The following is a 72,089-nucleotide window of genomic DNA, read 5'->3' as shown; positions in this document are numbered from 1 at the left end:
GTCGATCGTTCGGTAGAATAGATCATCTTCGAGCAATACGTACTTGGTAGCGTGAAAGCGCACTCGTCGTTCGACCTTTTTAGCCGGATCCTTCAGGTAATCGGCAATTTCTTTACGCCAATCGTCAGCTGCAAGCTCTAAGGCCATGGCGCCCGGAATCGGCCGATACCCAGATGCGTGTTGAGCGAGTCTGTTTGCTTCCTCGTTGCGGTCTCTTGGGACGTGCTCGATTGTTGCCGATCTGAATTCTTTTAAAAGCTGTAAGCAATCTTCGTGATGAATTCGTAATATGTCATCTTTGCACTCAGCCCTTCCGGTTAGTTGATCCACAATTAGCATCGAATCTCCGAAGACCTCAACAGAATCGGCCTTGACTTCCCTCAATAATCGTAAGCCTTTTAATACGGCTCTGTACTCCGCTTGATTGTTTGTGGCGGCGGTTTCTATCGGCAGAGAAAAATCATATCTTGCCCCCCGAGGCGATATGAGAACGATGCCGATTCCTGATCCGACTCCGCATGATGACCCATCAAAAAATAACTGCCAAGGCGCTAGTTCCACGAAGGCGATCTCCGGCCCACAGTGCTGGGCGACGAAATCGGCCATGACTTGACCCTTGACGGCTTTTGCCGATTCATACCGTAGGTCAAACTCTGATAAAGCTAAGATCCATTTACCGATTCGTCCTTTCAATATCGGCAGCGACAGCATGTACTTCACTACATCATCTTTGCATACAACTATACATTCTGCCGACAGTAGATAGTGCCTGAGTTTGGTGCACGAGAAGTAAAGACACAAACACAAACGCTCCACTGGAGGATATCTTGTTTCGGCATCCAGGAGTCTTCTACTAACGTAATAAATTACCCGCTCTTTGCCTTCAAACTCTTGGACTAGAGCCGACCCAATAGCTTTTTCATCGGCTGATAAATATAGTTTAAACGGCTTACCCGTTTGAGGGGGAACCAGGACTGGGGGTGAGACCAAGTATCGCTTGATGTCTTCTAACGCCTTGCGCTGTTCTTCTCCCCATATAAATTCCTGGTCTGGCTTCAACTTCAGAAGTGGTGTGAACGCCTGAATCCGTCCAGATAGATTAGATATAAACCTTCTGATGAAGTTTACCTTGCCGATTAGAGACTGTAGCTCAGTTTTGTTCTGTGGAGCGACGACTTTGTTGATGGCCGCTATGGTCTTCTGATTGACCTCTATACCCCGTTCGTGCACCATGAATCCTAAGAACTGTCCGGCGGAGACGCCGAAAGCGCATTTGTTGGGATTCATCTTAAGACCATGCTTTTTGGTACACTCTAGCACCCTTCGCAAATCGGCTAGGTGTTCCTCGTGGCTTTTGGACTTGACCACAACGTCATCGATGTAGATCTCCACTAGGAGGCCAATGAGTTTATGAAAAATGTAGTTCATGGCTCTCTGATATGTAGCACCAGCATTCTTCAAGCCGAAAGTCATCACCACCCACTCGAATAGACCAAGATGGCCTGGACATCTGAAAGCCGTTTTGGGTATGTCCTCTTCGGCCATAAGTATTTGATTGTATCCGGCATTTCCATCCATGAAGCTAATAATTTTGTGTCCCGCGGCAGCGTCGATCAATACATCGGCCGTAGGCATGGGGTAACCATCCATCGGTGTGGCCTGATTAAGATTCCTGAAATCGACGCAAACGCGTAGCTTCCCATTTTTCTTGTACACCGGCACGATATTAGAAATCCACTCGGCATAACGACATTGCCGAATAAATTTTGCCTCAATTAGCTGAGTTATTTCAGCTTTTATGTCTGGTAAAATTTTAGGATTGCACCGCCGTGCGGGTTGTTGGTACGGCCGATACCCTGGCTTTATGGGTAGCCGATGTTCAACAATAGATCGATCTAATCCGGGCATCTCGTGATACTCCCAAGCAAAACAATCCTTGAATTCTCTTAATAAATTTGTCAATTTACACTTATACTCTGGATCTAAATTTGCACTAATAAAAGTCGGCCTTGGTTTGGTCCCGTCACCTAAGTCTATCATCTCTAATGAATCGGCCAACGTGAATCCGTGTCCCAGCTTCCCGTCCTCTCGGGCGAATTGATCCATCTATTGCGCTTGTTCGGAGCCGACTGCTCGGATCGGCTGTAGGCCAAAATCGGTGACCTTCAGGAAATCGGTTTCCCACACCCTACCTGATATGCATCTGACGGTTTCGCAGCTCCATTGCTGTGCGTCGGCTGCTGCGATGCTGTACGCGGAGTCGGCTTTGACCACCTCGATGTTATCGCCGACCCATTGTACAAGGCATTGATGCATAGTTGACGGGATGCAGCAGTTTGCGTGTATCCAGTCTCGGCCAAGAAGCATATTATAGGACCCTTTGCCATTAATGACGAAAAACGTGGTAGGAAGGGTCTTACTGCCGATGGTGAGGTCGACGCAGAGGGCACCGCGAGCGTTTGACACCTTGCCTTCGAAGTCCTTGAGCATCATGTCCGTCCTGGTTAGGTCGTCGTCGCTCTTTCCCAGCTTTCGGAGTACGGCATACGGCATGATATTGACGGCAGCTCCCCCGTCGACCATCAATCTAGTGAGGGGGCGACCGTCAACATGCCCTTTAAGGAACAATGCCTTCATATGTTGTCGTTCGTCGTCTTCGGGCTTTTCGAACGTGGCCATCATTGGTTCTAAAGCCAACCATGCTGTTTGTTCCTCTATTGCCGACACGTCCTGTTGATCGGCAGGGGTCATGAACTCCATCGGCAATATGAAAACCATACCGATTTCGGCTGCCGATTCATCACCCGCCGACTCATCGTTGCCCTTGTCGTTTCTTTTGGGGCGCCATACCCGAGGTCTCCCTTCCTTCTTGTCCATCGCGCTCTCTTCTTCTTGCAGTTCCCATTGGCGGAGGCGTTGGACTCTTCGTTTTTGTGATTTGGTTAAACCATCGGGACACCATCTGGGGTTTATTGGCCTCCCTTCTTTCCCGGCGCGTTCCCATTCTGGTTCGCGTCCTAACGGGTTCTCGTCTGTTACCCGAGCATTGGCCATGTCTTCGAGCCGGCTGTGAACGCTGGCTTTGCTATTTGATTGATCGTGTCGGTCGGTCCTGCCCCCCTGCCTATTATGGCTTCTACCTTCTGACCGATCATATCGGTAACTTGTGCCCCCCAGCCGATCACGCATGGAAGGGCGCTGATCATCTGGGTTGCGCTGATTCCTGCTGATCGGTTCTGGCCTTCCATCTCTGGAGCGAGACCTGGTGAACGGCCGATTGCTTCGATAGGGACCGTTGCACTCTGGGCAAGTATCGGCCGATGGTAGCCTGAGGTCATTCTCCCAACAATGGATGAAGAATGGGCATCTCCAGTGCTCCTCGTGCCGACGCATCGCTTCCTCTCGGGACCCCGATCGTTCATGTTGGCGTTGGTACTTTTGGAGCAGGAACTGGGAAGTAATGCGTGGTCCTTCTGACTCACCATCATCGGCCTCCATTCGTCGCTTTCCCTTTATGTCTTCAGACGTAATTTGATTCCTGTGATCGATAGCGCCACTCTTTTTTGCCGACTCGGACGTCAGCACTTTTGTTTGGAGAGAATTCCTCCCCGTGTCAGCCATGTTGGTAGGAAAAGGGTGCTGGTCGATTTTCATTGGTTTGGCCAGTTTTGCCGGCACTTCAAATTTGAGTCTGCCCTGCTCAATGGCCGACTGTATTTGTTGCCTGAAGATTTTACACTCGTTGGTATCATGTGACGTGGCATTGTGCCACTTACAATACTTCATCTTCTTCAATTGTTCGGCAGAGGGTATTGTGTGGTAAGGCGAGAGTTTAATCTGCCCTTCCTGGAGTAGAAGATCGAAGATTTTGTCAGCTTTAGTTGTATCGAAACCAAATGCTTCCGGCTCCTTCTTGCCGAACGGGCATGATATCGGCTTCTTTCCCTTAATCCACTCTGCAAGTCCGATTTCGGCGTCTTCTTCATCCTCTACTTCTTCCAGGAATGCCACTTTCTTCTGAAAATTCCTTCTCGGATCGAATGGACGCACCTCTTGCCCGGACAATCGGTGGACAATCTGGCTCAGGCTCTCGAACTCTTGTGAAGCATATTTTTCTTTAATGTGTGGCAGCAGGCCTTGGAAAGCTATATCGGCCAACTGTGCATCGGTTAGAGCCAGGGAGTAGCATTTGTTTCTGATTTCCCGAAACCTCTGTATGTACGAGGGTATCGGCTCATCACTTCTTTGCCGGAGGCTAGTCAAATCAGACAGCTTCATTTCGTGGACCCCAGCATAGAAGTACTTGTGGAACTGCCTCTCTAGATCGGCCCATGTGATAATTGAGTTTGGTGGCAAAGTGGTGAACCATTGGAAGGCCGATCCAGACAAGGATGACGAGAACAACCGTACCCGCAGGGCATCTTGCGTAGCTGCCTCCCCGCATTGGATGATGAATCTATTCACATGTTCTACGGTAGAAGTATCATCCATCCCCGAAAATTTGGTGAAATCAGGAACTTTGTACCGATGGGGAAACGGCAACAAGTCATACGTAGATGGGTATGGTGTCCTGTAGGTATACGTTTGCACCTTCGGCTTCAGGCCGAATTGTTCTTGCATTACCTCCGCGATTTGCGCCGACCAATCTGGTTGTTGCTGGGGAATAGTTGGCGGTGGGATCGGCACATGCTGATAAATCGGAGGTTGAATAAAAGGAGGTTGATGAAAAGGTGGTATCTGAGTATAAGCCGGTGGTGTAGTAAAGGACGGCTGCTTGTAGGCACCACTTGTTTCATCATATAGCATGAGCTCTGACGTCTTGTTGACCTCCGGAGTGATAGGCTGGTATGGTGGTATGATCGGCCGAGTGGCCGTTTGGGAGGGTGTCTGGAACGGAGGATTTCCTTGACTGACCGATTGATTCAAACCGGTCGTGTTTAAAGGCATCCTCCAGGGTAGAGGGATGTCTGGAGGGAGTGGTGCAGAGGACGGTTGGATAGAGCCATATCCCAAAGGAGTTGATGACGTAGAAGCACCGGTTCCTCCGACAGAGGATTGGATCGGCTGAGAAGCCTGATAAGCCTGATTTGGTGGAATCGGCTAAAAATACGTAGGTCCCCTGTACCCTTGGGGTATACCTCCGGCGAAGGAGTTGACAACAGCATTGTGCACCATGTTTGAAAGTACCGGGGATTGGTTGATGAAGGCGTGATGAAGAGATTGTTGAATCATATCGGACATTTTATCCGAATCTTCTGAAATTGTGATCTGGCGGGGAGTAGGGAAAGGAGACTTTTTAACGGTTTCCCCGCTCCTGGAACGACTGAAGGATTTCAAGCAAGTTTTACGGACTTGCTCCAAATACTGATTCAGATCTTCTTTTTGGTCGTCCTTTAGATCTGCCTCCGTCACTTCGATGACGTTATCTTCGGAGACTTCAGCAGCTTTCGACATGACAGCGGTTGTATTGGTCCCACCGGGCGTGCCAAAAGTGTGTTGGCGCTAGAAATCGGTCAACCGAATCCCAGCGACCGACACACGACCCGGGAGAATTTGCTTAGCTCCTGTTCGGGTGAATGCCCTGGTGCGGTTCGCGCGGCGTGCCAGCCAATCTGACCTGTTGATTGGCAAGGAAGAACACGTGTCAAATTCAGAAACTACGATCGGCTAAGTTTCCGATCGAGAGAAGCTTATCGGCAGATCGGCCGATTTACTATGGTAATGAAATCGGCTACAAGACAGCACGATCCCTGTAGCCTTGTAGATAGAAAAATACTGAAGTAAATCGGTACAAAGCTTGAAATAACAGCGTTAAGAAAAGATCTAATCGGCAACGGATAGATCCAACAATAGAAAGTAATGAAAGCCGATACTACCGATTCCTAGCGGGATAACGGGTGATAAAAACTAGGAAAACGGGTAAAAACCTATTAATCTAGTTGATATCGATAACTGATGAATAAATCTAAACGAAACAACAGCGATGCGCCGGAAGTTAAAGCTTAGGTATTACTCGATAAACGGAACTTACAGAATCGGCCGGAGATCAAGATGATGCAGCCCTGCCAACCCGCACGAACTCGTGAAGAAGAAAAAGTGATGGCGAAGTCGCCTGCTCGAAAGTAAGTACGAAGAAGAAAGTAACTTGTTGTATTGATTGATTGTTGTGTTTACAGATTTACAAAGGTAGCTATTTATAGCCCTGTACAAATAATCTTCTTAACCGACAAGAACTCTATCTCTAATTCAAACAGAAAACAAATATCTACAAGCACAATCCGTGCTAAACTAATTACCCCACGCTTCGTGGGCTGAACTCTACCTTATCTCTCCATCTTTCCAAGCCCATACAGGCCCACCTTAGTCCACCTTCCTGATCGGCCGATTTCTTATCGGCAAAGGATTGCCGATTGGGAATCCGGCGCATTCACCCTGAAGCGAAGTAAGAGCTATTGACCGATTCCGCATTATAGCACCTTTTGACCGATTACCATCCGTACTTCTTCGACTTCTTTCCTCCTTGGCGCCGATTCTACTGATGACGAAATCCGGCGTCAACACTCTTTCACCTGATGAGCAAGTGAGATATATTGGAAAGACCGGGGTAGCCACTCAAAATGTACTAGCGGTATGCGACTTTGACATGCGTTTCACTTATATTTCCACGGGACAACCTAGAGCTATGCATGATACAAGTGTGTTGTACAATGCACTAAGAGTGGATGAAGAATTTTTTTCACATCCTCCACAAGGTAACATGTATTCAATTTGATATATGAATGTGATTAACATGTAGCATTAATCCATAACTCATATTATTTTTATGTGAATATAGGCAAATACTACGTTGTGGACGCGGGATATCCTAATCGTCCTGGCTATCTCGCTCCTTACAAGGGTGAAAGGTATTACTTACCGGAATGGCATAGAGGTATTGAACCTAAGACGCCTATGGAAAGGTTCAATCGAGTTCACTCATCTATCCGCAATGTGATTGAGCGATCTTTTGGAGTATTAAAAATGAAGTGGCAAATTCTTTGGAAGATGCCACCATATCCCATGTACAAGCAAAAGATGATTGTTGTGGATACCATGGTCCTTCACAATTTTATTCGAGAGCATGGAGGTCAAGATGAAGACTTTGCTCGGTTTGATCGTGATCCTAATTTTGTTCCTACAATACCGGAAAGATATAACAAATATGCAGTTTCGCAAGCGGCGTCAGATGGGACAACTTCCGCACTCAACGTGCCAACTATGGATGTCTTTCGTGATGAGCTAGCCACCACACTCTCTCTTGCTTGGAACTAGTTTGTATTGGAAAGATTGACTTGGTACCGTATTTGTTGCGACCTTTCATTCGGTACAACGTTATTTGGTTCAATATTTTTTGCCATGGAAAAAAAACTGAAGAAAGTATTGTACGCTATTTTATCGTAGCACCGGAAAAAAAATCAAAAACACCCACGAATGGTACTGACGGCCTGGTTACTGTAGCAGCGGGGAAAAAAATGTAAACCATGCTAAAAACTCAACCGATCCAACCACCAAGGGCAAAATAGAACATTCCCACCAAAAACTCATTTTCCTGGAGCTGGAGCACAACAATATGCCAAACACGTTCAACAACTCCACAGTTTTCTGGAGTTGGTGGAGTGGAGCTGCAAAAGTGTGGAGCTGGTGGAGTGGAGCTGATTTCTGAAAGGTGGAGTGCTACCAAACACCCCCTAAATAGACAGTCATGCCTTACAAGTCACGAATCCAACTCGTTCCTAATCGCAAATAAATACACGTTTCTTTCCACGCAGTTTTGGAGCCACGTAATACCGGCCACACAACGTGGCGTGTTAAACAAGGAGTAGAACACCATTCTGACATATGCCAAACAAAGGCCTTGTTTAGTTCCCAATTTGGGAGTGGCAAAATTGGCATTTTGTCATAAATGCGCAACTGTAGCGTTTCGTTTGTATTTGTGAATTATTGTCCAAATATTGACTAATTAGGCTCAAAAGATTCGTCTCGCAAAGTACAACAAAACTGTGCAATTAGTTTTTGATTTTGTCTACATTTAGTACTCCATGCATGTACCGCAAGTTTGATGTGATGGGGAATCTTCTTTTTACATAGTGTCAAAGTTGGAAGTTTGGAGGGAACTAAACATGGCCTTAATGCTCGCTCTACGCAAGCAGAATTAGCTTAACTGAATATAATTTGTTATCGCTGTTAGACCAATCTTAGTGGGAGTTTTATGGAGAGTTTTATTAACATTAATTTTGATACCACATTAACAATTTTGCTGACTTGGCAAGATCTTTATGAGGAGAAAGAGGATGGAGTTTTATAAAATGAGAGAGCAGTTTTATCCCCATGAAATCCAGCATCACAGCTACATAATTTGCAGTCTCGGTAACAGTGCAACGAAACTGTGCATTGAGACTGGCCTTAGGTGGCACTGGATGTTCACTATCGAGATTATTAATACGTGCAGGTAGGAGAGGAGTTTGGAAAAATGAAGATACTATCGCCAATTCAAAATAGATGTTGTTTCTTCCTTCCCGAATTCAATGAAAATACATGTCGTCCTAGCTAGAACTTCCGGGCAATCTAGCTCTCCTGATCCCTCCTTTCTCACTCCTCTTATCACAAAAATAAGACTATTTAGACATCCATAAGGTCTTCAAAATGATAGTTTGACTAATAACATCTATAAAATATATTATCTTAAATAGAAATAATTATAATGAAAGTCCAATAAAAATACCAATCTTGTGTTCATCTACGGTTTCCATCGGGTTTAGCTGGTTTTACAAACCAGCCCGTAGCTGACGGTTTATACCGGGCTGATTTGGTTTGCACGGCTTCACGATTTTGACGCAGTCAAATCAGAAGGAAACGAGATACAATACACCCACCACAGTACAATACGGCATGCGGTGGCGCACAGCCACTCAGCCAGCCTTGATCCCGGAGGCAGCTGTGCTCAATTGAAACAACGTGAGCCTCTCCATGCTCCTCCAGCAAATTCAAACAATCGAATCCAAAACGTTTACACGATGTAACCAGCATTCTCTAACGTACTTTACAATGTCTATTCCATAACATAAAGGCGCTGCTGTGTGCAAAGACTTTCTAATTTGAAACATTTCGTCTGGCTCTCCACTAACCTCAGTATCACCAGTGTCTGCAAAGGCTCTCCCACTTTCCTTGCCCCTGGCAACTGTCAAGCCAGCAACAAACAACGCATGTCAGTGAGGCCTTCTACAAAACAAAGGTTCATGGGAGTACTGATATGATGCTTTCTTAACATCTCAAGAGCTATTTTTTAAACATCTCAAGAGCTATTTTTTCTAGACATTAAGTTTTCAGATGTAGGGAAAAAAAAATAGATGTGTCAGCTCGATGGGAGACTTCCACGATCATGAAGATTACGATTCACATCAACCTAAGTCAAACTCAATAATCTAAGTGTTCAATCAGAATCCAGGATCACAAATTCACAAACATCATGGTTTCATACTTGCAGGAATCTCCATGATGCAACAAAATACATGGCAGCTCAATTATTGAACAAGAATGCTGAATTATTGAAAAAGAAAGCTGAAGTTGAAGAGATAAGCATACCTCTTGCTTCAAATGACAGGAAGGAACTCTAACCTCCACAATTCAACTCTGCAAGCTCTACAGTTAGATGATTAATGTAAGGTAACAAGTTATAATAAAAAACCTTGATGACAAATGAATATGATTAATACCTTCTTCAAGTGCTTCACAATTTTTTATATCTCTTATGATTTCTTCTAGATCCACATTCCTACACTACCAGAATCGTGAATTGCCTTGGTGGCCTAAAACCGCCAAGGAATATAGGTTTACCGTCAAGGTAATTGTTCTTGGCGGCCGACCACCAAGCAAAGCCCGCCAGGCCTAGAGAGCCAAGGAAAAATGATATCCTTGGCAGCTGACTGCCAAGAATTATTTCCTTGACTGTTTGGCTGCCAAGGTGAATAGGACGCTGATAAAACTTTCAATGCGCCAAGGAAAGGGTACATCCGCCAAGTAAATTTATTTGCTTGGCTGTCGTCGACTGCCAAGTAAACTCTTTTCGTTGGTTGCCTTCGACTGCCAAGTAAACTCTTTCCCTGGCTGCCTTCGACAGCCAAGAAAAATTCTTTGCTTGGCTGCCATCAATAGACAAGAAAATTTCTTTACTTGGCGGCTTTGGAGCAGCCAAGTAAATTTGTTTCCTTGGCAGCAACATCCGCCAATTTAAACTATTTGCTTGGCCGTCCAAAACAACCAAGTTAATACATTTCCTTGACAGCCTCCAAAATAACCAAGTTAATACATTTCCTTGGCAGCCTTCATCAGCCAAGGAAAATAGAATACATTGGCCAAGACAATTCTAATTTCCTTGACAGCTTACACTGCCAAGTTAATTTATTGTGAGCAATTAAATTAACCAAGAAAATGGTTGCACAAAACTAGGAAAATACAAACAAACTCAATATTTTGGTAGCAACAAATCTGATAGCAACAACAATACAAGTCATATGTCCAACATCCACTTGCTCAGTACCAGTTCTTACTGTCCACTTTGCATAGGGCAAACATGTCAGCACCACATGCATCCCGCCTACATATAATCTAGATGGAAGTATCTTATGTTGCCTACATGTCATCATCACACATTCACAAAAGACTTTGCAAAAGCTCAGCCACACATCATATGTTAGCTATACCAAAATAGACCAAAAGAAGTCAGCATGACACGGTAGGTCACTAGGAGTTGTTGGCATTAGTTGGTCCTATGCCAAATCAATTTGCTTCCTGCAGGTCACTGTCAACAATGCAACTTTCATCAATGATCGCCTTCGAAGGCTTCCTCATCAGCCTCCGTTTCTTGGTCAGGATCGCCGTCACCATTTCCTTCAGAGTCGGAATCATCACCATCTTCACCATCAACATCTTCATCACCTTCATGGAAGCTATTTCCATCATCATCTCTTTCATCAATGTTCTCACTGTTGCACCTATCATCAACTTAGTGGGAGCATCCATGTGGGGAACTAAGGAGGTTTTCTTTTCAACCAAGGAGGTAAGGACCGCACACCCCCACTAGGAAAACTGCCTGTTGGCGCTAGAAATCGGTCAACCGAATCCCAGCGTCCGACACACGACCCGGGAGAATCTGCTTAGCTCCTGTTCGGGTGATTGCCCTGGTGCGGTTCGCGCGGCGTGCCAGCCAATTTGACCTGTTGATTGGCAAGGAAGAATATGTGTCAGGTCCAGAAATCCCGATCGGCTCAGTTTCCGATCTCGAGATAGCTTATCAGCGAATCGGCCGATTTGCCGTAATAAAGAAATCGGCTATAAGGTAGCCGATTACTGTAGCCTTGTAGACAGAAAACAACTGGAGTAATCGATACAACGCTATGATAACAACGCTAGGAAAAGATCTAATCGGCAATAGATAAATTTAATAGCAAAATGTAAAGAGAGCCGAAACTACCGATTCCTAGCTGGATAACTGGTGATAAAACTAGAAAGATAGGTAAAACCTATGAATCTAGCAAATATCGATAACTAGTGAATAAATCTAAACGAAACAACAGCGATATGCCCGAAGTTAAAGCCTAGATATTACTCGATAAGCGGAACTTACAGAATCGGCCGGAGATCAAGTTGATGCAGCCCTGCCAACCCGCACGAACTCGTGAAAAAGAGAAAAGTATTGACGAAGTCGTCTGCTTGAAAGTAAGTACGAGGAAAAAGTAGTATGTTGTATTGATTGGTTGATTGATTACAGATTTACAAAGGTAGCTATTTATAGCCCCGTACAGATGACTTCTTAACCGACTAGAATTCTATCCCTAATTCAAACAGAAAACGAATATTTACAAGCACGATTCGTGCTAAGTTGGTTACTCCACGCTTCATGGGCTGATATCCCCCTTATCCTTTTATGCCTTTCCAAACCCATACAGGCCCAATTAAACCAACCTCCAAATCGGCCGATTCCTTATCGGCAAAAGGCTACCGATTGGGGCTCCGGTACGTTCGACCCGAAGTGAGACAGAAATCACCGGCCGATCTCATACTGTAGCACCATTCGACCGATTCCCCACTGTGCTTCTCCGATTCCCTTTCTTCTTGGCGCCGATTTTACTAGTGACGAAATCTGGCGTCAACACATGCCCCCCAGTTTCGGAGTAAAACATAGTCTTTTACTTCGAAGTTCTTTATAACCTCCCCTCCGAAATGGCCGCAGTGAAAATATCCTTTCGTTTCACGGTCTTCCAGCTGATGATTGCAATCTTTTCGAAACGGGCGCCCACGATAGCCACTACTCCCGAAAACTCGAAATGCCGGCGCGGTGAAAATTCCGTTTTTACCCTCCTTCAGGCATCCTTTAAATAGCGCTTCACCCCGCACTTCATCTTCAAGCTTACGTCTCTCTTTCCAAGCGCGCGCGCCCTCTTCTCTCTTCAGCTTCTCTTCCAATGGCGGCTCCTTCCGGCAGCTCTCCAGCGCGCGACGTTGCAGAAGTAGCACCTCCGGCGGTAGTGGCGACGGCCGTTGCTCCATCCACAGAAGAAGGAGCTTCATCGGAGATCCCAATGGCGATCCCCATCGCGGCCCCATCATCCGCATCTGCACCGGCGACCACGCCAATCACTCAGAACTTCATCCCAGAGGTAAATACCGAATCCTCTTTCTATCGGTAATGCATTTATTTTAGATCTGTCTCCTACTTGTTTACACTCCCCTTTCCTTTTTTAGGCAGTTAGGCATCGCATTACCATCCATCTTACGGGAAATCCCGGCCTTATTTGTCTCGGACCTATGGGGAACCCAGATCCAATAGATCTTATCAATTTGGAAACCCACAGGATACCCTTCAAATTGTCCGACATGGACTTAGATCACTGGTTGGGTACTTTTAGGTCCTGGCCGAATGAAACCCCAGGTTGGAGGGAATGGTACCAACGGGTAGCCGCGTCAAAGAGCGTCTCATGGGAAGAGCTCAAAATCGGCCAGTGTATCAACCTATCCTTGTCCCAGATGGAGAAAAATGAGCCGTTGGTAATAGCGGCTTCTTATTTTTGGTCTGATGCACTTAATGCCTTCTTATTTGGGCACGGACCTATGACCCCAACACTGGCCGATGTAGTCCTGTTGACCGGCCTTGACGTTTCTTCCCCGAACACACCCTTCCACCTTTTAGCCGCAACATCACATCGGCTGGACACAAGGGGAATCGGCGGGTGGAAGGGATTCATCAGAAGCAATAAAAGAACCGGGTCTATTGAGAACAGGGAGCATACGGCCTTCTTGATGATGTGGTTAGAAAAACATTTCTTTTGTGGAAGAGCCGCCGGCCCGTCAACCAATACCCAGGCTTTAGCTGAAGCACTGTCCAGAGGAAACCATGTCCCTCTTGGGAAACATTTGCTAGGGGCGGCGTACCACATGCTCCATCAAATCGGCATCAAACTATCCAAGGGGGAGCCGATCGGAAATCCAGGTGGACCCTGGTGGTTCATCAACTTGTGGCTGAACCTTTACATGAGCGAGATTACTCAGCAGCGGGTGGACCGTATGATGTTCCCCAACATCGAGTCGGCAGAAGACCCTACCGAACGTCGCCGATGCATGTCCTTTGGTGAAGCGGCATCAGCTTTCCCAGGTTGCACGTATTCTGCTACAAAGGTAGCCGAGTACTTTCGATGTTTCTATAACGGCTTCAACGAAGATGCAACCATTTGGTTTCCCTATCAACGGGATGACCTAATCTTTGAACTCCCAACCTGCTTTGATTCAACCACTGGCCGATTTGATGAAGGGCTCTATGATGAGTTAATCAAGCCATGAATCTTGCTAGCCAACTTCTTCTCGGGGAAGGATGCCCCTACGTATGAGTTCTATAACCCTTCCACCGCAGCACGTCAGTTCGGCATGGGTCAGCTGCCGATTCAAGTGTATTTTGCTGGCCGAATCAAGTTTAGAGATGAGCTCACATCTGGTCTGGACTATAATCGGTTACGAGACCGGATTCCGGACTCCAGTACCATTAACCTGAACAACTGGCTAGTAGCCCCCTTTGCTGTCCAGCCGTTCAAACTCTGGTGGGCCGATTGGAAGCAATTTCTCTTCTGCAATTCGGCATCGGCATACTGCAACCTCCTGGATCCAGCCAACATCGACCCGAACGCCGAGGTATTTTCCTTAGCCGATTTTTATCCCTCTTAACATGATTGAATACTAATGGTTCTACTTATTTTTCAGGCCGAGAATCGCACGCCACCAACACACAGCCGGAGTGGTCGGCTAATAGAGCATCATCATCCATACACCACTTATCCTCTCATCGGCTATGATGCTCCGTCCGTAGACGTGATTGCCGGCCGATCGAAACAAGTCCAGAAGAGGATCACCAAGAAGACCAGTCGCCGAGTTCGAGCTCGTATAGATTCGGCGGATCCTCCTGTGCTCGTATCGGCAGAGACTCCGGCCGCATCACCCTCTCAGGCCGTCCAAGATACCGATGCCCAAGCCGTCGCACAAGCTGGGGCAGCCACCGCGTCATTGTTATTAGAGGCTGTTCAGGTAAACCTAAGTGTTATTCTTCCCGTTCGTTGCTCTGATATTAACCCTTCTTATCTTTAGACTGCACAGAGCACTCCTATGGAAATACAACAATCGGCAGCAACCCAATCGGCCATCGGCGCGCCCCTGCTTACATCCATTGAGGTATAGCACTATTTTACCGATCTTCCTTGGTATTTGCATAATGTACTTATTCAATCTTCTGACACAGGCCATCGGCACACCCAACGCTCCTCAACCACCGGCCTTGTCTCAGGGAGCTGGTCCAAGCACCGCGCCGATCGTTGTGGAGTCTTCTTCTTCTGATGAACCCATGGCGCAAGCCCCTGAGCAAGGCGTGACGGCTACCCAACTACAACATGAAGAAATTCGTTTCAAAGTGGTAAGTTATACTTCGGCTTTACTCAGCCGATTTGCTTCCACTCCCAGCCGATTTATTTTTCCTTTATTATTTCCAGGAACAAGACACCCCCGACAACAGCCTCTTCTCTTTTGCGGTTGCTCTCTCCGACGATGAAGAAGTCGCTTCTCGCCAAGTTGCCTTGAGTTCCATTCCTGATGACGTCCGAGCCAAACTTGCTAGTATCCGATCCCTCCTTCAAGGGGACATCGGCCGATTAGTGGAAGATGCTTCGCCGATTCGGCAACTCTTCAGTGACGTCAGCGGACGAGTACCAGAAGAGGCGGAGGAGGCCCTGGCGCCGGCGGCCTTCATCGAGTCTATGAGGATCCCGGTCTTCAGAGCCCTTCGTCACATGGCCGATCGCGCCAAGCTGGCCAAGACTCGTGAAGAGGAGGACGCGTTCAAGCGTCAAGCTCAAGAGGCGAATCGGCGTATTCATTTTTTGGAAGACTCCCGCCCGGGGATCATCGGTGAGATAGACTGCCTCAAGCGTCGGAGGGCGGAACTTGCCAAGGAGATGGAGCAAGTGACCAAAGCAATCAGTGCCGAAGAGAAAAGGCTCCAAGAACTCCCGTCTGTCATTGCCGATTTGAAACGGGAGAGGCAGCACCTGGCCCACGAGGCCCTGAAACTCCACCGCAGCGCATCAGAAGTCCCTGGATCGGTGGACGATGACCAACGGGTTCTGGACTCCGCCGATCAGGTCCGGCGTCGGGCAATCACGGCTATCGATACCCTTCTGGGTAATCTGTAAAACACTGACCATTTTGTACGAACATTTACTATCTACTTTGACCGTCCTTCGCGACGCCCTTTCTGTTTATTGCCTTTCTTATTTCCGATGGGACGTAGCCTTACCAAATTTCCACGCATCTTTTCCCTATAAATACCGGCCTAGGCACTTCCTCCCGATAGTACCAGTTCGGCTTTCAGTTTTACTCTCTTATTCTTCTCGTCGGCGCGACTTTCCATCATGTCTTCGTCGACTTCTTCCTCCTCTGTCAACCAGGTGAAGACTTGGCTTTGACTCCCCCTTCTCTTTTTAGATTTCAGGAAGAAGATGCCCCTTCTTAACCTTTCTTTGTTTCAGCCCCAACGTCTTAGCCCTGAGCTCATACGCGCCATTGAGATCATACACTCTGAAGACCCATTGTCGTCAGAGGACATGGAGCTGATCAGGGCTCATCGTGATGAACTTCGAGACCACGTCACCGCGGAGGCTCGTGTGGTCCTGGAGTTTGTGGAGAGTAATGGCGGCCGGCGCTCTCCTACCGATAGGAGCCATCCGCTTCCTCCGCGAGTCGTCCTTGAAGACGCGGCGGCGGGAACTTCGCGCCCGCCCATGGATTGGAGCCATCCTCTCCCTAGCCAAGTTGAAGCGGAGGCTTCAATGAAATAAATAGAAGAAGCATACCTCCGTATCATGAACGAGTTGGATCGGACTGGGAAGGCGCACAAGAAGAAGAATAATTAGTTTTTTGTATTTTTTGTTCTAAGGGTGACTAGTGTTTTGTCGGCCGTGTAACCCATCGCCCGTACCGAATGAATACATCGGCCGATTTGGACGACTACGTGTTCGAACCGATTTGTATCGGCTATGTGTGATTGCATCACAGTTAATCTCTTATGCTTCGACCCATATACTAGGATAATATCTTTTTAAATACCTTCCGTTCAAAGCTCTAGTAAACTCTTCCCCCTCTATTGTTTCCAAGATGTAAGCATTCCCTGGAGCACATCTGCCGATTTTATACGGCCCTTCCCATGTAGGGGACCATTTTCCGAATTTAGGATCTTTCGACCCAATCGGCAATACTAACTTCCATACTAAGTCCCCAGGGGAGAATTGTTTGACTTTGACCTTCTTATCATACCACCTGGCTATGCTTATCAGAGCTCTCAATCGTTGGCCAGCCAAATCATCAAGTTCCCTTTTCATCAGTGACGAGTAGTCATCGGCCGTTAACTGGTCCTGGAGCGAAATACGCCTCGATCCCGCCCTTGATTCCCATGGTAGTACTGCATCGTGACCGTACACCAATTGATAGGGAGATAACTTGGTAGCCCCATGACAAGCCATCCTGTACGCCCATAGGGCCTCAATCAAACATAGATGCCACTTTTTTGGCTGTTCCTCGATTTTTCTTTTGATCAACTTGATTATTCCTTTGTTGGAGGATTCTGCCTGACCATTGGCTTGGGCGTAGTACGGAGAAGAATTTAATAATTTGATTCCCATATCGGTTGTAAATTCCTCAAATTCCCCCGATGTGAACATTGTTCCCTGATCGGTTGTTATAGTCTGAGGGATACCGAATCGGTAGACGATGTGATCCCTTACGAAGTCGGCCATGATAGCCGATGTCACGGCTCTTAACGGAATTGCCTCTACCCATTTGGTAAAGTAATCAGTAGCCACCAGAATAAATTTGTGCCCTTTGCTTGATGGTGGGTAAATTTGGCCGATAAGGTCTATTCCCCATCCCCTGAACGGCCATGGCTTAATGATAGGATTCATGGCCGATGCGGGTGCACGTTGGACATTTCCGAACTTTTGACAATCCTGACAACCCTTATAATATTTGAAACAGTCTTCGAGGATTGTTGGCCAGTAGTACCCATTATTCCTGATCATCCATTTCATCTTATGGGCCGATTGGTGTGCTCCACATACCCCTTCATGGATTTCTCCCATCAGAGTTTTGGCCTCCTCTATCCCAAGACATTTGAGAAGAACTCCGTCGATCGTTCGGTAGAACAGGTCATCTTCGAGCAGTACGTATTTAGTAGCATGAAAACATACTCGTCGTTCCACCTTTTTAGACGGATCCTTCAGGTACTCAGCAATTTCTTTACGCCAGTCATCGGCCGTGAGTTCTAGAGCCATAGCGCCTAGAATTGGCCGATATCCAGATGCGTGCTGGGCGAGTTTGTTGGCATCTTCGTTGCGGTCCCTTGGGATGTGCTCGATTACTGCCGATCTGAATTCTTTTAAGAGCTGTAAGCAATCTTCGTAATAAGTTCTTAATACGTCGTCTTTGCATTCGGACCTTCCGGTCAGTTGATCCACAATAAGCATAGAGTCTCCGAAGATCTCAACAGAATCGGCCTTGACTTCCCTTAATAGTTGTAGGCCCTTCAATACAGCTCGGTACTCCGCTTGATTGTTAGTAGCGGCGGTTTCTATCGGCAGAGAAAAATCATAGCTTGCCCCCCGAGGCGATATGAGAACGATGCCGATTCCTGATCCGACCCCACACGATGACCCATCGAAATATAATGTCCAAGGTGCAGGCTCTACGAGGGCAATCTCCGGTCCGCAGTGCTGGGCGACGAAATCGGCCATGACCTGACCTTTGACGGCTTTTGCCGATTCGTACCGTAGGTCAAACTCTGACAAGGCTAAGATCCATTTGCCGATTCGGCCTTTCAAGATTGGCAGTGATAACATGTATTTTACTACGTCGTCTTTGCATACGACCACGCATTCTGCCGATAGTAGATAGTGCCTGAGTTTGGTGCATGAAAAGTAAAGACATAGGCACAAACGCTCCACCGGAGGATATCTTGTTTCAGCGTCCAGAAGTCTTCTACTGACATAATAAATTACCCGTTCCTTGCCTTCGAACTCCTGGACTAAAGCCGACCCAATAGCTTTTTCATCGGCTGATAAGTACAGTTTAAACGGCTTACCAGTTTGAGGAGGAGCCAATACTGATGGCGAGATCAAGTATTGCTTGATATCTTCCAATGCTTTGCGCTGCTCCTCCCCCCATATGAATTCCTGATCAGGCTTCAACTTCAATAGTGGTGTGAACGCCTGAATCCGCCCAGATAGATTAGATATGAATCTTCTGATGAAATTCACCTTGCCGATTAAAGACTGCAATTCGGTCTTGTTTTGCGAGGCTATAACTTTGTTGATGGCCGCTATGGTTTTCCGATTGATCTCTATTCCTCGCTCGTGCACCATGAATCCTAAGAACTGTCCGGCGGATACGCCGAAAGCACATTTATTGGGGTTCATCTTAAGCCCGTGTTTCTTGGTGCACTCCAGCACTTTTCGCAAATCGGCTAGATGCTCTTCATGACCTTTGGATTTGACTACGACATCATCAATGTAGATCTCTACCAGAATACCGATGAGTTTGTGAAATATGTAATTCATGGCTCTCTGATATGTAGCACCAGCGTTTTTCAAGCCAAAAGTCATTACCACCCACTCGAACAAGCCAAGGTGGCCTGGGCATCTGAAGGCCGTTTTGGGTATGTCCTCTTCGGCCATAAGTATTTGATTGTATCCAGCGAGCCAAAAGTCATTACCACCCACTCAAACAAGCCAAGGTGGCCTGGGCATCTGAAGGCCGTTTTGGGTATGTCCTCTTCGGCCATAAGTATTTGATTGTATCCAGCGTTCCCGTCCATGAAGCTAATGATCTTGTGCCCCGCGGCAGCGTCGATCAGTACATCGGCCGTCAACATGGGGTAACCATCCATCGGTGTGGCCTGATTAAGGTTCCTGAAATCAACGCAAATGCGTAGCTTTCCATTCTTCTTGTACACTGGTACAATATTGGAGATCCACTCGGCATAACGGCATTGCCGAATAAATTTTGCTTCGATTAGCCGAGTTATTTCAGCTTTAATGTCTGGCAGAATCTTAGGATTGCAACGCCGTGCGGGCTGTTGGTACGGCCGATACCCTGGCTTTATGGGTAGCCGATGTTCAACAATAGAGCGGTCCAAACCGGGCATCTCGTGATACTCCCAAGCAAAACAATCCTTAAATTCCTTTAACAAATTTGTCAATTTACACTTGTATTCTGGGTCTAAATTTGCACTAATATAAGTCGGCCTTGGTTTGGTACCATCGCCTAAGTCTATCATCTCTAATGAATCGGCCGACGTGAACCCGCGTCCTAACTTCCCGTCTTCTCGGGCGAACTGATCCATCTACTCTGAGTCTTCGGAGCCGACTGCTCGGATCGGCTGTAGGCCAAAATCGGTGACCTTTAGGAAATCGGTCTCCCATACTCTGCCGGATATGCACCTGATGGTTTCACAGCTCCACTGCTGCGTGTCGGCTGCCGCGATGCTGTACGCGGAATCGGCGTTGACCACCTCGATGTTATTGCTGACCCATTGCACGAGGCATTGATGCATTGTTGACGGGATGCAGCAGTTTGCGTGTATCCAGTCTCGGCCGAGTAGCATGTTGTAGGACCCCTTGCCATTAATAATAAAGAAGGTGGTAGGAAGGGTTTTACTGCCGATGGTGAGGTCGACGCAGAGAGCGCCGCGAGCGTTTGACACGTTGCCTTCGAAGTCCTTGAGCATCATGTCCGTCTTGGTCATGCCGATCAGTCCTGCCCCCCTGCCTGTCATGGCGTCTATCTTCCGACCGATCATATCGGTCACTTCTGCCCCCCAGCCGATCACGCACGGGAGGGCGCTGGTCATCTTGGTTGCGCCAATTCCTGCTGATCGGTTCTGGCCTTCCGTCTCTGGAGCGAGACCTGTTGAACAGCCGATTGCCACGATATGGACCGGTGCATTCTGGGCAATTATCAGCCGAAGGTAGCCTGAGGTTGTTTTCCCAACAGTGAATGAAGAACGGGCACCTCCAGTGCTCTTCGTGCCGTCGCATTGCTTCTTCCCGGGACCTTGAGCGTTCATGCTGACGTTGGTACTTCTGGAGCAGGAACTGGGAAGTAATGCGTGGCTCTTCTGATTCGCCGTCGTCGTTCTCCATCCGCCGCTTCCCCTTGACATCTTCAGGCGTAGCTTGATTTCTGGGGTCGACGGCGCCACTCTTTTTGGCCGATTCGGACGTCAGCACTTTTGTTTGGAGTGAATTCTTCCCCGTATCAACCATGTTGGTGGGGAAGGGGTGCTGGTCGATCTTCATTGGTTTGGCCGATTTTGCCGGCACTTCAAATTTAAGTCTGCCTTGCTCAATGGCCGACTGTATTTGCTGCCTGAAGATTTTGCACTCATTGGTATCATGGGATGTGGCATTGTGCCACTTGCAATATTTCATCTTTTTTAGTTGTTCGGCAGAAGGTATTGTATGGTACGGCGAGAGTTTAATCTGTCCTTCCTGGAGGAGAAGATCGAAGATTTTATCGGCCTTATTCGTGTCAAAACCGAACACTTCCGGCTCCTTCTTGCCGAATGGGCATGATATCGGCTTCTTCCCCTTGATCCACTCCGCAAGTCCGACTTCGACGTCTTCCTCGTCCTCTAATTCTTCCAGGAATGCCACTTTCTTCTAGAAATTCCTCCGTGGGTCGAAGGAACGAACCTCCTGTCCAGACAATCGGTGAACAATCTGGCTCAAACTCTCGAACTCCTATGAGGCGTATCTTTCTTTGATATGGGGCAGAAGGCCTTGAAAAGCTACATCGGCCAACTGCGCGTCGTTTAGAGCCAGGGAGTAGCATTTATTCCTGATTTCCCGAAACCTCTGTATATACGAGGATATCGGCTCATCACTTCTTTGCCTGAGGCTGGTCAAATCGGACAGTTTCATCTCATGCACCCCGGCGTAGAAGTATTTGTGGAACTGTCTTTCTAAATCGGCCCATGTGATAATCGAGTTTGGCGGTAATGTCGTGAACCACTGAAAGGCCGAACCAGACAAAGATGAGGAGAACAAACGTACTCGTAGAGCGTCCTGTGTAGCTGCCTCTCCACATTGGATGATAAATCTGTTCACGTGCTCTACGGTCGAAGTGTCATCCATCCCCAAAAACTTGGTGAAGTCAGGAACTTTATACCGATGGGGAAACGGCAATAGGTCATATGTAGACAGGTATGGTGTTCTGTAGGTATAAGTTTGTACTTTCGGCTTCAAGCCGAATTGTTCTTGCATCACCTCCGCAATACGTGCCGACCAATCTGGCTATTGCTGGTGAATCGTTGGCTGAGGAATTGGCACGTGCTGGTAAATCGGAGGCTGAATAAACGGAGGCTGATTGAAAGGTGGTATCTGAGTGAAAGCCGGCTGTGTAGTAAAGGTCGGCTGTTTGAATGAGCCACTCATTTCATCATATAGCATGAGCTCTGCTGTCTTGTTGACCTCTGGAGCGACAGGCTGGTATGGTGGTACAGTCGGCCGAATGGCCGCCTGGAAGGATGCCTGGAATGGAGGGTTTCCTTGACTGGCCGATTGATTTTGACCGGCCGTGACCGAAGGTGCCCCCCAGGGTGATGGGCTAACTGGAGGGAATGGTGCAGAAGACAGTTGGATGGAGCCATACCCCATAGGAACTGATGATGAGGAAGCACCTGAACCCCCGACAGAAAGTTGGATCGGCTGTGAAACCGAATTCGAATAATTTTGGTGAGGTGGAATCGGCTGGAAATATGCCGGTCCCCTGTATCCTTGAGGTATCCCACCAACGAAGGAGTTGACGACGGCGTTGTGCACCATATTTGAAAGTACTGGGGATTGATCAACGAAGGCGTGATAAATGGACTGTTGAATCATATCGGACATCTTGTCTGAATCCTCAGAAATCGTGATCTGACGGGGAGCAGGGAATGGAGTTTTCTTGATAGTCTCCCCGCTTCTGGAGCGACTGAAAGACTGTAGGCAAGCTTTACGGAACTGTGCCGTATACTTGTCCAGCTCTTCCTTCTGGTCGTCCTTCAGATCTGCTTCCGTCACCTCGATGATGTTATCTTCGGAGACTTCAGCAGCTTTTGACATGATGGCGGTTGTATTGGTCCCACCGGGTGTGCCAAAAGTGTGTTGGCGCTAGAAATCGGTCAACCGAATCCCAGCGTCCGACACACGACCCGGGAGAATCTGCTTAGCTCCTGTTCGGGTGATTGCCCTGGTGCGGTTCGCGCGGCGTGCCAGCCAATCTGACCTGTTGATTGGCAAGGAAGAATATGTGTCAGGTCCAGAAATCCCATCGGCTCAGTTTCCGATCTCGAGATAGCTTATCAGCGAATCGGCCGATTTGCCGTAATAGAGAAATCGGCTATAAGGTAGCCGATTACTGTAGCCTTGTAGACAGAAAACTACTGGAGCAATCGATACAACGCTATGATAACAACGCTAGGAAAAGATCTAATCGGCAATAGATAAATTTAATAGCAAAATGTAAAGAGAGCCGAAACTACCGATTCCTAGCTGGATAACTGGTGATAAAACTAGAAAGACAGGTAAAACCTATGAATCTAGCAAATATCGATAACTAGTGAATAAATCTAAACGAAACAACAGCGATACGCCCGAAGTTAAAGCCTAGATATTACTCGATAAGCGGAACTTACAGAATCGGCCGGAGATCAAGTTGATGCAGCCCTGCCAACCCGCACGAACTCGTGAAAAGAGAAAAGTATTGACGAAGTCGTCTGCTTGAAAGTAAGTATGAGGAAAAAGTAGTATGTTGTATTGATTGGTTGATTGATTACAGATTTACAAAGGTAGCTATTTATAGCCCCGTACAGATGACTTCTTAACCGACTAGAATTCTATCCCTAATTCAAACAGAAAACAAATATTTACAAGCACGATTGGTGCTAAGTTGGTTACTCCACGCTTCGTGGGCTGATATCCCCCTTATCCTTTTATGCCTTTCCAAACCCATACAGGCCCAATTAAACCAACCTCCAAATCGGCCGATTCCTTATCGGCAAAAGGCTACCGATTGGGGCTTCGGTACGTTCGACCCGAAGTGAGACAGAAATCACCGGCTGATCTCATACTGTAGCACCATTCGACCGATTCCCCACTGTGCTTCTCCGATTCCCTTTCTTCTTGGCGCCGATTTTACTAGTGACGAAATCTGGCGTCAACACTGCCGTATATGGATCACGGGATTACCACTCGACGCACTGGTGCGGAAGATGTAGAATCGCGTCGGGGCAGCGAAGTCGATCAGCATAGTCGAACACGTAGTCGATCACGTCGACGTCGAGCAGCACCTCAGCAGCTCGTCCACGTGCAGCAAGGTCTTCCTCGTGCCGCGGCTTGTCGTCGGCTCGTCGTGGCTCGTCGGCGGCTCATCCAAGTGTTGCAGGTGCAACACCTCCAAGGTATCAACACGTGCAGGGAGGAAGCGTCGCAAGCCGGACTGCTAGGTCCATGAGTTGCAACAGGGCGAGGGCGTGGGAGGCGCGGCAGATGTGTTTTCAGCCAAAGGGATGAAACCCTAGGGCGCCCCACCCCTTTATTTATAGAGGTTCCTGATGGGCCTCTAGGTCCGAGGCCCATTAGTACTTCTAAACCTGATCCAACTCGGATCATATCCGAATTGGGCTTCCAGCCCTTTAAGTGTGTGACCCTATGGGTTCGGATACGTATAGACATGGCCCGAGTACTCCTACTCGGCCCAATAGTCGGTAGCGGCCTCTAGCGAGACGTGCCAACTCCTATACGCACACGAAGATCATATCAGACGAACCGTCACAACATCACGTACACGCTATTCCCTTTGCCTCATGATATTTGGTGTAGCTTCAAGTCGACCGCTCTTTCTCGATCCTATGATTCGGAATCCCTTTGTAGCTTAACTCTTAACCGTACGTAGCATGGCCATGCATTTCCGGATTCGATCTGTAGACTCAGGTTCATCAGCCGAGATAATCCTAAGACAAGTTTCCTAATATGCCGTCTGCATCAGCCGACCCCTGACACCCAGCTTAACCGCCAGTTCCCCTCTAAGTCTAAAAAAAACCGGTGTTCCTCCAAATCTTGGAGCTGTGGGAGAACCAGAGACTGAGTGGTGGACCCACAACCAGATCCCCCGGTTCTCTCGAGTCAAACACGCTAGAGTAGCGTGCGCCCCGCTTCAGAGCTTTCCCGCCGCATGGCTCAACTTCTCCGACGCATGCCGCCTTGCCCAGTCGCCGGCCGCGACAAGATAGATCAGCGCGCCTCCCTCCCAATCGCGCGCGGAAGCCCCTGCAACCCTTTCTGCCTCACCTCGTCTCGCTCGCACCCTCGCCGGCCGTGCCAAGGCACCCTGTCACCGCCGTGGCAGAGGTTTTGCCGCTGCCGCGCCAGACCGCCTCACATCCCGCACCCATCACCTCGCCCGGATCCCCGGCCACGCATCCCGATGTCTTCCGGCTTTCCTACCTCTCCACAGTCGTGCCACCCATGAGCACGCTCCACGATGATGCCGCCCTCGCCAACCACGACTCCGGCAGAGATAGCTCCGTTTTCCACCTCGCTAGTGATGTGCCCCGGCAAGCCGCTGTTTTGCGCTCGCTCGTGCCACCGCTCGCCCTGTCACCTCGCCTGTTGCGACCTCGCTTGCAGTGCTTTCCTTCCTGCCACACGCCAGTCAAGTCGCCGCCCACAATCCACCGCTTGACGTGACCAGACCCTGCTCACCTCCGCCAACTCTAAATCCCGGCAAAACCGCGCCTGCGCCGGCTTTATCTCCAGTGCCCAATGACCAAAGACCATGTCCCCGAAGCTCTGCTCCGCCACCCATCGTCGCTCAATCGCCGCCAAGGCAGAGCACTCCATCCTTTTCTTCCTGATCTTCGCGCTGCTCAAACTCTCTCTCTCTCTTCCACGCAGCTATAAAAAGGAGTACCAGAGCCCCTACCAGAGTTTCCTTCACCATCGCTGTTTCGCCGCACCATACTCTGCTCGCACTTAAGCACTGCCGCTTGAGCTCTTGAGAAGTTCCCCTCTCCGCTCAAACCCGCTTCTCCCCAACCCACCAGCCGCCTGTTCCTCCGCACGGTGCTAGAGCTTGCTTGTTGTCCACAAGAAGCACCGCCGCCGCCGGAGCACCGTCGAACCTCACCGCCGCCCAAGCCTTAGCGCCTTAGTCCTTCTGCCCAAGTCTGTTCCTTCCCGACCCCAAAACTTCACCAGTAGACCTGAAGGTAAGCTGCTGACCCCTTCCCGGTTCGCCCGACCCCTTTTTCCGTCTTGCTCGACCCTGTCTGTTTCGCCGACCCTTATCCGCCTCGCCCGAGGGCTCGGCTATATCTTTTCTTTGACCTGAGGGTATCTGTGTAAAATTTCAGGGACTTCTCCGTGTTAAGTCTGAGGACACTGGTACAGTTATTCCTTAAGTTTAAGGGTCAGATCATAAGTTTCTTCCCATCCGACCCTTTTATCCTGTTCTCCACCAACTGAAGTTGGACTCCCCCACCTTTCGTGTAGCTTTGCTACAAGTCCTGGGCTAAAGCTTGCAAGTGTTGTTGAAATAACCGTCTAAGTGCTAACTCCTGCATTTGCATTCGTGTAGAGCTACATCTCTCCGATGGCACCTATGAGCTGCATCCGGCGCTAGAAGACGGAGCAGTAGCTGAGCCGCCGATCGCAGGAGCTAAAGCAGAAACCGCCGAGGACCAGTTTGCCTCCACCCCGCTTGAAGGCAAGCTCCGGAGCATGAACCCAACTTTCTAAACTTGCACATGCCTTCCTTCTTATGAATGTGCATTTACGTTATAGGAGTTGTTTGAAACCATAGATGCATGAACTAGTTCCCTTGATCTGAACACTAGTTTGTTGAGTTCGAGTAGTTGCAATGCTTAATAGGACTCGCTAAAAGTCGAGTGATTTCCTGTCACTCGCGAGTTATAGGTGTTGTTTGTTCTCCTTTTGGTTACAACTATAAGGACGATGAACGGGGCAGGGTTTGGTGAACTCTTTTGGTGGTCGGCTGATCGCCCCGTCTGTTTACTTGAATCTGTTTAAGGCCCAACAGTGGTGGTGTTCGTGATCAAGTGTTTGAAAGTACTAATCTCATACCCATTATGGGATGGGGAAGCCTAGTACCTGATTGAACTTGGACGTGAGCGGTTCGATCCACTGTCTCTGGAACGGAGTTCCCCTGTGGCCGCATGTGGTGGCAAGTGTGGTCACGGAACGGCAGAGGCCGGGTCTGTGGAACCTTTCACGAAGGGAAGTGGGCCCAACACGGGTCAGGGAATTAATGGGGACGGCCGACACAGGAAGCGACCCTCGGTGGTGCGCGGATGTCGTGAGGTTAGGTTCGCCATGCATGGTTAAGGAACTTGAATCGATTCGTCTGCCTCTCACAGTTTGAGACTGCTTGATCGCTATGCTACACTGAGTAAAGAAGGAATCTGATGATGACATGGACTTGATGTTGAGCTTATACACATAATGTTTGGATCTATGCTTGTTTAGTATAAGTTGCCAATGTAGACTGGTTAATGAACTTAGAATCTGAGCTAAAACCTTGAAAGTAAGGACCTAACATAGTTGCTTTAAGCAAACAAAACCCCTCAGCCAAAGAGTCTCGCATGTCTAGAGGTGGTGGAGTAGTTTTTCCCACTGGTCGGTTAAGTCTTGTTGAGCTTAGAAGCTCAGCCTTGTTTGTGGCATCTCTTTTCAGGTGAAGTTGAAACTTCCGAGCTTGCTGCTGTTGGCACTTGGCCACCCCAGCTTCCTCCTGGGTGGATGGTCGAGTGGGATCCTTCCTCGGACGGCGGGGAGTGGGATCATTGATGTCTTGTTTGGCCTTACCAGGGACATCCGACCCCAGCGCTAGCTTCCGCTATGTTTTGTCTTCCGTTGTTTTCTTTGAACCTTGTAAAACTCTGATTTCGAACCAGTGTGTAATGAATTGTTGAACTAATTAATTGATCTGTTGTATTCTCTGGAACCGCTCACCTTCGTGTGAGCTATGCTAACTCGGTCCTGTTTAAGTGGTTAAATCGGATGAAATCCGACGGATCGTCGGGTTAACTTGGTTAAAGCATGGGATTCGCGTGTTAGGCGACTTAACCGTGCTTTAGCTAAGTTAATCCGAGGTGTTCCGCCACACGATCACTCGAGGGGCCCAGAGATATCACTCTCAATCAGAGAGGGGCAAATTCCATCTTTATTGACCATGCCTCACAGCATGCTTCCTGACAAACCCGAAAGCTACCTTTTTAACTACCCTATTACGGTGTAGCATTTGATAGCCCCTAAGTAAGTCGATTCACATCTTGAGTACATGAGACAATCTCAGGTCTAAGGACAAAGCGTACTTGTTGTGTAAAGAGAGAACTACTTCTCAAGGTGGCTCAGTCCTAGCACATGTCTCTACATACGCCTACATTATTAGTTTGACATCTCCATGTCCATGACTTGTGAAATATAGTCATCAACTAATACATGTACTTGTCTAATATTCATGTGTGTCCACACATGAACTCCGACTAGGGACAACTTTTAGAATAACCATACAAGTAAAGAGTTTCACATACAATTCACATAATTGTAGATCAATTCAAGTAGCCTTTAATGGATATTCAATGAACACAATATAAATCATGGATACAAATGGAATAACATCATCTCTATGATTGCATCTAGGGCATACCTCCAACAGTATTGTGATTTCAAAGCTAGCAAGTGTGCCACGGCAGAAAGAGATGATTGTGTTGTGTTCTCATGGACCAGTTGATTAGCACTAGCAACCATCCTATAAAAGGCCCGGGCTGAGGGTGTGAACTCATCGTCACTTGTAGGTTCATGGTTAACACCTAGGTCAACTAACATATCATCCATGCGATCAGCTTCCTCAGAACTCTCATCACTTCCAACTTCAACATGACTCTCTCCATGTGATGTCCATATTTTGTAGTCAGCCCTAAACCCATGTTTACACAAGTGCATCTCTACATCAAACCTTTTATGCCTAGCATAGTTTTGACACAAGGCACATGGTCACTTAATGGTGTAACTTTCAACCAGACTCAACATAGAGAATGGGCGGTCTAGAAAGTTGTTTGTGTTTTCAATCCACTCATGAGAAGGAGGTTGCCCACGAGACTAACCACTATACATCCATTCACAGTCTACCATTATTATTGTTCTGTTTTAAAAATAAAATATGTTTCAATGTCACAACTATCTGACACAAATAATAGTCACAGAACAAATAGGCAAATAGAAATAATTTGTCACATACCAACTAAAAAAATTGAAATAGCAGTAAGATTATTTTCTGCCAAATTAATGATTGAGTATGCAGCTTAACAAACAGGTGCATTCTAGCCAATGTCTAAAACACTACTATTCAATCAAAATGCATTAGTCAACTGATATTTACTGCTATTCAATCGGAAAGGTCTGCAGTTCGTGTGGGAGGGAAGCAGTGCCTTCTTCAATTGTCCTCGAATCTGATCAGCAAGGTCCCTAGTGTATAGTGTGGTGTCAGTTGTTCCTCTCCTCAATCCAGTTAGTGTTGATGCACGACATAGCGAATAGATGATTGGCTTCTCACATGCGGGGACCCTTGCAAAAATTGTGAGCGAGGAAATCAGATTTAAACATCTCTAGTTCACCCTTTTGCTTACCCAGCTACTCGAGGATTCAAACCTATTTTTGGAATAAAAAACTAATCCAGCCTCGATCAATAGAAATCAATCAAGAATCTATCTCATGTGGACTTTATTTTTTCTCACATCGCAGGGAGTAAGATGAACAAACTAATTCAAGAAAAAGATGAAGTGTACGTACCAAGCAAGAAGCAAGCAAGGCAGGTAGGGGGTCTTGACCATGGCCCAGCCACGAGCACCACCGTGGTCGTGGCAGCCATAGCACTGAGGCATGAGGGAGGGGGCGGTGGCAGGAGTGTGGGAGGGGGAGGGCGCCGGGAGGGAGAGGATCAGGCGGCGGCGGGAGCTAGGGTTTCTTCTTATCCAGACGGGTACGCATGTGGGACTGGTGAATTTTTGGCCCCGTTGGGCGGGAGTGTGATGCGGTAGGCTCGCTCGCGGGCGTGTTGCAGTCTTTGGGCGATGGAATATTTGCTCGCGGCAGTGTTTTGGCATTGACAAGGAAGATCAGGATCCCTCAACCTGCTTGTACGTGCCACCAAAGTGTTTAGAGTTAAACTAGAACCAATTCCATTCATACATGCTGTCATACACATTTTGTTTATGTATAGTTTAAACAGTCTGTATCGGTAGGGATGCAGCACATGAGAAACACGCACCCAAACAAATTAACCTATAAAACAGTATTTGCATGCTTTTGTTGGCATGTGGCCTAACCAGATTGAGTTTATGTATTAGAGAATAATTCATTATCTTCTCACTGGTGTGTTTGTTTCTTTAATTGTATGATTCAAATTCAGTTCATTAGTGGCCCAAATAGGTGATATTGTGCATCCTTTATATGTGGTTGCTCCATCGTGTAGTCATCTTTTGATGTCCAGATGCAATAGACTATCATTAACGATTAAGTCAGTCGTGTTGCAAATCTCACCCTTGTTCCCTTCATGAGTGTCATGTGCCCCTCGACAAGGGCACAACCAACTTCCTAGTACTAGGCGACTGCACGTACGGTGAGGTACCAACTGCACCTAAGTGGATGACCGTATGTGCAAAGATGTGTGCCGATGGGCATGGAATCGGAGGGTGGAGAAGTGGAGGACATGCAAACAATTTGAGGTCATCGAGCAACAACAGAGGGTAGTGGATGTATATGTTACATTGAGTCTGGGTGTATATACTTACGAGACAATGACCTCGTAGCTATTAAGCAAGATCACCACCTAAGAGTTTAAGACAAACTAGTCATACTAACATACAAATGCATGTATCATAAGAAATATCCCACCAATACAATCGGCAATTAGCTTGTTGGCTTAAAATATACATAAGAAAATATTAAATTTACTTGGCGGCTCAATAGAAACCGCCAAGAAAATGAATTATTAACTTGGCAGCTCATTAAAGAATGGCTAAGGAAATACCTTGTTTACTTGGTAGCTGATGACAACAGCTAACTAAATGCATGCTTTTCTTGGTGATTCCTAAAAACAGCCAAGGCAACCCATCCTTTTGTTAGCGGTTCGTGGAAACAGCCAAGAAAACCCATCTTTTTCTTGGCGGTTCGTCAAAACAGCCAAGTTAATCCATCCTTTGCTTGGCAGCTTGCATAAACAGCCAAGGCAACCCAAGTTTTCCTTGGCAGTTTATAATAACAACCAAGAAATTACATTCTCTTGGCGGTTTTCTGCCACTGCCAAGGAAACGTTATATTCCTTGGCAGCTCAATTTTGGCCGCCAAGTAAAATCTTGGCCGCCAAGGCAAATCCAGTTTGGTGTAGTGCTAGGTGAGTTTGGTGTAGTGCTAGGCGATGAACGTAGCCAGCTTTGTGCACATATTAGTGCCTCAATCATCTTGGATGAGAAAGAGCTCCGAAAGGGAGAAACCACTCGACCACTGGTGCTAAAAGCAGACTCTAAAGCTACCGTAGACACTTGTACTACAAGAACATCTTTGGCTACTTTTGACAATACAGGATATTTACTGGAGTTCACTTTCCACCAATTCAAGATGTCAAACTGTTCCGTGTTCTTCTCGCAATTATCTTTCAGATATCTTGATAACTTTGAATTGATTTCCCTGGTTTCGATCTCTGCGAGGTGAAGAGTAAACTGTGACACTAAGCTGTGAGAAATGTCATCGACATGCTCTTCAATATTGATTGGAAGCTGATGACTGTTGTTTCTAGCACCATATGATTAAGTACCAGCAGCAGCCTCAACATAAAAAATCATATAAGCGACTGAGCCCTGCTTCAATTGAGCTACAAAATTCCTTTGCCTTCACTTTGTCATACATAATTTTAGAGGAAAACTCTATAAATTTCAGCTTGAACCTTGGGTCCAAAGCAGCAGCCATAAATAACAATGGATTCATGATGGCAATATTTCCCCAATATTTATCAAATTTCTTTTTCATCTGTACAACCATCATACTCCAAGCATGGTCATTTATTCTAGATAGTTTGTCTAGCTTGTCATGTATGGAGATAAAATCATGGGAAAAGATACTCGATGTCACATATTGCGAACCAGAGAGTCTTACCGTCACATCGCAAAATGGCTTCATAACCATAAGGAATTCCCTTGCATATGCCCAGTCCACTGCATCTGGAATACCATCTGCACCAAAATGATCATAATAGCTTTTGTTGTCTTTAGCTAATCTAAAGAATGCCTTCTCGAATTTTACGGCAGACTCCAATATGAGGTAAGTGGCATTCCATCTAGTTTCTACATCTAACAAGAGGAGGTTCCGCTCAGAAATTTTCTCTTTTTCCACACACTTCTTGAACTGAACTAATCTTCCAGGAAAGGATCTCACATATAGAACAGCATTTCTTATTTTTGTCATAGAGCTACTAATGAATTTTAATTTTAGTCCACTTTTAACTATCAGATTAACAATATGGGCTCAACATCTGATATGCAGGAACTCATTCTCTAAAATGACCCCCTACCAATCCTTGCTAACTGTCTTCATATGAGAAATTGCAGAATTGTTTGAAGAAGCATTGCCAATGGTAATAGTTAATATGTTGCCAATGTCCTACTCTAAAAGGCATTGTTCAATCTTTTCTCCAAGTGTTTACCCCTTGTGATCAGGTACCACACAAAAGTTCAAAACCCTTTTTTGAAGTTTCCAGTTATCATCCACCCAATGACCAGTCAAAATCATGTAGTTAAGATTTTGATTTCACGTCCAAGTATCTGTTGTGAGACAAATCCGATGTCCATTCAAGCTTTTCTTCAACCTTGTTTTCTCTTCCAAGTAAACTTTCATGCAACCCTTGCCACAGTAATTCTCGAAGGTAGCTCAAATCTTGGTTCAAGTGTCTTCGAGTATTCCTTGAATCCTTCACCTTCTACGACATTAAAAGGCATCTCATCAAGTATAACCATCTTTCTAAGTGCTCTACGACAATCTTCTATACGAAATGGTGATCCTGTTGTTCAACTATCTTTCTTCGCTTTTCTGGGTCCCGAATGGAGACGATGTGCATATATTCATCACATGTCTTCGAAGTGTGCTTGTACCATGGAAAGATTGGTCACATGTATAAACTTGATGACAATAATTGCATACTACGATTGGACCATCTTCTGTTTCATGTGGAGTAAAATGATCCCAAACATCAGAACTTGCTTTAGAACCATGCCTTCTCTTTATCTGCACATGCTTTGTAATTTTCACTGATGTGGTATTGGGCTGCCTATATACCTGCTGTAGCAATAAATATTAATAAATTATCATTGTAGTTTTGACCATATGCTAAGAATAAATTATCAGTGTTAGCTAACAATAATACATAAGTTAGAAAATAGAATAATACCTCCTTTGTTTGCCCCTTGCGTCCAGTGTATGAAGGTTCACTCCTCTGTTTATCCCTCCAAGCTTGTTTTTCTGCCTTGATATTCAGTCCTTGACCTTGCAACCACTGGAGATGGTGGCGTTGATGCAGTTGAATCGAGTTCATTTTGCACATTTACCTCATCACCATTCTGCAAGAAAGGTTTTAGTTCAGATATTATTGATGCAGCTACTTAAAACTTTAAAACTTAAAAATAACAGTACTGCTACTTCAGCTACAGAAAGTTGAAATGATAAATATCATACAGACATAGTACCAAAGTACAGATAACTATGGGCTCTAATCAACAGCTAGGCTGATTAGGGTTCATCAGAGAATAGGACACAATGACTACTAAGGCAGTTAGTGCCGCATTTCCATTGCTGACCATAAAGAAATATCCATTTACTAATATTAATTTCCTAAATTCACAATGACTAGCACAACTGAATCCAACTCTGACTGAGCTAATCCAACTTTGACTGAGCTAGCTGGCTGTTCATCCCATACCTTGTGGTTGCAGCGAGTGTACATTTCAGAAACCTGATGGTTGTTCACTCATAATGACTATCACAGAATGTTTGGAGAATCACAACCACAAAGTTTCTGATATAGTGTCATACGGACACACTAAAGTATAGTTAACTATGCGACATTCAGAGCAGGAAACATCAATCAGTAAGGTAGCAAGAAACATTGAAATCCCTCAATTCCAGGATGTACTCACACAACCTGTCCCTAATCACCCTAATCCTAACCAATCGCCCCCACATTTCTCATTTTCCACATTTATCTCATCATCATTCTGTAAGAAAGGTTGACAAGAACCAAAAATCGTAATGATTCATCCTGTCCTAATCACCAAAATCCTACCCAATCGCTCCCTAATGTTGACAAGAACCGAGCAACAAGAATCAAGCGCTACTATGGATTGAGCAGCAGTTTACCTGTCCTTGGGTTGCCTCCATGAAAACTCCACTGCGAGGAATGGATCTCTGATTTCCTTAACTGCTGTGACGACGAACTTGGGTCACAGGGATGTCCTGATCTCTATGTCCGCTGCCTAGAGAAGGCACGACCTCCTCACCTTCTGCGGCCGCTGCACGGAGAAGCTGCGATTTCCTCGTCCTCGTCACCAAGGAGGCTTCACTGCGTGGAAGGTTGGACTTCTGCCTTCCTTCATAGCTGCGGCGGGGAGCCCACCACAGGGGCGTCTTCACCGTTCCTGCCAGGAGAAGCCGCGGTCTCCTCATCCTCAACCCCCCCCCCCCCCCCCCCCCCCCCCCCCCACCCCCCCGCGTCCCCGTTCTAGATATATGGGCTTAACCTGAAAACCGTTCAAACCGCCCAATATCACTTTCATAGGTTAAGACGGGTTGGGTTAGCTGCTTCCAACGGATTGGACCAAACTGGTGAACAGGCCTACTTGTGAATCTGTATGCTTTTTTAGATATTGATAGTAAAAGCTAGAAAAGTTTAACTTAGAAAATTAACACACGTGTGTGTTCTCTCTTGCTTATATTGACTATGAGATTAAAAAAAGTCAAAATAGTACAACAGAATGACTACAATCACCAATAATGCCCTTCTGCACATGGACACTCTTGGTATGAAATTCCCCATTGGGATTGGCGTAAAACATCATGTTTTTTTAGTTGGAAGGAGTATACTTTGTTCAATAAACCTAGTAACCAAGGAAAATAATAAATGCTTACAGCTACCTTTGAGGCAGATGGGGTGCTCAGAAAGCAGCATTTCCGCGCGCCTGGAAATGTGGCGCCTGAAAACGTGGAATTAAATTTTAAGACTTCTAGAAGTCAAAATGCTTAAGGTATACAATCTGCACAAGATTTATCTGGATTGGTTGTTGGATTTAGTAGCCTGGCAGTCCACCAGGGGGTTATCCAAGTTGTTGATTTGTAGGTGAGGGCGATTGTGGAATAAAAACTCGAAGGTGATTGCGAGAACACGAAGGGACACGAGAGTTTTAGACAGGTTTGGCCCTCTGTAGAGTAATACCTTACGTCGTGTATCCTGGTTTGTATTGCTTTGCGCTGGTGCGTGAAAATTTTTGGATCTGGGATTGGATTCATTGGTTTGCCCTCGGGAGGCGCCCTTGGCCGCCTTATATAGGCTAACAACCAAGGCTTACAAGTCGGTTTAAATCTAATCTACTCGGTAGTTACGTGGAAGGTAATCTGAGTCGTATTGCAAGTATCCCGCAATATCCGGGCTGATTTGAATCGCCCAGCCTCCTTGGCTTGTACTCCAAGTATCTTCATGTCCTTAGCCCGCACGCCCTAGTCGGGTGGGCCCACTTGTCAGGTTCGGCCAGTATCCTGGTCGGTAGGGACCTATGGGGTACCCATATGCCTTAAGCCCCCAAGTGATGTGTATGTTGGAGGTATGCCCTAGAGGCAATCATAGAGATGATGATATTCCATTTGTATCCATGATTTGTATGTTGTGTTCATTGAATATCCATTAAAGGCTACTTGAATTGATTTGCAATTATGTGAATTGTATGTGAAACTCTTTACTTGTATGGTTATTCTAAAGTTGTCCCTAGTCGGAGTTCATGTGAGGACACACATGAATATTAGACTAGCACATGTATTAGTTGATGACTATGTTTCACAAGTCATGGACATGGAGATGTTGAACTAATAATGTGGACACATGTGGAGACATGTGTTAGGACTGACCCAACACGAGAAGTAGTTCTCTCTTTAAACAACATATACGCTTTGTCCTTAGACCTGAGATTGTCGCATGTATTCTAGATGTGGATCGATCTACTTAGGGGCTATCAAACGCTACGCCGTAACAGGGTAGTTATAAAGGTAGCTTTCGGGTTTGTCAAGAAGCATGCTATGAGACATGGTCAATCAAGATGGGATTTGCCCCTCTCTGATTGAGAGTGATATCTCTGGGCCCCTCGAGTGATCGGATCCGAAAATGCATGGCCATGCTACGTACGGTTAAGAGTTAACCTACAAAGGGATTCCGAATCACAGGATCGAGAAAGAGCGGTCGGCTTGAAGCTAGACCAAATATCGTGAGGCAAAGGGAATAGCATGTATATTATGTTGTGATGGTTCGTCTGATATGATCTTCGTGTGCGTATAGGAGTTGGCACGTCTTGCTAGAGGCCGCTACCGACTATTGGGCCGAGTAGGAGTACTCGGGCCATGTCTATACGTAACCGAACCCATAGGGTCACACACTTAAGGGGTTGGAAGCCCAATTCGGATCTGATCCGAGTTGGATTAGGTTTAGGAGTACTAATGGGCCTCGGATCCAGAGGCCCATCAGGAACCTCTATAAATAGAGGGGTGGGGGCGCCCTAGGGTTTACACCTTTTGGCGAAACACACCTGCCGCGCCTCCCACGCCCTCGCCTGTTGCAACTCGCGGATCTAGCAGTCCGGCTTGCGACGCTTCCTCCCTGCACGTATGGATACCTTGGAGGTGTTGCGCCTGCAGCACTTGGACGAGCCATCGACGAGCCGCCGACGAGCCACGACGAGCCGACGACGAGCCGCGGTACCGGAGGCGATCTTGCTGTGCACGTGGACGAGCTGCTGAGGAGCTGCTGGACGTGATCGACTACGTACGACTACGTTGATCGACTACGTACGACTACGTGATCGTCTTCACTGCATCGACGCATATCTACATCTTCCGCACCAGTAGTGCGTCGAGTGGTAATCCCGTGATCCTTATACGGCAGTTCTTCCTAGTTATACGCGGTAGAAATTTTGATTTACGCTAGTGTAGCCTACCTCGTATCCCGACAGTGTAGGTGAACAGGAACTCTGAGGTCATCACAGCGAAACTTGAAATGAAGTCAGCTGAAGCTATGAAACCGATTTCTCGAATGTTGGTTGATGGAGGAGCAATTGTAAATTTGATGCCCTATTCTTTGTTCAAGAAATTGGGAGGTTCAGATGAGGAGCTGATCAAGACCAGCATGACTGTTAGCGGTGTGGGAGGAGGCGAGCCTATGGGAGTTAAAGACGTCGTCTCTATGGAGCTCACCGTTGGGAGTAAGACGTTGGCTACTGCTTTCTTCATCACCGAAACACAAGGTAACTTCAGCTTGATCTTGGGTTGTGATTAGATACATGCAAATCAATGTGTTCCTTTTACGTTGCATCAATGCTTGATTCAGTGGATTGGCGACAAAGTGGAGGTCGTTCATGGTGATACGTCGGCTTGTGTTGCTGTGGCCGATAGTTCTACCATGAGTGCTCATGATAATGCTAGATGCTTATCTGGTGTAGATCTTTCTAATTGTGAGTACATTAGTTGCACAAAGGACAGCTTTGTTGTTGCTATACTAAAGCCGATTGATGGTTGGCTAGCTCATCACATATGATATAATTGATGCAAATCTAGAATGGTTGCAGTAAAGGCTAGCGCACTATCGGGCGCGAAAGAACGATATGTGTGAAGCCATTGAAGATCTTGATGACATGAGTAAATTAGAACAAGGGTTTACGTCGGTCGATCCTTTAGAGGAGGTGGATATTGCTGATGGTACTATACCAAGACCGATATTTGTAAACAAGAATCTTGAGCCTGTTTTTAAGGCCAATTTAATAAAATGATTGAAAGAGTATGTCGATTGTTTTGCATGGAATTATACTGAAATGCCTGGTTTAAGCCGCAAGCTAGTTGAGCATCGGCTGCCTATCAAACCTAGTTTTAGGCCTCATAAATAACCTCCTAGATGTTTTAATCCTATTATTTATGACTGAGTGAAAGAGGAAATCAATCGGTTACTTGATGTTGAGTCTATTAGGCCTTGTCGATATGCTATTTGGGTTTCTAACATTGTGCCTATTGAAAAGGAAGGTACAGGCAAGCTCCGTGTGTGTATTAATTTTAGAGATCTTAATAGGGCTTCGCCTAAAGATGAATATCCTATGCCTATAGCCGATGTACTTATTAATGCTGCATCTGGTTATAGAATGATTATCTTTCTTGATGGCAATGCTGGATACAATCAATTTTTTATGGCCGAAGAGGATGTATCCAAAATGGCTTTTGTGTGTCAGGGATTTGTCGGTTTGTTTGAGTGGATTGTTATGATGTTTGGTCTAAAAAATGCTAGTGCTACTTATCAAAGGGCTATGAATTTGGATTTTCATGATTTGCTTGGAGTAGTGCTGGAGGTATATATCGATGACATTGTTGTGAAATTGGCCGGGTCTGAATCCCATTTGGCTAATTTGAGACTTGCATTGGAAAGAATGCGTCGGTATGGTTTAAAGATGAATCCACTCAAATGTGCTTTTGGTGTATCGACTGGGACGTTCTTGGGCTTTGTAGTGCATGAGAAAGGAGTTGAAATTGATCCTAAGAAAATTGAATCTATCAGAAAATTACAAGCTCCTACTTGCAAAAAAGAGTTGCAGAAGTTCTTGGGCAAGGTGAATTATTTGAGGAGATTTATTTGCAACTTGTCCAGGAAGGTGAATGCGTTTACTCCTTTACTTCGGTTGAAGAATGAAACTGATTTTACTTGGGGGGCAAAACAGCAAGAAGCATTTGAGGAAATTAAGAGTTATTTATCTTCACCGCCCATTCTACAGGCTCCGAAGCATGGTATCCCTTTTAAATTATATATAGCTGCCGAAGAGGGTGTTATTGGGGCTGTTTTGACTCAAGAAACCGAAGGGAAGGAGCATGTTGTTACTTATGTTAGTAGAAGACTATTAGATGCTGAGACGAGGTACACTTTTATTGAAAAATTGTGTTTATCATTATATCATGCTTGCACCAAGTTGAGGTATTATTTATTATCAAATACTTGCATAGTGGCTTGTCAAACTGACATAATTAAATACATGTTGCAAAAACCTATTTTGAGTGGTAGGATCGGTAAATGGGCTTATGCTCTCATCGAATATGATCTCATTTGTGAACCGTTGAAATCGATGAAAGGACAAATTGTAGCCAGTTTTATCGTTGAGCATAGGATTAATGAGCAACTTTATTTGAATGTCGGTTATATTACTTTTACCCCTTTTACCCCTTGGAAGTTGCACTTTGATGGATCAGTTTGCAAAAGTGGCTGCGGCGTTGGTGTGGTACTTATTTCACCCAACAGGGCTATTTTTGAGTTCCTTAACCGGTTGGATCATAAGTGTACCAATAATCAAACTGAGTACGAAGCCTTGTTATTTAGTTTGGAAATTTTTCAAGAGATGGGGGTTAAACATGTTGAAGCTTATGGTGATTCTCTGCTGGTAGTGCAACAAGTGTCTAAGGTATGCCAATGCTTAGACGGGTTTTTAAATGCTTATCTTGATAAATGCTTAGGCATAATAGCTTGTATGGATGAATTTACTATTTATCATATACCCAGGGAAGAGAATCTAAGGGCTAATGCTCTGGCACAGCAAGCGTCTGTCTATAATGTCCATAAAAGGAACTTTCATGAAAGAAAGCTGAAGCTTTGTGAGCCGAGTGCTATGTCCTAGAGGAACCAGTTCGACCGGCCTTCGAAACCGGTCTGACCAGTCTGACCGTCCAGCTAACCGGTCTGACCGGTCTGTCTGGAGAAAAGTCCACTTCAGCTATGAATCATCCCAAATTTGCTAAAGACGAAGTGGATGATTGGAGAATACCTCTGACTAATTATTTACAGGATCCTAAGTGCTTGGTTGATAGAAAGGTTTGACGATGGGCGCTCAAGTTTGTGTTGATGGACGATGAGTTATATCGTCGGATAGTTGATGGATTGCTTTTGAAGTGCTTGGATTCTGATCAAGCTAGGTTAGCTATGGCAGAGGTGCATGAAGGGGTTTGTGGTACACATCAATTGGCTCGTGTGATGAAGTGGCTCCTCAAGCGAGCTGATTGTTATTGGCCTAATATGATAGCCGATTGTTTTTGCTACTACAAAGGTTGTGAAGAGTGTCAAAAGTTCAGGGACGTTCGGTTGGTGCCTGCTGCATCAATGCATTCAATTATAAAGCCGTGGCCATTTAGAGGATGGGGATTGGATTTCGTTGGTAAAATTCACCCTTCTTCGTCAAAGGGGCATTGTTTTGTGATTGTGGCTACTGATTATTTTACCAAGTGGACTGAGGCGATTCCCCTTAAGAAAATGACACATCGAGAGGTGATTGGGTTTGTCAAGGAACATATTATACACAGATTTGGTATTCCTCAAAATTTGACCATTGATCAAGGGACTTCATTTATATCCAAAGAGGTGGGTGAATTTGTGGAATCTTATGGTATTAAACTGCTCAATTCATCTCCTTATTATGCTCAAGCTAATGGTTAAGCCGAGTCTAGCAACAAGATATTAATTAAGCTTAGCAAGAAGAAGATAGAAGACAATCCTAAAAGATGGCACGAGGTGTTATCTAAAGCTTTATGGGCTCATCGTATTTCTGGACATGGCGTGACTAAGGTTACTCCTTTTGAGCTTGTCTATGGCCAAGAAGCCGTTTTGCCCGTCGAGGTAAATCTGGGTGCATATAGGTTAGCTAAGCAAGATAATCTTAATTTCGATACTTATTATGCTTTGATGATGGAAAATATTGATGAAGTGATCGACAAGCAAATGGAAGCTTTGGCTAAGATTGAAAGGGATAAAGTTCGAGTGGCTAAAGCATACAATAAAAAAGTTAAAGCCAAAACATTTCAGGTGGGAGATATGGTTTGGAAAACAATTTTGCCTATAGGGGCTAAGAGTAATGAGTTTGGGAAGTGGTCTTTGAGTTGGGAAGGACCATATAAGATTACAAGTGTGCTTCATGGCAATTCCTATATGGTGGAAACTTTAAGTGGATTTCAGCTGCCTAGAGCTCTGAATGGGAAGTACTTGAAGAAGTATCATCCGAGTGTTTGGCAAGATGCATAGAAGCGGTATGGCTGATTTAATGACGTATCGCCCTCAGAACAAATGGCCGGTGGAGTCCATCATCCTTTGGTGTATTTCTTGGTACGCAAGTTTTACCAAGAAACAGGGGGGCATGTGTTGACGCCCAAAAGTGGCAGCGCCGCCGATCAGGCTCGAAAGCCGATTTGGCAGGCGAAACCGGCCTGATCAGGTTCCCTAACTGGTTAGACCGGTCTGCCCTAGTCCGAGAAGAAATCGAGAGTCCTGGTTCAATTGGAGTTGAAACGGAACTTTCTTGCAGGAAAAGACCTCCCACTCTATAAATATAGAGGGCCCTAGCCAATTGAGGGCTAATACCCAATCGTCAAACAAATGTTTTACCTTATATCTCCAAACCCTAGCTTTTCCAACCCTTTTGCTTTCCTCCGTCTCGACGGTGGTTGAGGAAGCTCTGAGTGGCCTGACCGATCTCAAAGCAACTCTAGACGTGCCACCTCCAATAGGGTCCCTCCCCAGGTGGCGATCTTAGGTTTTCGCAGTGGCTCTGTAAGGACCGGTCTGACCGGCCTGCCTGATCGGTCTACCGGCCTGGTTCAGCGACGCTGACGAGGTGATTTTTGGTGCACATGCGAGCTAGCGCAATTCGTTTGTTGACCAAAAAAAGCATCAATAGTATTAAAGTACCTCTTGGATAACGGTCACCTGTCACTGTCGACGGGTACAACATGTACCACTGAAAGAATAGCACCGTTAATTCTTAAAATAAATCTAATAAATAAAACACAAGCACCCAAGTTAAGCTTAGAACTTAACCTGGGTAGATAGGTTTTACCATAATTAACCTAGACAATTGAGCTACCTTTAATCTGAAGAACTTGCGGATTCTAGAAAGCAAATATCTGTCACATGTTTAGTACTGTTGGGATACGTCTACATCCAACGAACAGTTTTGGGGGTCAATCAGCATTATATTACTATTAAATACTAAAAGCAGATGCGCTCCCGTGGCATGTCCTAAATGATCACGTGCCACCTGGAGCTAGTTTTTTTTTACAATATAAATGCACAAGAAAGGTTGACGAGTCTGATTGATCAAATGAAGTAGCTAAACCTGCAGCTGCTACTATCCAACCCAGTCATGGCGTCCGCAACAATTGCAGGGTGTTTCATGTTAGGAATAGCACTTGTATTCATAACAGGGGCTCTAGGCCCATATATATACATGTACAAGAAGGGAAAAATATACAGAAAACCCCCTAATAGAAAAGGTAAATCACCAACAGTACATATACATCTAACACCCCCCTCAAACTCATGGTGGGTCAAGAACACTGAGTTTGGAGAGGAAAAATCTATGCTGAATACGAGTCTGGGCCTTGGTAAAGAAATCAGCCAGCTGCAATTCGGAAGGCACATACTGAAGAGCAATAACCCCATCCTGAACCTGTGAACGTGTATAAGAAACATCCACACCAATATGCTTAGTAAGCTCATGCTTCACTGGATCGCGAGCAATACGGATAGCTCTGGTACTGTCAGACAAAAGAGGAGTCGGCACAGAAATGGAAACACCAAAATCCTCAAGCAACCACTGTAACCAAGTCACCTCTGCCGTCACAAACGCCATAGCATGCAACTCAGCCTCAGCACTCAAACGAGAAACTGCTACCTGCTTCTTAGTCTTCCAAGCAATAAGGGAACCACCAAGAAAAACACAATATGCAGAAAGAGACCGACGATCAGAAGGATCACTAGCCCATGTAGCATCACAATAAGCCGTGAGATGTAAGGAACTAGAGCGTGGAAAGAATAGACGGCATGAAATGGTCCCACGAAGATAACGTAAGACGCGAAGAAGATGGCTATAATGAAGATGAGAAGGAGCTGAAACAAACCGACTCAGAATATGCACAGCATGAGAGATATCAGGACGAGTAACACCAAGATAAAAGAGACTCCCAACAATATGACGATAACGAGTGGGATCCTCAAGGGGCTCACCATCAGTGGCGCGAAGATGAACATTGAGTTCCATGGGAGTCTCAACAGTCCGATGATCAGTAAGAGAAGCCCGATCAAGAAGGTCCTGAATATACTTTTCTTGAGATAGATAGAAGCCTTCGAGCATAGAAAAAACCTCAATCCCAAGAAAGAAACTAAGAGGACCAAGATCAGACATAAGAAACGTCTCACTGAGACGGGCCTTGACAAAGGCAATATACTGAGAATCATCTCCAGTAATGATCATATCATCAACATAAAGAAGGAGAAGAGTCCGACCTCGAGGTGAAGTATGTACAAACAGGGCAGGATCATGCGCACTAGCAGAAAACTCAGCAGCAGTGACCACGGAGGCAAAGCGCTGAAACCAAGCACGAGGAGCTTGTTTTAGCCCATAAAGTGAGCGACGAAGACGACAAACCATACCCTCAGGAACAGAATACCCAGGCGACGGCTGCATATAGACCTCCTCACGCAGCTCACCATTAAGGAAGGCATTCTTGACATCAAGCTGAGAGACGGACCACCCACGAACAGAGGCCACAGCAAGAAGGGTGCGAACAGTGGTCATGTGCGCAACTGGAGCAAAAGTCTCATCATAGTCACGACCATGCTCCTGCTGAAAACCACGAGCAACAAGACGAGCTTTATAGCACTCAAGAGAGCCATCAGAGCGAGTCTTGACCTTATACACCCACTTGCATGTAATAGGGCGCACATTGGCAGGATGAGAAACAAGGTCCCACGTGTGAGTGCGCTCAAGAGCGGCAATCTCCTCAGCCATAGCGTGTTGCCATTCCGGATGAGGAAGAGCATCACGATAAGAGGACGGCTCCGAAAGAATAGTGGCAGCATAAGCAAAGGGAGAATAACAATCAGGACGCCTACGAAGACGATGACTACGACGCAGAAGTGGCTCAGGAGGTGAATCCTCTGAAAAAGAAGCCTCAGTAGGAGAAGAAGGCATATCAGACGAAGAGGGCACAATAGAAGATGGTACATCAGAAGAAGATGGCACATCAGAAGGCCGAACGCTACGAGTATAGACATGTGTCACCGGTGGCTTCACAGAAAAATCAGTAGGACATTCCAGAGAAGTAGACTCCGGGGGAAGTACATCAGCACGATGAGTAGGCGAGGAGACTACAGGGGGGACCACTTGAGGACGTGATAAAGGGGTGATAGCAATAGAAGTATCAGGTAAAATTAAGAAGGAGAGGGGATCGACCAAAGACGCCAGGGAAACATCAGAAGAAGGACGAGGATAGAAAGGACAAGATTCATCAAAAATAACATCCCGAGAAATCCGCATCCTACGCCCAACTGGGTCCCAACAATGATATCCCTTATGCTCAGAACTATAGCCGAGAAAAACACACTCGACAGATTGAGCAGTCAGCTTCGTGCGCTCATGAGGTGCAAGAAGCACATAGCACACACAGTCAAAAAGACGAAGACTAGAGTAGTCAGGCACCTTATTTAGTAGACGCTCAAAAGGAATCTCACCATGAAGCGCAGAAGAAGGTTGAATGTTAGTCAAGTAAGTGGCTATAGACACAGCCTCAGCCCAAAAGTGAGGCGGAACAGAAGAAGCAAGCAGAAGAGTACGAGCAGTCTCAAGGAGATGATGATGCTTGCGTTCGGCCACACCATTCTGAGCATGGGCGCCAGGACAAGAAAACTGAGCAAGAGTGCCCTGCTCAGAGAGAACCTGATGAAGAGTTATGGAAAGGTACTCGCCTGCAGAGTCAGCACGAAAGACACGGATAGAAGTGTCAAAATGAGTGCGGATCATAGAAGTAAAAGACTTGTAGATGGATAAGGCCTCGGTACGGTGTTTCATAATATAAATCCATGTATGACGAGAAAAATCATCGATGAATATAATATAGTATTGATGGCCCCCTTTAGAAACAAAGGGAGCAGGACCCCAGACATCCGAATGAACAAGATCAAAAGGACGCTATGACACAGACTCACTAGAATGATAGGGAAGCTGAATTTGCTTGCCCAACCGACAACCCTGACACTGAGCTAAGGACTTATGACCTGAAACATAACCTAGAAGACCACGACGAATCAAACTAGATAGATGGGAGCCACATAGATGACCCAAGCGATGATGCCACTGATCAAAAGATGCGGTCGACGAAGCAGCCAAAGCGGAGCCAACTAGACTGACGGGCGCAGCGGAAGGAAGATGAAGCCAGTCAAGCTCCCAAAGACGCTGAGAATCACGACGACGAGGGCCAGTACCAACCAGCTGACCCGTGCAACGATCCTGAACATAACAAAAATCAGGATCAAGAATGACACGACAGTTATGATCAGTAAGCTGGCCAGCGAACATGAGCTGCATGGTCAGATCGGGAACATAAGAAACATTAGGGACATGAAAAGAGTCAGATAGGAGAGTACCATGTTCGACAACAGGAAGAGAAGAACCATCGGCTGTATGAACAGTAGGAGAACCAAGTGGAGACCGTATGGAAGAAAGACAGGTGCAATCAGGAGTCATATGAAACAAAGCACCAGAATCAAGAATCCATGGACAAATACCTGGAGTAGATGTGGAAGGTGATCCCAAAGCGGAAGACTGCGAAGCAGCAGCAGAACCTATAGGTGCAGACGGCTGAGTCACAGAACCCGCAGCGCCTGGTGACGTAGAGGTAACAAGGCGACTGAGCAACCTGATGATCTCCTGTGTCTCAGAACCAGCAGAACTCCTCTGAGGACTTCCAGAACCAGAACCACCAGTAGCACTAGCACCCAGCGAAGAACGAGCAGAACCAGCAGGAGCACTAGGACCCTGTGAAGAACGTCCACCGCGGCGAGACTGACCCTCACGAGACTGAGCCTTCTTCTTCCTGTAACAAAAGGCCTCCACATGATTATCCTTGCCACACCAATCACATTTAAGACCACCCCCTCGACTCTCGGAAGAAGGCACCGCAGGACGAGTAGAGGAGCTGACAGCCAAAACGGAAGAATATCGCATCAATCCAGCAGTAAGAAGGTGAGTCTCCTCATTACGAACAACAGCAAGAGCCTCCATTAGGGAGACACAGGGATGTCGAGCAAGCAGCTGTGCACAAAGGGGCTCAAACTCATCCCGAAGACGTGTCAAGAAGTCGTAGGTGCGACGAAGCTCAAGAGCCTGCTGCTGACCCAGGCAGGACTGGCAGGTGCTAGGAGACAACGGAGGACTAAGAGTGTCGAGCTGGCGCCAAATAGTAGAAATCTGACCATAGAAATCATCAACGGTACCATCACCCTGTCGAACGAGCTGCTCCTGACGAATGGCTGCAAGAAAAGTAGATTGACTAGTGGGCTCATAACGTGTGCGAAGAAAAGCCCACATCTGATGTGCAAAATCAAGCTCAATAATATCAGCCGAAACCCTGTCATCAATGCTAGCAACGAGAATAGAAGCAGCTCGAGCATCCTCATCAACCCATGTCCGGTATGCAGTAAACTGAGACTCATAGGATGCAAGGCCATCATCATAATCAGCAAGGAGCTTCGCCACATCTGTATCATGAGTAGCAAGCAACCGATCCATCTCTTCAGCCGTAGCCTTCTCTGGAATCACTGGCTTCGCAGAAAGCACCGGGTATGTAGGAGCAGTAGGACGAGGTGGACAAGGCAACTCGCCAGTAAGAAACTCCCAAAGACGAAGACCACGCATATGAATCCGTAGACGAGGAACCCAATCGCGATAGTTGTTGCCATTGAATAGGACCGGGCAATGTAACACTGGGACACCACCAGACGAAGGAGCCGAAGGAGCCATGGCGATGGCGAGAGCAAGTACAACAGTGGTGGGCGACGGCGAGAGCGCAGAAGAAAAGCGGCGCAAGCTTTTTTTTTTCTGAAACGCACGTGCACAATACAAAGCGGCGGCGTAGAGATTTTTTTTTAAGGACCAAACTCCTTCAGGAGTCCTATCCGGTCACGCGCACCACACCGCACCGTACAGCACAGGCGGCGACGCAAGCAGCGGGGCGGCGCTGGCGGCGGGACGGCGCGGGCGTCAAATCCGCCAGGCGACGAGGCCGGCGGGGCGGCGCGGGCGGCGGAAGGCGAGGCTGGCGGGGCACCGGGGCGGCGCGGGTGGCGGAAACGGCGAATCCGCTGGGGCAGCGTGGGCGGCGGGCGGCGAGGTCGGCGGGGCACCGGGGCGGCGCGGGCGGCGGGCGGTGAGACCGCCCGGGCGGCGCGGGCGGCGGGCGGTGAGACCGCCCGGGCGGCGCGGGTGGAGAGGCCGGCGGGGCGCCGAGGCGGCACGGGTGGAGAGGTCGGCGGGGCGCCGGGGCGGCGCGCGGTGAAGCCGGCGGGGCGCCGGGGCGGCGCGAGCGGAGAAGGCGGGGGAAGAGCAGGCGACGAGGCCGACGAGAACGAGTCCGGCGGGTGGAGAGCCAGACGGGCGGCGGACGGAGCTGACGAAGAAGAAGAGCACGCAAGTGCAACGTGCGGGGAAAAAAGGAACCCTAAGGCAGATTGGGAAGAAATCTAACCCTAGTTCGGCTCTAATACCATGTTAGGAATAGCACTTGTATTCATATCAGGAGCTCTAGGCCTATATATATACAGGTACAAGAAGGGGAAAATATACAGAAAACCCCCTAATAGAAAAGGTAAATCACCAACAGTACATATACATCTAACATTTCAGAGACAAGAGTATTCTAGTCACTGGTTCAACAGGCTTCCTTTGCAAAAGTATATATATGCTTCTTGTTTCAGGAAAAAAGTACCAAATTGTACAGATCTATATCGTATAGTTGAGCAATTTTTATTTGTGTTTATTACACTCAGTTGATTTATTTCATCGTAGCAAAAAATGTACAAAATGCAGTGCTTGTTCATAACGGCACATCAAGTATATATACATGGTAGCTAATTTTTTACCGTTTCCTGTTAAATTACATTAACTCGTATGTTTACCTTCACTCAATATTGTGTAAACATACATGTAAAATGCAGTGGTTGTTGAGAAGATACTGCGAGTTCAGCCGGATGTAAAGAAGCTATATCTGCTGATCCGTGCACCGGACTTTGCATCAGCTAAGAAGCGTGTGCTCACCGAGGTATATCATGTGTAAATGCATGCTGTCATTTTCGGTTTTAAGATTTTCATTTTTATGCTAAGAGTTGTTACAACATATTCATCACCTTATATCTACGTCGAGACGCCGTTGTGTGTCGCTGTGATACTTTTTTACGTGTGATAAGGCGGCCTGAGGAGGGCAGTCGTTGCTCGTTGTCAGGCCATATCCGGAGGTGCGCCGTGGTGAAAGAATACAGAATAAGATAGATAGTACTGGCAAAAGTTCTATTTTTAACCTATTTAATATTTTAATACCAACTAACGCTCAGAAATTCACAACACCTAACCCCTTCAGTTCTCTCAGAAAAAACATTTAACCCCTTTTTGGAATACCACACAAAGAATTTGGTCATGCCAAGGGTCACGACGTGATTAAATGGGCCGTTATACCACCCAAGATCGGCGTGAGTGCCTATTTTTTATTCATGGGGTGACCAAAAGCTTAGATCCTAGAATTAAGATCTGAGCTTTATACCTTCAGTAGTCGAAATGTTGGTGTACCCTTAGATGTCCAATCATCTGCTACGCCTCGATGCATTTTGAAGAATCAGCTAGCTCTGGGTTAGGTCAGCAGTATCATTACTGAGTGGTCACAAATCTGGCCCGATGGATCTTTTTCCACTAATCACACATCACATGTGGATATAGAGCGTGAGAGGGGTAACTAAGTTGCCAACCAAATGGTCGGCGAATTCCTCAGTAGAATGATTGGTCGCCGGGCTGTTAGGTTTGTTCAAGATTAGTGCTAAAATAGATGGATGGCTGAGATGCGGTGGAAGGAGCAAACTAGCCGGCTATATGTGTGATGTGTCACAATTTGATTGGAGGGTGATGAGTACCAATAGATGAATCAACATATGTCCAGTATGTGGCCCATCTCATATTCTCATTGTCATCCCAGCAGGCAGCACCATGATATCAAGCAGATCCATGTCGCTGTAGGAATGTGGTACAACAATGGTACCATATCACTAGGCCACAAGCAGATCCATGTCTCTAGCAATCAGCTTGATTAAAGGCCCGCGCTCCGTGTGAAAAAAGCGGATGCATGGCGTTCAGCCGTGGCTCCGGATGTTTTGCAAAAATGCCCTCCAGTTTTATAGGAATCGCAACCCAACCCAACACGTCCAACTCGTACAGCAACCACATGCATATTTTTACAAATAGATCCTCACACTAAAATTTATTTCGATATGAAGAAGAGAAAATTCAATGGTGCTGTCGTTTTTACAGAAACCATCCCGAGGCACCCCCTCTCACCACCCAACCGGCCAACAACCCCCTCCCCCCCTCACGTGGCCCGAACCCTAACCCTCCACTCCCTTCCCCACCGCCCTCTCTCCCCCTCTCTCCTCCTCCCCGCAGACCTCTCTCTCCCTCTTTGGTCTCTAGCTCCCCGCTGCCGCCTCCTCCCCTCCCCTTCTAGTGCACGTTTGGCAGACATGTTATTCAACGTGGACCTGTTTCTCTTCCTTGGCCAGATCGAGTGGATCTTGGTGGCTCACTCAAACTTGGACTGGCTCCATAGCAATTTCATCTTAGCAATTTCATCTCAGGTCTGACTTTGAAATAGGCCGAGATCTTGTTATCTGTGGGCTCCGTTATCACACGTGGCCACGATGTGGACATGCTGCACCATGCAAGCAGGCCCCATATCTACACGTGGCTGCCACGATTACCTGCTACACCCACTGAGTGTACACGTGGACCACCAAAACCCACCCAACGGGACCAGCATTTACACGTGGTAGCCATGTCGGCTTGCTAGCCCACACTCGTACACGTGGATGGCCGGGTCCTACCTCTCCAGTGGACCCCACGTTGACATATTTGACCCACACCCCTAACACATGGATCATTGGGTCCCAATCACCACATGTGGCTGCCAGGTAGACATGTTGGACTAGTCAATGGGACCCACAGTTACACGTGTTAGCCACATCGGCTTGCTGAGCCCGCACTCGTACACATGGATGATCGAGTCCCACCTCTCTAGTGGACCCGGTGTTGACATATTTGACCCACAGCCCTAACATGTGGACCGGCGGGTCCTAGTCGCTACACGTGGCAGCCATGTAGACACGCTGAACCCTCTGGCATCACAAGTGGACCTATGGGTCCCAACACTACATGTGGCCCACCGGTTCTATGATGAGTTGACGTTGTCACGAACACGAGGGGTTGATGGTGCACCGTTTTGTGATGATATGAGATGTTGTTCTATAACGCTTGTTTTACTTTCGTCATAGTTCCGTAGTGCCTGAGGGCTGCCGCCAATGAACTATGATGAACACGGGATTTTCATCATAGATGTAGTATGTTCAATGACAAAGTTTTAGAACATCACACGCAAAACATCATGGAAGCTACTATTTCTAGTAGTGTTCGGACACATGGACCAATTAGGTTTGAACACGTGCATAAGTGAGGTGCAAACACGTGGACATACCAAGTGTAGGCACGTGGTCCAATCATCTATGGACACGTGGACCAATCAAGTACGATGACATGGCTCTATAAAAAAAAGGGGACACAAACCTATAGGAAACGAACACGTGGACCTATAAGAAACTAGCACGTGGGCCTATGGGAAACAGACACATGAACCAATCATATGTCAACATGTGGGCCAAACATGCAAAGATATGTGGCTCATTGTGAACTAAACACGTGGACTGATTATGTCTCAACATGTGGCCATCCCATGGTATGACATATGTCCGCTGACACATCATGTGCCAGTGTGGACGGTGCCACGTCACTTGCCAGCATGGATAATGACACGTGGACCTAGGAATTCTTTCAGTTTTAAAACATAAACATTTCTATGAGCTAAGTCATTTTATCACCGATGGAAGTAGTTTTGTGCCTTTTTGCTGATTCGTCATGATGAAACAAACATCACGCTCTGTTTTTTACGAACAAAAAGTATTCACAAGACTTTCCTTATGACAAATTTGGCTTCTTCTATGACTATACCTTTTTGTCATGTTTCCAGTAGTGGTGGTACACATCACAAAAAGGAAGCCGGACCTTAAAGTAACCTGAGCAATCGTCCATATGTTTGCGGGGCCTGTGACTTGTGTTAGCATTTGCTAATTAACATAAGTAGCACGTAAATCACTGGATCACATAGCCTAAGTACATGCTGATCTAATATACGGAATTTGGTGGGTAGATCTTATACCAGCATTAGAAGATGCCATGGGAGCTCCCTGAGTTGATGTAGATGTTGGTGTTGATTTAATAACGTGATCTTCACCGGATCAAGAGCTTGTTGCTCCCGGTTGATGAAGAACTTGATGTTGATGATGAACGGCAACCTCCTGGATGTCACCTTTGATGAACTTGACCTAGATTGTGGAGGTCGAGCTTCGAACCCCTACAGTGCCTTAATTAATCGGTTTAGGCTAATAACGAGATTAGAATGATGCACGGGGAACCCCTCCCATTCATACATAGCACCATAGGTCCGGGATCGACTCCTAGTTGGTTACGCTTAGGTGTGCTTGCCGATTACAGCACATGAGTCCTAATCACATATGTACATGAAAAGTTGTTCTCTAGGTTTTTATGATTAGATCACAAATATCCATCAGCTTGTTCACAAACCTCCAGATGACACCAATTGTGTGTTCTGATTCCTACTGGGTGGAGTTTCTTCCTGTGCTAAATAGTGGAGTTTCCATGTACCTTGGAGCTCCGTAGTCGACCTACAAGCTGCGGAAGCGTGACTTTCGGCTGCTAGTGTAAAGGGTTGTAAATTTTGCATCCTTTTGCTGAAACCGGCCACACAATGTTGGCAGCTGTCCTGCCATCCAGGGTTTCTCATTGTGGCTCCAGTGGGAATGGCTTCGATGACTGGAACAGCTCAAGAACCTGGTCGTCATTGCCACGAAAAACGGAGAAGATAGTTCATGCTATGTTTGATGCCTCGAACGCGGTCAAGGTTGGCTATTGTTCTCAAGCTCTGTTCTAGAACCACAAAAGTGGATGGATGGACAACCAATATGATCGGCTAGCCACATTTCTGTAATAGGCCATTCCAAAATGGATCAAGAATGTCAGAATGGTGGCAGAGGCCATCCTGGAACCCCTTTGGGTTATAGTTGGCCAGCCGGGCCGCCCGGCACGGCACTGGCACGGGCACTATCTGGCACGGCACTATATGGCACGAGTACTTAACCATGCCGTGCGGTGTAGTGCCGCCGTGCCTAACTGTCAGCACAGGCACGGCACTAACAGGCAGTTAGCGTGCCGTGCCGTGCCACAGGGCACGGCGGCACTGAAGTGCCCGTGCCGGCCCTGGCACTAAGTGTGCCTACCACAATACCACTCTTTTTACACAGAATTACAAGCACAATCCAAAATTAATAAGATTCACAAGTAGTGGAGAACTTATCTTGTTGTATTCACAAATTTGTAACAAAGTCACAAGTCACAACCCAGTCACACAGTCATAGAGATAACAAAATAACATTTTATTGGGAGCTTTAGTGCAATGGCTGCCTCATTAAAAACCTATCTAGGTAAAACTCACCCTTGTGAGAAACCCTAGACAGGAAAAAAGAGTGCAGCCCAGCTCCAATTATAAAGTTCATCACAGTCCATGAGTCCAGTACTTAATATTACAGTCCCATTACATAAATGATAACTAATCAAGATAAAGTTCTTCAAAAGCTTCTTCAAGTTCCTTGTCCTCCACCATGTGTTGCAGCCTTGCTTCTGCAGCCTCCCAGTCTTTGATGCAGGTGAGCATCTCCACCATGTCAGGCTTTAGCTTCCTCCACCGCTCCTTGATGATCCTGCCAGTCATACTAAAAGTGGATTCTGAAGATATGGTTGAAACAGGAACAGTTAATATATCCTTAGCCATGGTTGACAACACTGGATATGTGAGTTTGTGTTGATGCCACCAGTTCAAGATGTTAAAATCATCATCTAAATGGTTCACTGTGTCACAGTCCAAGTAAGAAACAAGTTCAGAAACATTACCACCTGAAGAACTGGCAGCATGCAAAAGGGCAGTTGCAGATGTATCTCTAGCCATGCTTAGAGTAGCAACTAGAGAATGCATGCCACCAGCAGAATCAACATCATCATCATCATAAATTTCATCCCAAGCAGACCTTTTCTTACCAGATAGGTTAGGAGGTACAGTCCTCCTCAACCTAACACCTCCATATTTCTCCTCATACTTGTTGTAGACATCAGTAAGTCGAGCTCTAGTGCTAACCTGGTAAGCACTGTAATCTGTATTGGTAAGGGTACCCAACCTCCTGAGCACTCTATTGAAACCTTTCATTTTAGCTCTAGGGTCCAGGATGAATGCAAAAGAATAAAGCAAAGGTATGTCCCTCCAGTATTTGTTATACTTGTCTATCATAGGTTGAACCACATGTCTGATGTGAGTATCATTAGCATAATTCTTTAAGTGCATAGCAATCTTAACAAGATAATGAATCATAAGTGGAGATGTAGGATAGTACACACCAGATAATGTAACTGTAGCATCATAAAACAGTTCAAGAAATCTTAGCACTTTTTCTGCCATAGCCCAATTATCATCAGATAAAAGCAACTGATCACCTTCAACCCTAGGATATTGAGCAACGATGAAAGTTGTGAATGGGACCTTATGAGGAAACAAATGCTTAAGCATTAGATATGTAGAATTCCACCTAACTTCCATGTCTAGCTGAAACTTTCTAGGCCTAACACCAGTGGCAATGCAATAACTTTTATATGCAGCAATTCTCTGATTAGATGAGTTTAAGAAAGATATTGCAATTCTAAACTTCTCAATCAATGGCTTAAGAGCAGTTAGAGCCTCCTTAACAATCAGATTGATAATATGGCATGCACAACGCTGATGCAAGAACAAAGAATTAATTGAATGTGCATTGTCATCCCTATCATCATCCACAACTTCAATACCAAGATATTTAGAAAGAACAGGTCTAAGCTTTTGCATGGCTGAAACATTAGATGATGCATTGTCCAAAGTAACAGCAAAAACTTTTTCAGTCAAACAATAGTCATCAAGCACAGATGCAACACGATCAGCAATATTTTGACCATTGTGTGAACAATCAATCAGCCTAAGACCAAGCACTCTCTTCTCTAGTTGCCAATCAGAGTTTATGTAGTGAGCAACAACACTGAGGTAGTCCTCTTTGGCATTACCAGACCAAATATCAGAGGTTAGACACACACAATTAACACCAGCAGATTTCACAATCTCAACAAGCTTAGCCTTGCAATCATTGAAGTATTTTAGCAGGTCTCTAGTGGTGGTTTGCCTAGATACTGCAACAAATTTAGGATTATGAGCAGTTCTAATGTAATCTTCAAATGCATAAGATTCACCCAAAGAGACAGGAACATCAAGCCTAGCAAGCAATCTAACAAGTTGAGTACGGGCAACTATAGGACAATACTCCCAATTACGAATACTACCATCAGGATTAAAAGAGATTTGTGACTGAGACATGTGAGTTTTCTCACGCCTTCTAGGGCATCTATCCCTATGGCGGGTGAGGTGACCAGTGCCACCACTAGAGCGCCCAGAGTACTCTTTAGAGCAATGGATGCATTTAGCTCCATACCTTACTTTCTTACCGTTCACCATTTTGAATATCTTCTTGAAATCAAGCCACACGGCCGAGGTAGAGGGGCGTGAGTGCTTACCGTTGTTCTCTTCCCCGTCCCCGTCCACTGCTTGGTCATCGCATGGCTCGAGGATGATGGGAGGTTGAGCCACACGGCCGAAGAGCTCGGCGGCATCCTCGCGCATGTCATCCTCGTCATCATCTCCGGCCAACCCGCAAAGCCGTCTCTCTTGGTTTGACCCACCCTGAACCGTCTCGTCGTCGTCGGATCCGGCCATCGTCACACGCCCGCGCCCCGGTTCCTCAACGGCTACACAAAAACAAGAGTTAGGATTAGCCAGTTAGGGATAAGGGGTCGATTGAGCAAGGGTTAGGGTTAGGTTTAGGGTTTCCTACCTTGATAGCCGGAGCACCGGAGTCGCCGGCGATGTTGACGAAGCACAGATCCAGCGAGACCGACTACGGATCCGGCAAGTTCTAATGCGGATCCGGTGAGATCGACGCGGGGCCGAGACCTGGCGAGGCCGACACGGAGATGACGAGAAGGACGACGCGAAGCGAGAATGCGAGATCAAGAATAGCCATAGGTGATAGGAGTATACATGGCCGTGCCGTGTGCAAGTGCCGGCGGAGGCCGGAGGCCACCGGAGGGGGAGGAGAAGGGCAGAAGGGAGGGGATCCGGGGAGGGAGGCAGAGAGCCAGAGAGCCGGAGAGAGAGAGGAGAGCGAGCGAAGAGAGAGAGAGGAGCGGCGCAAATGAGCTAGGGTTACCGATGGGGGGTGCGCGCGCCGTCGGCCTCCCTTATATGCGCGCTCCCGCCAACGGTCGGATCCAACGGTCGGATGGAGCGGGGGCGGCGGATCCGACGGCTGATAGCCGTTTGGCCGTGCCTTATGCGGGCCGACCCATTAAGCGTGCCGTGCCCGTGCCGGCACTACAGGCCGAATTGGCGGCCCAGACATGGCACTAACGCCATGCCGGGCCTGGCACTGGCACGATGGCTCACGGGCCGGGCCGTTTTCGGGCCGTGCTTCTTCGTGTCGTGCTCGGGCCAGCCCGTAGTGTTAGTGCCAAATGGAAATCTATACTTTGGGTCTGCAATCCTTGATTACCTCCACATTTGGGACAGAGTCGAATCAGTTGTGCTGCTATCAGACATTCAGGATTGTTTCATCTGGCAACAGTCTGCTGATCAGCAATACCTGTCCTCCTCGGCCTACCTCGGGCCTTCTTCTTCCATGGGCAGTGCGGCATTCCAGGGGAGCTAGGGAAATCGAAGGTGTCGCCAAAATGCTGGTTCTTCTTTTGGCTAGCTCTGCTAAGCAATTGCTGGACGGCAGACCGTTGGTAACGTCATGGCCTACAAAACTCGACAACTTGCGTTTTCTGCTCACAAGCAACTGAAACGATCAACCACTTGTTTCTTAGCTGTGCCTTTAGCAGGGAGGTGTCAGATGTGGTTTCTCTTGCTGCGTCCAATAGGTCATCATAAATATACCCCCAATGCAGGACTTACCCTTCTTGTACTGGTGGCTCCAGCTGGGAGAGGTTGCCGAGCAACAGCACCAGGGGTTTGACTCCCTGATCATTTTGGGATGGTGGATGCTTTGAAACGAGTGCAATCAACATGTTTCTAGAAGCATCTAAACCCTTCGGGTTCTGCTTGTGCACAGGATCAAAAAGGGCAGTGCTGGGTTGCATTGTGCGAGCAACTGCCGTTGTCGGATTTTGTACAGTGATGTCATCGGTTTTTTCTATTGCATGTAGGCTTTGTCACAAATTTTCTCTGTATATTTGCTTGATGTAAAACCTGATCACCAGCACTTGAGTGCTGCTTTGTGTTTGCCTTGATCCCCACGGTCGTTTGTTACCTCTAAGTGAACAACATGCTCAGGGATGTCCTCGAAATGAAACATGATGCTGTCAAGGTGGAGGTCTAGTTCGAGTTTGGTGTCTAATTAGCTACCCCAAAATTGAGCAAATATAGCCGTGTGTTAATTGGGAAAAGTGGGGGGATGTGCGTGAGAACTAGAGTCATGTTTCCTTTACATCACCCCAAACACGAAATTCTACTTCTGAATGAACCCTTTGGGCACCGTCAACTACAGATTATGTACTTTAAACGTAGAAAGTGAACAAAATGTTAGTGTGATACATCAGAATTCAGAATTTTTAATTGAATAGATGCACATTTCAGAGGGATAAAAACAACGACTTCAAAGTTTCTTTCAAATGGCTATATATATAGCACCTTTTTGTATGGTTTTAAATTCCTTAGAATCGCCCACAACTTCTGTGTTACGTCACCAGTCGGGCATGGCTGCGTTGCACTAGCAACTTATGTGTGGCTTTGGATATAGGCTACTGCTTTCTGCAAAGAGGGATGGTTGGTCCTTCCTTGAGTTGGGATCCTTTAGGAGAATGTGGATGCATATTCCGTCGGGAAGAATTATAGCAAATGGCTTATGTTTCACTCACGTTTCTATTGATCATTCTGAAATGCGTTTGTAAGATCCAAGCATAAACATCTCCAGAAGACACAAATTCAAATTCCAAAGCTAAGGACATGGTATATATGGTTCCTACTTTTCAAGGCTAAATCCAAATATTCACTCTCAAAAAAAGATTTCAAGAAATAAGCTAATTAATGCTTACCTTACAACTCCAGTAGTCCAAGTCACCAGCACCGCTAATAAAAAGGGACCTCCTCTCGCAATACTACCACAAAAGTCAAAAATCCTCCAACTAAACCCTACCCTCTCCCACCTACCATCCATGTCACCAAGTGAGGAGCCGCCGCCGCCTCCGCCGCCGCCACCACCACCACCGCCACCAAAGGGTGAATCAATGGGGCGCCGGTTGATTGTCCGCATCCGTCTCCGCACCATGCAGCTGCCCGACCAAGAAGAGGGTAGTGTTGTAGGAGCCAACGAGAATGCGGCTGCTCTCCAGAGCTATGGATCTGAATCACCACGGTCGCCGCATGAGAAACTCCCCGAACGCCCCCATGAGGGCGAAGCTTCTAGAAGCAGGGGTGTGGAGCCTCCTTCCGAACCTTTGGCGGGCGGTCATGGGAGGGAGGAGGCAGCCGTCCAGCAGCATGGTTCACCATCGCTGTGTTCGCGTGAGGCATATTGCCTCATTCGAGATGCGGCAAGAGCCGGTCTTGGCGTCGTCGCTGCGGAGCCGTACCTGTGCACCAACTGCACCATGACCTTTGGTCGAGAGAAGAAGATGCAAGGGCACAAGAGGTGGCAGCACAGGCCACGCAGCGCCTCCTCCTCGGAAGAGGAGGCGCCCACGCCTAAGAAGGTAAGGAAGAAGCCAAAGCCAAAACGGGCAACCGTGAAGATGGAGCCTTGCCACGATGAGCCCCCTCTTCCATTTCCGATGGTTCAGGGTGCCACCTCGCGTCGTGGCCGGAGCCCTATCCATGCCGCCGGTGAAGATCTGGCAGATCCAGCCAGGTCGCCGGTCATGGAGTTCCGGCGCCGGGGGACTCAAGTCGGTGTGGGCGGCAGGGAGGACCTCGTGTCCTTGCGCACCCACCAGGCGGGCCACGTGTTTGGGGCGCACAACGACGGCCACGTCAACCAAGCTATCGTCCCCGCAGCCGAGAATCCAGAGGTAACCGTCTCTGAGTCTACTGTTACTGCTCACAACGTTATAGCCATAGAGGATGACGACAGTGACAATGACAACGCCATGAACGTCACTGGCGGTGACGCTGGGAACGCCAATCCTGTCATCGCCGTCATGGGGTTTGGTCCAACTGCAAGCTCAGCTCCTGATGTGGCGCCAGTGCTGCCAATGGCACGAGCTCCTGCAGCTGCCACCGAGGTTATAGTCATAGACGACGACAGCAGCGACGACGACAATGTTGTCAACGGCACAAATGCGGCAGCTGTTCTGCCACTGCCACGAGCTCCTGCCGCTCCAACTGCAGCTGATACGGTAAAGGGGAAGAACGCCTTACATGAAGGCGGAGCTTGCTATAGCAATGGTGGCCACGGCAAAGCTGTGGCTGGCTACAGCAGTGCCGGCCACAGCAAGGCTGCAGCTGGCTACAGCAGTGGCGGTTATGGCTATGGCTACGGCAAAGCTATTGCCATTGGAGGTCAGAGCAAGAGAGGCCCGCGCAGACCCTACAGCTGTGCGGATTGCGGCGAGACGTTCTACACCCCTCAGGCGCTGGGAGGCCACGCCAATGGTCACAGGTCCAAGGAGAAGAAGAGCATGGTGATGCCGAACCTCCAGAGCCCCTCGGCATGCAGGAGCGGTCGGCACGTGTGCCCGGTGTGCGACATCGTGTTCTCGACCGGGCAGGCGCTGGGTTGGCACAGGAAGAGGGTGCACTATGGTGGCCTGGTGATCGGTTCGGCCAGCAACACCAGCAGCTCCTCCACACCTCGCCCTCCGGCGAATGCTTTGGAGCCCTCGGAAGCGACAGCGATGAACAGCAATGCTGCGGCCGTCCATGGCACTGCCAACGCCATGCGCTGCAGGTCGTTTTTTCCTGATTCTGCTGGAAGCGCCATCCTTGCACTTCCAGCGCTGAATCCAGTGCAACGGATGGCAATGACCAGCAATCCTGCTGTGCCTGGTCTTGTCTCAGCTGCTACTGCTGCCACTGGCTCATGGTCATGGTCACTCCCTGCAACGACCAGCAGCTTCCTTCCTGCAATCCCCTTGCAGAATCATGGGGAGAATCCACCAGAAGAGATTGCGGTGGCGCCTGGCAACCGTGCAGGCCGCACCATCCGCGCATTCTCCTCGCAGGATCAAGAGGAGAATCCACCACAAGAGTTGGCAATGGCGCCGGGTAATGGTGAGCATCGCTCCATCCGTCCCTTCGGCTCCGACACCTCTCCTCAATTCCCCTCGCAGAATCAAGAGTATCCACCAGAAGAGAGAGCTGTGGCAACTGGCAACGATGAGCAACGTTCCATCTGTCTCCTCGGCATCGATGTCTCTCCTGCACTTCCCTCCCAGAATCAAGAGGAGAACCCACCACAGGAGATAGTGCCTGGCAACCGCGGACTTGGTACCATCCTTCTCTTTGGCGTCAACTTGGCTGAAGGTCCGAAAGAACCAAAGAAGTAGGTCAAGAGAGGAGTACCTGATCTTCGTGCCGGTGTTACAGGAAATAGCAAGGTTGCATCGTGAAAGCTCTACTTGTTTGTCAGGTTTATTTTTCCGTGATATCATTTATCTGCTGCCGACATAAATCCAATCAGGAAAACTGTTCCGCGTAATCATTTTTCTTTTCTCGTTTAGACATTATTAAAAGTTCGTACCAAAGATGCAGCCTTTGGTATTTGGATTTATTTGATCAAACAGTTTAGTGCTTTATTTTGGTACCTGGTAAACAGTTGTATGATTTATCAGTGGAATAAGGTTGTAACAGTTATTTGAACAATTTATGGTGCTTTCTGCTATCCGACCCAAGTGATGTGGAACTTCGCATTATGGTGCTCATCTTAATACTGCTCTCTGAATGTACATCAACGTTGTGTCAGAAAATCAGATTGTGCCAGACCTTCCCGGTATCCAGTTAAGAAATTAGAGAAGGTTTGAGGTCAGAGTCTTTGACCAAATGGAGTTAGCATCATGGACATCATTTAGCATATGGGTCGAACAACGGCACTGATGATCATATATTCTGAATTGCGAGCCTTGCGGCTATCATCCCGATATTATGTTCTACGTACTCGATTGCATTGTTTAGTCTTTCTCGAGTGTCTGTTGAATCCATTGCTTGTATCTTGTATTTTTGCAGCGTGAGAAGTTCGGCATCTGACATACCTGAAGTTTACAGTTTCAGTGTCAGATATCTATGCATCCATGTATCAGGTCTACTGACAGTTGTTTTATGTGTGCATGATGTCTTTGGCTGGTCGTTGTATGTAAGACAGGCAATTTTCAAAGATATTGACGAACAGTGAAAGTTTGGTCAATACTACAAGACCTGAAGATTCTGAACTAATAAGTGGTTGAGAAGAGGGTGGAACTTCACCTGAAACTGTTTGGTACGCAGCAAAGGAGAGACGTTCTGGGAATCCAGGGATGAAAGACTCATTATACTCTTCATAGTTTTCTTTCTCCGACCACAACAGAGACGCCCTGATGTTAGTTTGCAGTGGTTCATCCTCAGGCACCTAAATTTGAAGTGTTGAAAAACGAAGACTACGATAAGAAGAATTATTTAACATTTGCAAATTGCAGAATGGACTTAAGATATTGATAGAACCTTCAGCTTCATTTGCAGGCTGTGTAAATTGCACATAGATTCTCTTAGCTTGGAAATTCTTGTCCCTAATCCAATACACTCATAATGCTCATCAATCAATGGAGAAACAGTACCACGGAAATAGGGCTCCATCTGGATCAATGAAGACAGAGATGTGATTCAGGGTTTCTGTAATTTGTTCTTGGCCGTGTCGAATCCTTCAAAAGTAGTGCAAAATCATTCTGATCTACTACCTTATAGTTTCAACAAATAAGCTTAAAGAACCAGAGCATTTACGTATCTCAATCAGAATTGGAATGATGGTTTACTAAAACATCACAAGGCAAGGCATAGTGACAATGAGGACATCCGACTATAACACTAGAATTCAGCTTGACATCTCCTACCTCTCAAAGATATCAAAATTAATTCACCGGTTCGTAACTTCGTATATGAAGCAAAAGTTGGTGTTTGAACTTTGAAGGTATTATAAACACAATTTATAGAATATGTGAAGTAGTATATGTTAGAGATATGTTTTCCTCTCTGTATATACCCCATTGTATAAGGGGTTATGTGCATATGTACCACCACTTGTACTCTACTTATATGGGCCTATTGGCCCCCTGGGAATACATGCTGATTATTCCTAACATGGTATAGAGCCAAAATCGATCTAGGGTTCATCAGCTTCTGCCGCCGCCGCCGGTTCCTCAATTTATTTTCCGTCAGCGACGGCTTCCTCGCGTCGCGCCTCCCGGTGCTGCGTGACCCCACCCCTACCCGCTCGTCTACCGCCCCATCGGTGCTGCGTGACCCCGTCCACCGCCTGCTCGTTCGGCCGCCTCCCTTGCGCCTGCCAGCGGCGGCGGCCGTCCGACCGCCTCCTGTGCGTGCGCCGCCTCCGCCGGCCGTCCACCTGCCGACCCTCTGTGCGCTTGCGTTCTGGATTTGCCTGCTTCTGCTGGTTCTCAACTGGATTTGCTAGACGCCTACTACTGTCTGCTCGTGATCCTCTTCGTGGATTGGCCATCGGATCGCCCGAGAGACTGGATTGGTTGGATCGCCCCTGCCCTGTCTCGATAGGATTGGCTGCCCGCTCGCTGTCTGCACTTCTGATGGCTTCTACAGGCGGCACCATCTCTGTTCCTCGCTGTTCGTTGCTCTTCGATGGCACCAATTACATGGAGTTTATAAGGGTGCACATGCGCGGTCTTCGTCTCTAGGGTGTTCTTTGTGGTGATCTTCGTTGCCCTATTGTTGCGGCTCTGCCCAGAGCCTGTGCCTCCTTCTGACCCAACGAAGGATCCTGCTACTTCCTCAGCCTACGACAAGCAGGTTACTGCATATCAGGAGGCCTTGGATCTGTATCGCGATCGGTTGGCATTGTACACTCAGTGGGTTGATGATGATGCTCGTGTTGCTTCCATCCTCGTCGCCAGTATGCATTCTCCGTTTGCTTTTGAGATTGTTGGTTTGTCTACTGCTTTTGAGATGTGGTCTCATTTTCGTCGTTGCTATGAACCGTCTGGAGATGTCCTCTACCTTTCAATGGTTCGTCAGGAGCAGACACTTCAGCAGGGAGATTTGACTGTCGATGCCTTTTATGCTCAGATGTCTGCTGTATGGCGCCAGTTGGACACTCTCTGCACTGCTGGTTGTCGTACCTGTGACTGCTGTCGCGCTCTCTGAGCTGAGCGTGATTTCTGGCGTGTCTACGAGTTCCTCACTCGGCCTCGACCGGAGTACGAGCAGTGCCGCGTTCAACTACTTGCACGTCACCCTCGTGTCTCGCTCGTGGAGGTGCTCACTGCTGTTCGCTCCGAGGAGACTCGTCTTCGTGATGCTGGTCTTCTGCCGCTTCCTCCAGTGCCCACAGTGCTTGCGGCTTCACCTACAGGGTCTTCTACGCCAGCTTCGTCGACAACATCTGTTTCCTCGACGGCTTCTTTGGTTGCTGCTTCACGTGCTTCGTCATCTCGTAAAGGCCATCCTTACTATGATTATTGTGATCGTGCTGGCCATTGGGAGTCCCAGTGCTACAGGAAGAAGAAGCATCATCGTCGTCCTCCTGGTGCTTCTTCTCCAGCTTCGATGACTACTATGTCTCCTGCTTCATCTTCGACTACCGACGATACTCAGCAGGAGATTCTGCAGCTGCTTCGTCACTTGTGCGTCTCCTCCCCCTCTGCTGCTACAGGTTCTGCTGGTTCTGCTAAAGTGTCTTCCAGCATTGAGAGTCCACCCTCTTCCCAGTTAGGTACTCTTCCATGGATTCTTAATTTTGGAGCTTCTTTTCATATGACTTCGAACTCTTCTATTCTTTCTTTCTTACGTTCTCCTTCATTACCTATTTTTGTACTCATTGCGGATGGTACTTCTCTTCCTGTTGCTGGTCGGGGATCTCTTGAGACTTCTTTTCATGTTCCTTCTGTTTCTTATGTTCCCCAACTCACCTTGCAGCTCATGTACGCAGGTCAGATCACTGACCATGGTTGTCGTGTTATCCTTGATTCTGATTCTTGTTTTGTTCAGGATCGTCGCACGGAGTCCCTGATTGGTATTGGCCGCCGGCTCCGTGACTCTCAGCGCCTTTGGCAGCTTGACTGGCTTCGTCTTCCTTCCGCTGCTGCCGGTCTTGCTACTTCTTCCACAGGCACATTTCAACAGTGGCATCATCGTCTTGGTCATGTTTGTGGTTCTCGATTATCTTCATTAGTTCATCGTGGTCTTCTTGGTCCTATCTCAGGAGATGTTTCTCTTCATTCGTGTCAGGGTTGTTGGTTGGGAAAGCATATTCAGCTTCCTTATCGTAGTAGTGAGTCTGTCTCTCAACGTCCTTTTGATTTAGTCCACTCAGATGTATGGGGTCCTGCTCCCTTTTCTTCGAAAGGGGGTCACAGTTACTATCTAATTTTTATTGATGATTTCTCTCACTATACTTGGATTTATCTTATGTCCTCTCGTAGCGAGGTTCTACCCATATATCGATGCTTTGCTACTATGATTCGTTCTCAGCTTGCCACGTCTATTCATGCTTTCCGTGCTGATTCTGCTGGTGAGTTCCTTTCTCGACCTCTCCGTGCTTTCCTCGACTCTCAGGGGACCCTTCCTTAGTTTTCTTGTCCAGGTGCCCATGCGCAGAACGGTTTAGCCGAGCGCAAACACCATCACCTCTTTGAGACCACGCGTGCACTCATGATTGCCTCCTCTATTCCTCCTCATTTTTGGGCTGAGGCTGTCTCTACTGTCACACATCTTATTAACATTCAACCTTCCGCTGCCCTTCAGGGGGGATTCTGTTTGAGCGTCTTTTTGGGTGTCTACCTAACTACTCTTCGCTTAGACTATTTGGTTGTGTTTGCTACGTTCTTCTTCCACCTCGGAAGCGTACCAAACTAACTTCACAGTCTGTTGAGTGTGTTTTCCTTGGCTATAGTTCTGAGCATAAGGGATATCGTTGCTGGGATTCTGTCAGTTGTCGGATGCGGATTTCTCGCGATGTTGTCTTTGATGAGTCTCGTCCATTCTATACTCATCCTTCCTCTGATGTTTCACAGTCGTCTTTGGTCGAGCCGCTTTCTTTCTTGACTTTTCCCGATACACCTATTACTCTTGCGCCTCCTTCGAGCCTTGTACCTTTGCCTACAAAGTCTTCTTTATTTTTTCTTCTGCTGTGGTTTTGTCTCCTGAGCCTTCTCCTTTGGTTCCTGACTATGGTGTTTACTGTGTTTTCTTGGGTGGTTCTCTCATTGCTTGGAAGACTAAGAAGCAGACCGCGGTTTCCCGTTCTAGTGCAGAGGCTGAGTTGCGCGCTATGGTGTTGTTGACAGCAGAGCTTTCCTAGTTACAGTGGCTACTTGAGGATTTTGGTGTTCCTTTGACTGGATCGACTCCTCTTCACTCTGACAGTATAGGGGCTATCAGTATTGCTCGAGATTCGGTGAAGCATGAGCTTACCAAGCATATTGGTGTTGATGCCTTCTTTGTTCGGTCTCAGGCTCAGGATCAGGTGGTTGTTCTTCAGTATGTGCCTTCGGAACTCCAGGTTGCTGACTTCTTCACGAAGGCACAGACTCATGCACAACATAGTTACTTTCTCTCCAAACTCAGTGTTGTAGATCCACCATGAGTCTGAGGGGGGGTGTTAGAGATATGTTTACCTCTCTGTATATACCCCATTGTATAAGGGGTTATGTGCATATGTACCACCACCTGTACTCTACTTATATGAGCCTATTGGCCCCCTAGGAATACATGCTGATTATTTCTAACAGTATACATAGATATTACTCAAAGAGTACCTGAGAATATGCATGATAAGATGTGAACATCAGAATTGGAATAACATTTCTTTTTTTAAAAAAAAAGAAGGAAAGAGCTTACATCCAAAAGATTTGAAATGTTTACTCGACACACTCCTCTAATTGATATCAGTGCTCCAATCTCCAGCTTTTGAACCTACACTAAAGACAGACCATCAATACAGAAAGTGACCAGAGAAATAGAGTGGAACTTTCCTGTAAGCAAACTTATAGAAAGGTGCCACATGAAGGACAAGAGCTTACACTTTCTATATGCACCAAGCAACCATATCTTACAGCAAATGAAGCTTTAGTAGAGCTATCTACAACTGGATCAAGTACAAAGTGAACAAAAGAATTTTTCTTCTTGTTCAAGGCCTGTTAAGTAAATATTTACAAAAAAAATCAGTAATGATGTTGCATAATACTCACACATGGTTTGAATTGTCACTATCTGAAGAAAGAAATCCGAAGATCTTGTCTGTCAACAAGGATGTACCAAAATCACATCTATACAGTTTGGGATACTTGTTAACTAGGAACTACATACGCAATTTTCCAGGCAAAATTAAAACCATATCACTATTTTCTTCATACCATGTTTCTATGTCTGCTCCCTGTGGATCCAAAAAAAAAAAAGATATCTCAAAAGAAAATTAGGTGGACACAAATTTGATATATAAACCAAACAAAAAAAAATTACTTGATGAAGAAATGATAACATGTATTTTGGTTAAGGATATCATGGAAAAGCTTCTAAAGTGTGCCTCTGTTATATGGTAGATTACACAAGTGCAGTTGAAGGATGTTTAAGTGGAAGAGAAAATGGGTTACTTCATACAGAAAGAAATCAAATATAAAGTAATAAGAATCTATGGAGTGAACAAACGGTTCATACCTCCTCTAGCAATGCTATATATCTTGCTTCATACAAGTGCAGAGTCTTGGATTCAGATGGTATCAGCACCTATAACATTTTCATTAGGTTTTACTGATAATGCAAAGTGCAGATTATATTCAATGAAAAATAACGAATACTAATGCAAAAAAACTCATATGATGCTACGAAAGAATTCAATGAATACAAATACATAATGCAAATTTGTAGATCAGAAATTGTTCAGATCTTGTTATCCACAATCAGTCCCCGAATTTGGTCAGAAATCTTCAGTTATAACAAAGGTAAACTGAATCAACACAGTACGATATAATATCAAATTTGTTTGCTGCACGAAAATATCTTTCCTCGCAGCACTGTCGAAAATGCCGATTGCTAGTAGCAGGCATTTTCTTGGCATCTTGCAAGGGGAGGGAAAAATAAATGCTACAAGCCAACCAACTAGATAGCGCCATCATTTTGCAGACTGAACATACTGGCATTGGTGGATAACTTGATATCCATGGTTCATATGGAAGAATGAACAAAACTAAAAAAATAACAGCCTCCTCACGTTTTTTCAAGACAGTTTCAGGCAGACCCGGGGCAGTTGGTTCTGGGGTTCAGGTTCTAGAAAGTAATTTTCTATAGCAAAGAAATCCTGGTTGGTTCTGTGGTTCACTAATTTGGACAACCTAACCCATCCGAGACCACCGAAACACTGGTCCCCAAATCCTCCCCGAATGAAACCCACTGATTGCGCTCGATGTGCCACCCACTTTGCCCAATAATCGACCTCAACGTCGGCAATGGCAGCCTACAGAATCCGTTTTAACCCAAACCTGAACACCCAAACAAGTATCCCATCCGAAGACCTTACCTCCGCGGGCTGGAACGGGAGGAGCGGCAGATCGAGCGACGACAGCGGCGGCGGCGGCGGCGGCGGCAGGGACGCCGCGCAGCGGACGGCGCGGAGCTGGCGGCGGCGGGGTAGCCATGCGTGGAGGGGAGGCACGGGCCTGGGGCTCGGGTCTTGGGGCGACCGCGGCGAGCTGGAGGGGGAAAGGAGGCGGAGGGGAGCGGAGGCGGCCATGGCCGCGCCGGGGTTTCAGCGGTTGGGAATAGCCCGTGAGTTTGGCGGGAGCAAAGGGAGATAAGGGGCGTGTTTGGCTTGTTTGCTAGCTGTCCTCGCCTGACCTTGCCCAGCAAAGAGAGTCTTGCCAGCGGTGGAGAGGTGATACGGCTCGCCCGAGCAAGCAAGGGAAAATCTAGCTTTCACGAACACCGATGCAGCTGGCAAGCGATCCAAACCCCGAGCTCAGTTGGCTCTCCTTGACCAGCCAGGTGAGGCAAGCCTCGTCAAGAAATCCAAACGAGCCCAAGGCTGAAAGTTTTCTTTACTTGTTGTCTACATTTTTTAAGAGGATTTCTTTCTTTTTTTTTTGTCTTTGTAGCTGTGTGGAAAAGATGGTAACAATGTAATTGCATTGCTGGCGTAATAATTAGGAGAATTATTGTTCTAGTTTATCAGAGAAAAATGAGTAAATGCGGCATTTACAAACTCTGACTGGGGTGGTGTGTGTTGCATTTTTGAAAAAACAATGTTTCCGAAGAATACAAGTATAATGCTCTATTTCCTGTTAACTGTAATATCAGCTTTTTTTTATTGGATATAGTACATGCACTTCTCAATTTTTTACAAGTCGTGCAACGAATTGTGATTAATAAATTGCATTACGCGTTTTCTTTCGCATTTGGAAATTTGGGATCTAGAATTTTATATCTTATTAGAAGAGTAAATTGAAAAGCGGACTCCCATACTTAGTAGTAGTATGGCAATGGAATGATTGTAGTTTGACCTATGTTGCGATTAAATAGAATATTACAAATTACAGATTTGCTAGACTTCAATCGTTTGTTTTTTAGGTTGCCCTCAATCACCTTTTCTCTACAGCCGCTGGATCGACCACACGGGTGATATTCTCTTTTGTTTTTCGGGCCCGCACCTCAGCTTTGTCCACCCGTTAACATCCCAAGATTTTTTTCACGGATTCGGATCTGAAACTGGAAACCCGTTTAGAGGGGATCCGAAGGTTCGCGTGACTCACCGACCGTTCGTTCTCCTGCTGTTCCTCTTCATCTCCGCGGGGCGAGGCACCAGGGGAGAGAGGCGATTCGGGAGGGGGGAGAATCAGGAGTCGCGGCGACGACGAACGGCCGGCGAATCGTGGGTCTCCTCGAGGTCAGCGGCGAGGCTCTCCGCGAGCACGGCTTCCTATCGAGGTGGCAGAGTATTTCCTGCCGGGACCGCTCGGCGGGACGAAGGCCTCATTCCTCTTCTCTTTTTTTACATAACATTCTGATTTGGTTGCTTGGATGTGAAACCCCTAAGGCCTCGTTCGTTTTCACCGGATTGATCCGGAATGAGGTCCATTCCAGGTGGTTTGAAGTGGTGCGGTTTGAAGCCAGACTTGCATTGAAAGTGTTGTTCATTTTAGTCTGGCCTGGAACGAAAACCGGTCTGGATTGGAATCCTTCTACATTAAATGGCCTGGATTGAAACCGTACCTCCTCACTCCTGGAATGAATCCTGGCCGGATTGAGTGACACGGGTGGAATCACTCAAACCGGACCTGGAAGTAATCCTAGCTGGAATCCAATCCCGGTGAAACGAACGAGGCCTAAGTGGTACTTTGTTCCTGCTTGACCCCATCATGTAGTTTTTTTGTTCTGCATTTTCCTGTGTGCATTCGTTGGACCATGTGATCGATGGAGCATGATTTGTAACTCGTGATTTCTGTGATTAGGTTTCGAATCTGAATATTTTAGCTTGCAGCGTGTCTGCCTACGCAGTTGGTTCAGATTTGTAGTAAGGCGTGTTAATTTTGCATAGGCATTGGGATTGATTGATTAATCTCCACTTATCCTTCTCATTTTCATTGGTTATTGCAACTATCTCGAGTGCAATCTCAGCCGGGTCCACAATTTCAAAAAAAAACTATGTCGAGTGCAAGATATGTCTCCTTGATTGATTCGTCGTGCAGTTTGCGGGGACAGCAAATTCAACATGCAATATCCATGTGTTTAGCTATATGCTCTGTTAATCTGAAACTTCGAATTATTCAATGTTGTAGTGGTTTAGTTTGTGTGGACAGCAAATTGGTCATGTAGAATGGGTGTGTTTATGTTTGTTGTATTCCTTTTTGGACTCTTGTGGGTGAGCTAATCCATCTAACAGACTGAATGTTCTATATTTGCTTACGCACATTCAAACTTAGTTGTTACAGCAGCTTCTTTGAATTAGCCTATGGCCTTTGGTTGTATATATACTCGGATCTGGACAGCTTTGCAGCATCATAGTTACTTTCTGTGGCACACCATGTTGGCATTTTCTTATTTCTATAAGAGTCCAATGGTCTTAACAACTATGGATGTTTTTGTGTGTGTGTGAGGGAGGGAGATTGCATTTCTTTGATTTAGCATAGCGCCTAACTGCATATCACAAAAGTCTAAGCTATCTTTAGCTCCATCTTTCTAGAATTGTATCATCAATTATTTCTCTGTTATGCCAACATTTTTTTCCTGCATGTTCCATTTTTTAACAGTGCATTATAGATAAGAAAGCTTCCTGATATATGCATGTTTTTTTATTTCAAACTGGAACATCAAAGTTGCTTTCCCAAAGCAGCATGTGTATGAGGCTTGATTAGTTAAAAATCCCATTAAATATATACATAGTAGAGATCAATTTCTTATAAACCCACTACATTTTCTGCATGCATTATAGTGTAAATTATTTAGAATAAACTGTAACATTCAGTCTTTTTTTTTGTGATGAGCTCATACCTGTAGAAATCCATCCTTTTTTTTAGTCTACATGATGCTCTTTAACTCACATAATTAAAATAGCTCAGTATCTTTTTTACAGTGATAGTTAAGTGTAGTATTCCTCATCTGCAGTTCTTTAACCAAGATAATTTATATATTTTTGTAGGAATATATGTTTCAGTGACAACATTTCCATCATTAACTGCAGTGTTAGGACAAATGTTTTTAGAATGTGTTATTTTGCATTGGATGGATGTTCTTCAGATAGATATCATTCCCACTATATATAACCGCTGGACTTGATTAGTTTCCGTGGCATGCTCATATTTATGTCTTATGGATCATATTATTGGCAAGCTGCTTGTTGTTACCATGGGTGTCATGGAGCTTGCTTTGGTTGCCGCTACACAATCTGGAGGCCACTTTGCTATTTGGTTTGAATTAATATATATATCATATACTGTATTTTTAAATTTTTTAGTGTAATTTTTTCTTGATTACACAAATTTAAATCTTTAAGTACAAGGAAGATTTATTTGTATATCTTAACTATTTTTTAAAGTAGTTCACTAAATACTCCTGTTTTTACAGAGCATTTGTCACACCTTACCACTACTGACACCAGGATAGCATGTGTCACTAAGCTGCAACACTAAAGATACAACATAAAATGCTTGAATGCTCAGTTTTTCTAACATCTCTCCCTCTCTCTAAACTTTCTTTTTAACCCCCTAAATACTCCTGTTTTTAGATTAGCGAAAGTACTTACTACGCACACTTGATTTATGAAACTTAGTTCCATAATACACTACAGTACGTGAAGTTTCTATTGTTAGATGTACATGTATGTTCCTTTCTTTACATGTTGTTTTGCCGAGTATTATCACTTAAATTTTCTCTGACAATCCTTTCTTCAGCACCTTGTCCAAGTAACCATTTGAAAGTTGCTTGAGGCAAAGATGGGTGCAGCAGAGCGTTCTTCCAAGCTCGTTAGCTCTGTCCATGGCTTCATTGTCAAGGTCTAGACTCTAGTCTCCACCCTTCCCTCTATTTCTATCTGTGGCGTCCATTTTTCTTATCAAACATGCCCTGGTTTTATACAGAATACATTGTTTTTTTTAATGAATGCAATTGGACTATGCATGATGAAGAGAACAAGCATTCAAATCCTTGGATTTATTTTTCACAGTTATGGTATTGAAACCTTGAATTCCATTTTGCAGGACAGAAGGCGAAAATGATGTGGAGCTTGGTAGATACTGGGGTAAGGTTCTGCTTATCATGAAAACATGAATGTGGCTTCCTGATGGCTAGGTTTTTATAATTTCATCTAGATGATTCAACGAGTTTTCCCTTCTTTTTGTGTGTTCTACCTGATTTTTTATACCCTTACAAAGGTGTGACAAATTCCAACCATACTGAGTTGGGATCAATCCCTAAGAATTATGGGGACTAAGCTACATTGCATATCTCCATTGCATACTTGCATGTGTTTTTCTACTTCCCTCAAATTAACTTTTTATTTTTTATATGTATTTTCGTTGTCACCCTAAAAATTTGCATGCGACCTTTTTATTTGTTGTTCTTTTAGGCCTTTTGATTGGACTTTAGCTGTGAAATTTCAAAAAAGGAAAGCCACGAACAGGGCAGTTACTGGACCGGGCTGAATGTAAGAAATGCAGGTTAGTACCGGGCTTAATGTAACAAGACCCTTTAACATGCCCCCAACAGAACAGAACGAACAAGCTCTCAACAGGCCCAAAGATAACAAACGATCCATATCGGTCCGCAGCTGAGACAATTGAACCCGTATGGATGTTTAACGGGCGCAAAGCTGTAGCATATTCGGGCCGAAACATCCATCCGACATAAGCAAAATAACAGCGGGGGCATCTGTACGAGCCGTTGAATGAAGATCCAACAGCCTGTGCAGGCGATTGATGGATAACAATATCTCAATCGATTGGTATATAGACATATCCATAAATTAAAGTTCCAAAAAGCGCTAGGCGCTAGGCACTCATTAGGCCGCTGCCTAACGCCCAGGAAGACTAAGCGTAGATTAACTGTGATTAAATGTTCCACGTATACTAGGAAAATAATAATAATAATATGATATTTGGGCCA

General features: G+C 46.4%; 1 protein-coding gene and 2 long non-coding RNA genes across 7 annotated transcripts; 1 reads left to right on the top strand and 2 right to left on the bottom strand.

Annotated features, from left to right (window-relative positions):
* Positions 1–31,158: 31,158 nt before the first annotated feature.
* Positions 31,159–34,387, bottom strand: LOC117833842 (uncharacterized). Its single transcript, XR_004635569.2, has 3 exons — positions 34,086–34,387; positions 33,121–33,289; positions 31,159–33,008 (listed from the first exon to the last, which is right to left on the bottom strand). It is a non-coding gene; the product is annotated as an uncharacterized lncRNA (long non-coding RNA).
* An 18,191-nt stretch (positions 34,388–52,578) lies between these two features.
* Positions 52,579–67,361, bottom strand: LOC117833383 (uncharacterized). Of its 5 annotated transcripts, none has more exons than XM_072295560.1 (8): positions 67,015–67,361; positions 66,156–66,224; positions 65,522–65,635; positions 65,340–65,414; positions 60,975–61,106; positions 60,741–60,882; positions 53,606–53,709; positions 52,579–53,358 (listed from the first exon to the last, which is right to left on the bottom strand). In XM_072295560.1, exons 1-7 carry the CDS (start codon positions 67,225–67,227, stop codon positions 53,648–53,650), a joined length of 807 nt encoding a protein of 268 aa, XP_072151661.1. In that variant the 5' UTR covers positions 67,228–67,361; the 3' UTR covers positions 52,579–53,358; positions 53,606–53,647. The 5 variants fall into 5 exon arrangements, with proteins under 5 accessions (XP_072151661.1, XP_072151662.1, XP_072151660.1 ...); XM_072295561.1 differs by having other exon boundaries at positions 52,579–53,348; XM_072295559.1 differs by having other exon boundaries at positions 52,579–53,709.
* Positions 67,362–68,136: 775 nt separating this feature from the next.
* LOC117834163 (uncharacterized) lies at positions 68,137–71,444 on the top strand. Its single transcript, XR_004635721.2, has 2 exons — positions 68,137–70,981; positions 71,186–71,444. It is a non-coding gene; the product is annotated as an uncharacterized lncRNA (long non-coding RNA).
* Positions 71,445–72,089: the final 645 nt, after the last annotated feature.

The sequence above is a fragment of the Setaria viridis genome, chromosome 8 (genome assembly GCF_005286985.2).
Source record: "Setaria viridis chromosome 8, Setaria_viridis_v4.0, whole genome shotgun sequence".
NCBI classification, from domain to species: Eukaryota; Viridiplantae; Streptophyta; class Magnoliopsida; order Poales; family Poaceae; genus Setaria; species Setaria viridis.
This window is presented reverse-complemented; position numbering and strand designations above follow the sequence as displayed.

Bases quoted from the DNA above. Each gene is read 5' to 3' on its own strand.
- LOC117833383 (XM_034712853.2), bottom strand. From the start codon at position 67,227: ATGGCCGCCTCCGCTCCCCTCCGCCTCCTTTCCCCCTCCAGCTCGCCG. The intron at 65,636-66,155 runs GTATGAACCGTT...TTTACTTAACAG, and splicing joins ATATAGCATTGCTAGAGGAG to GCCTTGAACAAGAAGAAAAA. The intron at 61,107-65,339 runs GTAAGCTCTTTC...TCATTGATCCAG, and splicing joins ACATTTCAAATCTTTTGGAT to ATGGAGCCCTATTTCCGTGG.